The sequence below is a fragment of the Sprattus sprattus genome (assembly GCF_963457725.1).
Source record: "Sprattus sprattus genome assembly, chromosome: 20".
Lineage (NCBI taxonomy): Eukaryota > Metazoa > Chordata > Actinopteri > Clupeiformes > Clupeidae > Sprattus > Sprattus sprattus.
In genome coordinates this window covers 19,102,006-19,174,094 of record NC_137918.1, presented here as the reverse complement: position 1 = coordinate 19,174,094, position 72,089 = coordinate 19,102,006, and the positions used below count along the sequence as shown (strand labels likewise).

Genomic DNA, 72,089 nt, shown 5'->3' with positions numbered 1-72,089 from the left:
CAAGTGTCCGTGTATTGAATGGTAAGGAATACAAACGTTACTGACATTACTGTCTGCTTCATTATGAGTACCGAGCAAAGACAAATGGAAAGACATTTACCTCATGAATCCCTCAGATGAAATCATGTCATTTTGTAATGTGTTATTGTTGCTCCTAGCACAGGACGACTGACTAAGAATGTCCTCTTGCACCACCCTGATAGGCTGACAGTACATTTGAACTCCTCCTCCTGCTTTATATTATACCTGTAGAGCTAATATATCACCAACAGCTTTAACATATCTGGTGTTCTTAAGTCTATCGTTTGGAACACTGAGGAGAATCATGGGTCCCCCCCTTTTATGCATATTCTTCATTCTTATCACAGGTGAGATGGAATCTGACAAATGGAATGGAATCAGCACAAGAAGCTCTCCATGCGCATACACTTTAAGGAAAAACTGCTTTTGTTAGAGCCAGGTATTGAGTAAAGTGTGTGGTCAATATGTCAGTAGGGAGTCTATGCGACATAAGATGTGGAACTGCATGAGTTTAAGTTCAGTTGTGAAATTCATTTTTCATTGATTGTAAAAGAAATACAGATTAAAACATCTTTAAACTGAAACGTACAGGTATTTCTAAACACTGAAATATGTCTAAATGAAACTCTATGAGTTCTACCCATGTCTGTGCAGCTTTAAATATCTCAGGCAACAAACACTATAAGGCATTTATGCCCAAATGGACTTAACATTTATGTGAGAAAACTTTAAATCATTAAAAAAAGAATCTAATCTATTTTGCCTGCAGGGTATAAAAAAAAGTATACAATTGTTCTGATTTGAGAGGCCCAATACACAACAGAACCCTTTTAGTGGATCATGTTGGATGTTTTTGCGGGATGGCATATTACCTTTGCACCTGTCCTTACACAATTAAAGCTTTAATCACACAGGGCCTTGAGCCTCAGCATCCAAACCACTTCAGACCAGTGCCTGCTGGTGCCTACATGGTCACCTCATGTAGTTTAACTGAATACCAAAATGAGTTACAGGGATTTCAGCTCAACATAAATACACTTCTTATAACATACTGTGTCCATTCTCATGCTGGGATGATCCTGGCAGTATGAACTACTGTGAACATCCTAATAGAATATCAACAAGTGTCCGTGTATTGAATGGTAAGGAATACAGATATTACTGTCTGCTTCATAAAGAGTACAGAGCAAAGAAAAATGGAAAGACATTTACCTCATGAATCCCTCAGATGAATTCTTGTCATTTTGTAATGTATTATTGTTGCTCCTAGCACAGGACGACTGACTAAGAATGTCCTCTTGCACCACTCTGATAGGCTGACTGACAGTACATTTGAACTCCTCCTCCTGCTCTATATCATACATGTAGAGCTAATATATCACCAACGGCTTTAACATATCTGGTGTTCTTAAGTCTATGCATTTGGAACACTGAGGAGAATCATGGGTCCCCCCCTTTTATGCATATTCTTCATTCTTATCACAGGTGAGATGGAATCTGACAAATGGAATGTAATCTGTTGTTTGGAAGGTAGCTCTCCATGTGCATACACTTTTAGAAAAAACAGCTTATGTTAGAGCCAAGTATTGAGTGAATGTTTGGTCAATATGTCAGGATGGAGTCTATGAGACCTCAAATGTGGAACTGCAAGAGTTTAAGTTTAGTTGTGAAATTAATTTTTCATTGATTGCAAAATAAATACAGTTTAAAACATCTTTGAGTTGAAACGTACAGGCATTTTTAAACACTGACCTAACGACTTATTTATTTTCAGTGGCGGGGGCCGTGGAACTGGATCAGAGGATCAGTGTAACTGTAGGACTGGGGACACCGGCCTCATTTCACTGCACATATGGAGCAGGGTGTGATTACAACATCCACTGGTACCAGAAAAAGGAGGAAGAGAGCTTTAAAAGAATCCTGTACATAAAAATAAGTGATGGAGCCAAGACAAATGATCCTGATTATAAGGATTATAAGGATTTCGAAGCAGAAAAAAAAGGAAATGAATTTATTTTAAAAATCCCTCAGGTAAAGTCCTTCCATAGAGCAGAATACTACTGTGCCTGTTGGGATTCACACAGTAAGAATTAGTGTGAACCGCCTGCACAAAAACTACATCAGCAGGATGTGCTGATATAAAGCCACATTTCCACCAGGGGAAAACCAAAAGATTCACATATTGAAACCTGAAAAGAACAGAATATTGCCACGTTTTGTGTCCAGAATGGTGAGGAATATATTAATATCACCATCCACTTCAGTGACCCTAATGTTGAGAATCCATTACAGTATTCTGCATCATAGACAAATATGATTTACACTCTCTCTTCTCTCTGTGTATTCAGGAGCATCACAATACTTTCCACCAAAAAATTAGACTTGTTTGTTTTATGAATTGCGTCTAAATAAAATCAGATTTCTACCCATGTCAGTCCAGCTTTAAATATCTCAGGCAGCAAGCACCATAAAGCATTTATGCCAAAATGGCCTAAACATTTATATGAGAAAACTTTAAATCATCTAAAAAAAATAATTAAATCTAGTTTGCCTGCGTGGTATAAAACAGGATAAGATTGTTCTGATTTGAGAGGCAGAATACGCAACAGAACCCTTTTAGTGGATCATGTTGGATGTTTTTGCGGGATGGCATATTTTCTTTGCACCTGTCCTTACACCAGCAAAGCTTTAATCACACAGGGCCTTGTGGCTCAGCATCCAGCCCACTTCAGACCCCAGACCAGTGCCTGCTGGTGCCTACATGCTCACCTCATGTAGTTTAACTGAATACCAAAATGAGTTACAGGAATTTCAGCTCAATATTAATACAATTCTAATAACAAAGTGTGTCCATTCCCATGCTGGAATGATCCTGGCAGTATGAACTACTGTGAACATCCTAATAGAATATCAACAAGTGTCCGTGTATTGAACGGTAAGAAATACAGACATTACTGACATTACTGTCTGCTTCATTAAGAGAACTGAGCAAAGACAAATGGAAAGATATTTACCTCATGAATCCCTCAGATGAAATCTTGTCATTTCGTAATGTATTATTGTTGCTCCTAGCACAGGATGACTGACTAAGAATGTCCTCTTGCACCATCCTGATAGGCTGACAGCACATCTGAACTCCTCCTCCGGCTCTATATCATACCTGTAGAGCTAATATATCACCAACAGCTTTAACATATCTGGTGTTCTTAAGTCTATGCATTTGGAACACTGAGGAGAATCATGGGTCCCCCCCTTTTATGCATATTCTTCATTCTTATCACAGGTGAGATGGAATCTGACAAATGGAATATTATCTGTTGTTTGGAAAGTAGCTCTCCATGTGCATACACTTTTAAGAAATACAGCTTATGTTAGAGCCCAGTATTGAGTAAAGTGTGTGGTCAATATATCAGTATGGAGTCTATGTGACCTCAGATGTGGAACTGCTGGAGTTTTAGTTCAGTTGTGAAATTCATTTTTCATTGATTGTAAAAGAAATACAGTTTAAAACATCTTTAAATTGTAACGCACAGGTGTTTCTAAACACTGACCTTAGATTTCTTTCTTTTCAGTGGCGGGGGCCGTGGAACTGGATCAGAAGATCAGTGTAACTGTACCACTGGGGACACGGTCCTCAATTCACTGCACATATGGAACAGGGTGTGATTACAACATCCACTGGTACCAGAAAAAGGAGGAAGAGAGCTTCAAAAGAATCCTGTACATAAAAATAAGTGATGGAACCAAGACAAATGATCCTGATTATAAGGATTATAAGGATTTCGAAGCAGAAAAAAAAGGAAATTCATTTATTTTAAAAATCCCTCAGGTAAAGTCCTTCCATAGAGCAGTGTACTACTGTGCCTGTTGGGATTCACACAGTAAGAATTAGCGTGAACCGCCTGCACAAAAACTACAGCAGCAGGATGTGCTAATATAAAGCCACATTTCAACCAGGGGGGAAACTAAAATATTCACATATTATATGTAACCTGAAACGAACAGAATATTGCCACGATTTGTGTCCAGAATGGTGAGGAGTATATTTATATCACCCTCCACTTCAGTGACCCTGATGTTGAGAATCCATTACAGTATTCTGCACTATAGACAAACATGATCTACACTCTCTCTTCTCTCTGTGCATTCAGGATCATCACAATCTTTAAAAAAAATAGGGCTAAATACCAAAATGAGTAACAGGGATTTCAGCTCAACATTAATACACTTCTAATAGCATACTGTGTCCATTCTCATGCTGGGATGATCCTGGCAGTATGAACTACTGTGAACATCCTAATAGAATATCAACAAGTGTACGTGTATTGAATGGTAAGAAATACAGACATTACTGACATTACTGTCTGCTTCATTAATAGTACCGAGCAAAGGCAAATGGAAAAACATTTACCTCATGAATCCCTCAGATAAAATCGCTTCATTTTGTAATGTGTTATTGTTGCTCCTAGCACAGGACGACTGACTAAGAATGTCCTCTTGCACCATCCTGATAGGCTGACAGTACATTTGAACTCCTCCTCCTGCTCTATATCATACCTGTAGAGCTAATATATCACCAACAGCTTTAACATATCTGGTGTTCTTAAGTCTATGCATTTGGAACACTGAGGAGAATCATGGGTCCCCCCCTTTTATGCATATCCTTCATTCTTATCACAGGTGAGATGGAATCTGACAAATGGAATGTAATCAGCACTAGAAGCTCTCCATGCGCATACACTTTTAGGAAATACAGCTTTTGTTAGAGCCAGGTATTGAGTGTGTGGTCAATATGTCAGCATGGAGTCTATGTGATCTCAGATGTGGAACTGAAAGGAGTTTTAGTTCAGTTGTGAAATTAATTTTTCATTGATTGTAAAAGAAATACAGTTTAAAACATCTTTGAGTTGAAACGTACAGGTATTTCTAAACACTGACCTAAGATTTATTTATTTTCAGTGGCGGGGGCCGTGGAACTCGATCAGAAGATCAGTGTAACTGTACCACTGGGGACACAGGCCTCAATTCACTGCACATATGGAACAGGGTGCGGTTACAACTACATCCACTGTTACCAGAAAAAGGAGGAAGAGAGCTTCAAAAGAATCCTGTACATAGATATGGATAATGGAGCCGTCACAAATGATCCTGATTATAAGGATTATAAGGACTTCAAAGCAGAAAAAAAAGGAAATGAATTTATTTTAAAAATCCCTGAGGTAAAGTCCTTCCATAGAGCAGTGTACTACTGTGCCTGTTGGGATTCACACAGTGAGAATTAGTGTTAACCGTCTGCACAAAAACTACAGCAGCAGGATGTGCTGATATAAAGCCACATCTCCACCAGAGGGAAAACAAAAAGACTCACATATTATATGTAACCTGAAAAGAACAGAGTATTGCCACGTTTTGTGTCCAGAATGGTGAGGAATATATTTATGTACCATCCGCTTCAGTGACCCTGATGTTGAGAATCCATTACAGTATTCTGCATCATAGACAAACATGATCTACACTCTCTCTTCTCTCTGTGTATTCAGGAGCATCGCAATACTTTCCACAAAAAAAATAAGACTTGTTCATTTGTGAAATGTGTTTATATTAAATCTGATTTCACTCCATGTCAGTCCAGCTTTAGATATCTCAGGCAGCAAGCACTTTAAAACATTTATGCCCAAATGGACTAAACTTTTATATGAGAAAACTTGAAATCATCTAAAAAAAAAATTGCCTGCGTGGTATAAAACAGGATAAGATTGTTCTGATTTGAGAGGCCCAATACACAACAGAACCCTTTAGTGGATCATGTTGGATGGTTTTGCGGGATGGCATATTACCTTTGCACCTGTCCTTACACAATTAAAGCTTTAATCACACAGGGCCTTGAGCCTCAGCATCCAGCCCTCTTCAGACCCCAGACCAGTGCCTGCTGGTGCCTACATGCTCACCTCATGTAGTTTAACTGAATACCAAAATGAGTTACAGGAATTTCAGCTCAACATTAATACACTTCTAATAACATACTGTGTCCATTCTCATGCTGGGATGATCCTGGCAGTATGAACTACTGTAAACATCCTTATAGAATATTGACAAGTGTCCGTGTATTGAATGGTAAGAAATACAGACGTTACTTACAGTACTGTCTGCTTCATTAAGAGAACCGAGCAAAGACAAATGGAAAGACATTTACCTCATGAATCCCTCAGATGAAAGCTTGTCATTTTGTGATGTGTTATTGTTGCTCCTAGCACAGGAAGACTGACTAAGAATGTCCTCTTGCACCACCCTGATAGGCTGACAGCACATTTGAACTCCTCCTCCTGCTCTATATCATACCTGTAGAGCTAATATATCACCAACAGCTTTAACATATCTGGTGTTCTTAAGTCTATGCATTTGGAACACTGAGGAGAATCATGGATCCCCCCCCTTTTATGCATATTCTTCATTCTTATCACAGGTGAGATGGAATCTGACAAATTGAATGTAATCTGTTGTTTAGAAGGTATCTCTCCATGCGCATACACTTTTAGGGAATACAGCTAATGTTAGAGCCAAGCATTGAGTAAAGTGTGTGGTCAATATGTCAGTATGGAGTACATGCGAAATAAGATGTGGACCTGCGGGAGTTTTAGTTTAGTTATGAAATTCATTGATCACTGATTCTTAAAGCAATACAGATTAAAACATCTTTAAAGTGTAACGCACAGGTATTTCTAAACACTGACTTTAGATTTCTTTCTTTTCAGTGGCGGGGGCCGTGGAACTTGATCAGAAGATCAGTGTTACTGTACCACTGGGGACACCGGCCTCAATACACTGCACACATGGAACAGGGTGTGACAACGGGGGCGATATCCACTGGTACCAGAAAAAGGAGGGAGAGAGCTTCAAAAGAATCCTGTACATAGATATGGATAATGGAGCCAAGACAAATGATCCTGATTATAAGGATTATAAGGATTTTGAAGCAGAAAAAAACGGAAATAAATATGATTTAAAAATCCCTGAGGTAAAGTCCTTCCATAGAGCAGAGTACTTCTGCGCCTGTTGGGATTCACACAATAAGAATTAGTGTGAACCACCTGCACAAAAACTACAGCAGCAGGATGTGCTGATATAAAGCCACATCTCCACCTGAGGGAAAACAAAAAGATTCACATATTATATGTAACCTGAAAAGAACAGAATATTGCCACGTTTCGTGTCCAGAATGGTGAGGAATATATTTATGTACCATCCGCTTCAGTGACCCGATGTTGAGAATCCAATACAGTATTCTGCATCATAGACAAACATGATCTACACTCTCTATTCTCTCTGTGTATTCTGGAGCATCACAATCTTTAAAAAAAAAATATATATGACTAAATACCAAAATGAGTAACAGGGATTTCAGCTCAACATTAATACAATTTAAATAACATAATGTGTCCATTCTCATGCTGGGATGATCCTGGCAGTATGAACTACTGTGAACATCCTAATAAAATATCAACAAGTGTCTGTGTATTGAATGGTAAGGAATACAGACATTACTGACATTACTGTCTGCTTCGTTAAGAGAACCGAGCAAAGACAAATTGAAAGACATTTACCTTATGAATCCCTCAGGTGAAATCTTGTCATTTTGTAATGTGTTATTGCTGCTCCTAGCACAGGAAGACTGACTAAGAATGTCCTCTTGCACCACCCTGATAGGCTGACAGCACATTTGAACTCCTCCTCCTGCTCTATATCATACCTGTAGAGCTAATATATCACCAACAGCTTTAACATATCTGGTGTTCTTAAATCTATGCATTTGGAACACTGAGGAGAATCATGGGTCCCCCCCTTTTATGCATATTCTTCATTCTTATCACAGGTGAGATGGAATCTGACAAATGGAATGTAATCTGTTGTTTGGAAAGAAGCTCTCTATGTGCAAACACTTTACAGAAACACAGCTTATGTTAGATCCAAGTATTGAGTAAAGTGTGTGGTCAATATGTCAGTATGGAGTCTATGTGACCTCAGATGTGGAACTGCAGGAGTTTTAGTTTAGTTGTGTAACTCATTGTTCAGTGATTCTAAAAGCAATACAGATTTTAACATCTTTAAAGTGTAACGCACAGGTATTTCTAAACACTGACCTAAGATTTATTTATTTTCAGTGGAGGGGGCCGTGGAACTGGATCAGAAGATCAGTGTAACTGTAGGACTGGGGACACGGGCCTCAATACACTGCACATATGGAACATGGTGCTGGGGCAACTACGTCCACTGGTACCAGAAAAAGGAGGAAGAGAGCTTCAAAAGAATCCTGTACATAGATAATAATGGAGCCGTCACAAATGATCCTGATTATAAGGATTATAAGGATTTCGAAGCAGAAAATAAAGGAAATGTATGTATTTTAAAAATCCCTCAGGTAAAGTCCTTCCATAGCAGTGTACTACTGTGCCTGTTGGGATTCATCTTCACACAGTAAGAATTAGTGTGAACCGCCTGCACAAAAACTACAGCAGCAGGATGTGCTGATATAAAGCCACATCTCCACCAGAGGGAAAACAAAAAGATTCACATATTATATGAAACCTGAAAAAGAACAGAATATTGCCACGTTTTGTGTCCAGAATGGTGAGGAATTAAATACCATCCACTTCAGTGACCCTGAGATTAACAATCCATTACAGTATTCTGCATTATAGACAAACATGATCTACACTCTCTCTTCTCTCTGTGTATTCAGGAGCATCACAATCTTTAAAAAAAAAAAAAAAAATAAGACTAAATACCAAAATAAGTAACAGGGATTTCAGCTCAACATTAATACAATTTAAACAACATAATGTATCCATTCTCATGCTGGGATGATCCTGGCAGTATGAACTACTGTGAACATCCTAATAGAATATCAACAAGTGTCCGTGTAGTGAATGGTAAGGAATACAGACGTTACTGACATTACTGTCTGCTTCATTAAGAGAACCAAGCAAAGACAAATGGAAAGACATTTACCTCATGAATCCCTCAGATGAAATCTTGTCATTTCGTAATGTATTATTGTTGCTCCTAGCACAGGAAGACAGAATAAGAATGTCCTCTTGCACCACCCTGATAGGCTGACAGCACATTTGAACTCCTCCTCCTGCTCTATATCATACCTGTAGAGCTAATATATCACCAACAGCTTTAACATATCTGGTGTTCTTAAGTCTATGCATTTGGAACACTGAGGAGAATCATGGATCCCCCCCTTTTATGCATATTCTTCATTCTTATCACAGGTGAGATGGAATCTGACAAATGGAATATAATCTGTTGTTTGGAAAGTAGCTTTCCATGCGTATATGCTTTTACGAAATACAGCTTATGTTAGAGCCAAGTAATGAATAAAGTGTGTGGTCAATATGTTAGTATGGAGTCTATGTGACCTAAGATAAGAAACATTTTATTGTGAAATTCATTGTTGACTGATTCTAAAAGCAATACAGATTAAAACATATTTAAACTGAAATGCACAGGCATTCCTAAATACTAACCTTAGATTTCTTTCTTAACAGTGGCGGGGGCCGTGGAACTCGATCAGAAGATCAGTGTAACTGTAGGACTGGGGACAACGGCCTCAATACACTGCACATATGGAACAGGGTGTTACAACTACATCCACTGGTACCAGAAAAAGGAGGAAGAGAGATTCAAAAGAATCCTGTACATAAAAATAAGTGATGGAACCAAGACAAATGATCCTGATTATAAGGATTATAAGGATTTCGAAGCAGAAAAAAAAGGAAATGAATTTATTTTAAAAATCCCTCAGGTAAAGTCCTTCCATAGAGCAGTGTACTACTGTGCCTGTTGGGAGAGGTCCTCACACAGTAAGAATTAGTGTGAACCGCCAGCACAAAAACTACAGCAGCAGGATGTGCTGATATAAAGCCGATATAAAGCTGATATAAAGCCACATCTCCACCAGAGGGAAAACAAAAAGATTCACATATTATATGTAACCTGAAAAAGAACAGAATATTGCCACGTTTTGTGTCCAGAATGGTGAGGAATTAAATACCATCCACTTCAGTGACCCTGAGATTAACAATCCATTACAGTATTCTGCATTATAGACAAACATGATCTACACTCTCTCTTCTCTCTGTGTATTCAGGAGCATCACAATCTTTAAAAAAAAATAAGACTAAATACCAAAATAAGTAACAGGGATTTCAGCTCAACATTAATACAATTTAAACAACATAATGTATCCATTCTCATGCTGGGATGATCCTGGCAGTATGAACTACTGTGAACATCCTAATAGAATATCAACAAGTGTCCGTGTATTGAATGGTAAGGAATACAGACGTTACTGACATTACTGTGTGCTTCATTAAGAGTACCGAGCAAAGACAAATGGAAAGACATTTACCTCATGAATCCCTCAGATGAAATCTTGTCATTTTGTAATGTGTTATTGTTGCTCCTAGCACAGGACGACTGACTGAGAATGTCCTCTTGCACCACCCTGATAGGCTGACAGTACATTTGAACTCCTCCTCCTGCTCTATATCATACCTGTAGAGCTAATATATCACCAACAGCTTTAACATATCTGGTGTTCTTAAGTCTATGCATTTGGAACACTGAGGAGAATCATGGGTCCCCCCCTTTTATGCATATTCTTCATTCTTATCACAGGTGAGATGTAATCTGACAAATGGAATGGAATCTGTTGTTTGGAAAGTAGCTCTCCATGATCATACGCTTTTAAGAAATACAGCTTATGTTACAGCCAGGTATTGAGCTAAGTGTGTGGTCAATATGTCAGTATGGAGTCTATGCGAAATAAGATGTGGAACTGCAGGATTTTTAGTTTAGTTGTGAAATTCATTGATCACTGATTCTTAAAGCAATACAGATTAAAACATCTTTAAACTGAAACGCATAGGTATTTCTAAACACTGACCTTAGATTTCTTTCTTTTCAGTGGCGGGAGCCGTGGAACTTGATCAGAAGATCAGTGTAACTGTACCACTGGGGACACAGGCCTCAATTCACTGCACATATGGAGCAGGGTGCTATGGCAACTACATCCACTGTTACCAGAAAAAGGAGAAAGAGAGTTTCAAAAGAATCCTGTACATAGACATGAATGATGGAGCCGTCACAAATGATCCTGATTATAAGGATTATAAGGATTTCGAAGCAGAACAAAAAGGAAATGTATTTATTTTAAAAATCCCTCAGGTAAAGTCCTTCCATAGAGCAGAGTACTACTGTGCCTGTTGGGATTCACACAGTAAGAATTAGTGTGAACCGCCTGCACAAAAACTACAGCAGCAGGATGTGTTGATATAAAGCCACATTTCCACCAGGGGGAAAATCAAAAGATTCACATATTATATGAAACCTGAAAAGAACAGAACATTGCCACGTTTTGTGTCCAGAATGGTGAGGAATATATTTATATACCATCCTCTTCAGTGACCCCGATGTTGAGAATCCATTACAGTATTTGCATTATAGACAAACATGATCTACACTCTCTATTCTCTCTGTGTATTCTGGAGCATCACAATCTTTTTTAAAAAAATATATATGACTAAATACCAAAATGAGTAACAGGGATTTCAGCTCAACATTAATACAATTTAAATAACATAATGTGTCCATTCTCATGCTGGGATGATCCTGGCAGTATGAACTACTGTGAACATCCTAATAAAATATCAACAAGTGTCTGTGTATTGAATGGTGAGGAATACAGACATTACTGACATTACTGTCTGCTTCGTTAAGAGAACCGAGCAAAGACAAATGGAAAGACATTTACCTTATGAATCCCTCAGGTGAAATCTTGTCATTTCGGAATGTGTTATTGTTGTTCCTAGCACAGGACGACTGACTAAGAATGTCCTCTTGCACCACCCTGATAGGCTGACAGCACATTTGAACTCCTCCTCCTGCTCTATATCATACCTGTGGAGCTAATATATCACCAACAGCTTTAACATATCTGGTGTTCTTAAGTCTATGCATTTGGAACACTGAGGAGAATCATGGATCCCCCCCTTTTATGCATATCCTTCATTCTTATCACAGGTGAGATGGAATCTGACAAATGGAATATAATCTGTTGTTTGGAAAGTAGCTCTCCATGTGCATACACTTTTAAGAAATACAGCTTATGTTAGAGCCAAGTATTGAGTAAAGTGTGTGGTCAATATGTCAGTATGGAGTCTATGTGACCTCAGATGTGGAACTGCTGGAGTTTTAGTTCAGTTGTGAAATTAATTTTTCATTGATTGTAAAAGAAATACAGTTTAAAACATCTTTAAATTGTAACGCACAGGTGTTTCTAAACACTGACCTTAGATTTCTTTCTTTTCAGTGGCGGGGGCCGTGGAACTGGATCAGAAGATCAGTCTAACTGTAGGACTGGGGACACGGGCCTCAATTCACTGCACATATGGAACAGGGTGTGATTACAACATCCACTGGTACCAGAAAAAGGAGGAAGAGAGCTTCAAAAGAATCCTGTACATAAAAATAAGTGATGGAACCAAGACAAATGATCCTGATTATAAGGATTATAAGGATTTCGAAGCAGAAAAAAAAGGAAATGAATTTATTTTAGAAATCCCTCAGGTTAAGTCCTTCCATAGAGCAGAGTACTACTGTGCGTGCTGGGATTCAGCTTCACACAGTAAGAATTATTGTGAACCGCCTGCACAAAAACTACAGCAGCAGGATGTGCTGATATAAAGCCACATTTCCACCAGAGGGAAAATCAAAAGATTCACATATTATATGAAACCTGAAAAGAACAGAACATTGCCACGTTTTGTGTCCAGAATGGTGAGGAATATATTTATATACCATCCTCTTCAGTGACCCCGATGTTGAGAATCCATTACAGTATTTGCATTATAGACAAACATGATCTACACTCTCTATTCTCTCTGTGTACTCAGGAGCATCACAATCTTTAAAAAAATTAAAAATAAATAAGACTAAATACCAAAATGAGTAACAGGGATTTCAACTCAACATTAATACAATTTGAATAACATAATGTATTCATTCTCATGCTGGGTTGATCCTGGCAGTAGGAACTACTTTGAACATCCTAATAGAATATCAACAAGTGTCCGTGTATTCAATGGTAAGGATTACAGATATTACTGACATTACTGTCTGCTTCATTAAGAGAACCGAGCAAAGAAAAATGGAAGGACATTTACCTCGTGAATGCCTCAGAAGGAAATCTTGTCATTTTGTAATGTGTTATTGTTGCTCCTAGCACAGGACGACTGACTAAGAATGTCCTCTTGCACCACCCTGATAGGCTGACAGCACATTTTAACTCCTCCTCCTGCTCTATATCATACCTGTAGAGCTAATATATCACCAACAGCTTTAACATATCTGGTGTTCTTAAGTCTATGCATTTGGAACACTGAGGAGAATCATGGGTCCCCCCCTTTTATGCATATTCTTCATTCTTATCACAGGTGAGATGGAATCTGACAAATGGAATGTAATCTGTTGTTTGGAAAGAAGCTCTCCTTGCGCAAACGCTTTTAGGAAATACAGCTTTTGTTAGAGCAAGGTACTGAGTAAAGTGTGTGGTCAATATGTCAGGTTGGGGTATATGTGACCTAAGATGAGGAACTGCATGAGTTTAAGTTTAGTTGTGAAATTCATTTTTCAATGATTGTTAAAGAAATACAGTTTAAAACAACTTTGAGTTGAAACGTTCAAGTATTTCTAAACACTGACTGTAGATTTCTTTCTTTTCAGTGGCCGGGGCCGTGGAACTCGATCAGAAGATCAGTGTAACTGTAGGACTGGGGACACAGGCCTCAATTCACTGCACATATGGAACAGGGTGTTTGAGCGGGGGCGACATCCACTGGTACCAGAAAAAGGAGGAAGAGAGCTTCAAAAGAATCCTGTACATAGATATGGATAATGGAGCCAAGACAAATGATCCTGATTATAAGGATTATAAGGATTTCGAAGCAGAAAAAAAAGGAAATGAATTTATTTTAAAAATCCCTCAGGTAAAGTCCTTCCATAGAGCAGTGTACTACTGTGCCTGTTGGGATTCACACAGTACGAATTACTGTACACCCCCTGCACAAAAACTACAGCAGCAGGATGTGCTGATATAAAGCCACATTTCCACCTCAGAGAAAACAAAAAGATTCACATATTATATGTAACCTGAAAAGAACATAATATTGCCACGTTTAGTGTCCAGAATGGTGAGGAATATATTTATATACCATCCACTTCAGTGACCCTGATGCTGAGAATTCATTACAGTATTCTGCATCATAGACAAACATGATCCACTATCTCTCTTCTCTCTGTGCATTCAGGAGCATCACAATACTTTAATTAAAAAATAACACTTGTTTGTCTGTGAAATGTGTCTAAATGAAATCAGATTTCTACCCATGCCAGTCCAGCTTTAGATATCTCAGACAACAAACACCATGAAGCATTTATGCCCAATTGGACTTTACATTTAGTATATGAGGTACTTTAAATGTTCCATTAAAATGTCTAATTTAGTTTGCCTGCATGGTATAAAACAGGATAAGATTGGTCTGATTTGAGAGGCACAATACATAACAGAACCCTTTTAGTGGATCATGTTGGATGTTTTTGCAGGATGGCATATTACCTTTGCACCTGTCGTCCTTACACCAGCAAAGCTTTAATCACACAGGGCCTTGTGGCTCAGCATCCAGTCCACTTCAGACCCCAGACCAGTGCCTGCTGGTGCCTACATGGTCAACTCATGTAGTTTAACTAAATACCAAAATGAGATACAGGAATTTCAGCTCAACATTAATACTCTTCTAATAACATAATGTGTCCATTCCCATGCTGGGATGATCCTGGCAGTATGAACTACTGTGAACATCCTAATAGAATATTAACAAGTGTCCGTGTATTGAATGGTAAAGAATACAGACATTACTGACATTACTGTCTGCTTCATTAAGAGAACCAAGCAAAGACAAATGGAAAGACATTTACCTCATGAATCCCTCAGATGAAATCTTGTCATTTTGTAATGTGTTATTGTTGCTCCTTGCACAGGAAGACTGACTAAGAATGTCCTCTTGCACCACCCTGATAGGCTGACAGCACATTTGAACTCCTCCTCCTGCTCTATATCATACCTGTAGAGCTAATATATCACCAACAGCTTTAACATATCTGGTGTTCTTAAGTCTATGCATTTGGAACACTGAGGAGAATCATGGGTCCCCCCCTTTTATGCATATCCTTCATTCTTATCACAGGTGAGATGGAATCTGACAAATGGAATGGAATCTGTTGTTTGGAAAGTAGCTCTCCATGTGCATACACTTTTAGGAAAAACAGCTTATGTTAGAGCTAAGTATTGAGTGAATGTTTGGTCAATATGTCAGGATGGACTCTATGAGACCTCAGATGTGGAACTGCAAGAGTTTAAGTTTAGTTGTGAAATTCAATTTTCATTGATTGTAAAAGAAATACAGTTTAAAACATCTTTGAGTTGAAACGTACAGGTATTTCTAAACACTGACCTAAGATTTATTTATTTTCAGTGGCCGGGGCCGTGGAACTGGATCAGAAGATCAGTGTTGCTGTAGGACTGGGGACACAGGCCTCAATACACTGCACATATGGATATAGAACAGGGTGTGAATACTACATCCACTGGTACCAGAAAAAGAAGGAAGAGAGCTTCAAAAGAATCCTGTACATAGATATCGGTCATGGAGCCGTCACAAATGATCCTGATTATAAGGATTATAAGGATTTCCAAGCAGAAAAAAACGGAAATAAATATGATTTAAAAATCCCTGAGGTAAAGTCCTTCCATAGAGCAGTGTACTACTGTGCCTGTTGGTATTACAATTCAGCTTCACACAGTAAGAATTAGTGTGAACCGTCTGCACAAAAACTACAGCAGCAGGATGTGCTGATATAAAGCCACATTTCCACCAGAGGGAAAACAAAAAGATTCACATATTATATGTCACCTGAAAAGAACAGAATATTGCCATGTTTCGTGTCCAGAATGGTGAGGAATATATTTATATACCATCCGCTTCAGTGACCCCGATGTTGAGAATCCATTACAGTATTCTGCATCATAGACAAACATGATCCTCTCTTTCTCTCTGTGTATTCAGGAGCATCGCAATCTTAAAAAAAAAAAAAAAATTAGACTTGTTCATTTGTGAAATGTGTCTAAATGAAATCTGTGTTCTACCCATGTCAGTCCAGCTTTAAATATCTCAGGCAGCAAATACTTATATGAGAAAACTTGAAACGATCTAAAAAAAAAATCTAATCTAGTTTGCAAGGTATGAAAAAGGATAAGATTGTTCTGATTTGAGAGGCCCAAAACACAACAGAACACTTAAAGTGGATGTTTTTTGCGAGATGCAATATTACCTTTACACCTGTCCTTACACCAGAACAGCTTTAATCACACAGGGCCTTGAGCCTCAGCATCCAGCCCACTTCAGACCCCAGACCAGTGCCTGCTGGTGCCTACATGCTCACCTCATGTAGTTTAACTGAATACCAAAATGAGTCACAGGAATTTCAGCTCAATATTAATACACTTCTATAATAACATAATGTGTCCATTCAGATGCTGGGATGATCCTGGCAGTATGAACTACTGTGAACATCCTAATAGAATATCAACAAGTGTCCGTGTATTGAATGGTAAGGAATACAGACATTACTGACATTACTGTCTGCTTCATTAAGAGAACCGAGCAAAGACAAATGGAAAGACATTTACATCATGATTCCCTCAGATGAAATCTTGTCATTTTAAAATGTGTTATTGTTGCTCCTAGCACAGGAAGACTGACTAAGAATGTCCTCTTGCACCACCCTGATAGGCTGACAGCACATTTGAACTCCTCCTCCTGCTCTATATCATACCTGTAGAGCTAATATATCACCAACAGCTTTAACATATCTGGTGTTCTTAAGTCTATGCATTTGGAACACTGAGGAGAATCATGGGTCCGCCACTTTTATGCATATTCTTCATTCTTATCACAGGTGAGTAATCTGACAAATGAAATGTAATCTGTTGTTTAGAAAATATCTCCCAGTGCGCATAAGCTTTGAAGAAATACAGCTTATGTTAGAGCCCGGTATTGAGTAAAGTGTGTGGTCAATATGTCAGGATGGAGTCTATGAGACCTCAGATGTGGAACTGCAAGAGTTTAACTTTAGTTGTGAAATTCATTTGTCATTGATTGTAAAAGAAATACAGTTTAAAACATCTTTGAGTTGAAATGTACAGGTATTTCTAACCACTGACCTAGGATTTATTTATGTTCAGTGGCTGGGGCCGTGGAACTCAATCAGAAGATCAGTGTTACTGTAGGACTGGGGACACAGGCCTCAATACACTGCACATATGGAACAGGGTGCTGGAGCTACATCCACTGGTACCAGAAAAAGGAGGAAGAGAGCTTCAAAAGAATCCTGTACATACAAATAAGTGATGGTGCCAAGACAAATGATCCTGATTATAAGGATTATAAGGATTTCGAAGCAGAAAAAAAAGGAAATGAATTTATTTTAAAAATCCCTCAGGTAAAGTCCTTCCATAGAGCAGTGTACTACTGTGCCTGTTGGGAGAGGTCCTCACACAGTAAGAATTAGTGTGAACCCCCTGCACAAAAACTACAGCACAGGATGTGCTGATATAAAGCCACATCTCCACCAGGGGGAAAACAAAAAGATTCACATATTATATGTAACTTGAAAAGAACAGAATATTGCCACGTTTTGTGTCCAGAATGGTAAGGAATATATTTAAATACCATCCACTTCAGTGACCCTGATGTTGAGAATCCATTACAGTATCCTGCATCATAGACAAACACCATCTACATCTCTCTTCTCTCTGTGAATTCAGGAGCATCACAATCTTAAAAAAAAAAAAAAAAAAAAAAAAAAAATAAGACTAAATACCAAAATGAGTAACATGGATTTCAGCTCAACATTAATACAATTTAAATAACATAATGTATCCATTCTCATGCTGGGATGATCCTGGCAGTATGAACTACTGTGAACATCCTAAAAGAATATTGAATATAATATAGAATATTGACTACTCCTAAGTGTCTGTGTATGGAGGGTAAGGAATATAGACATTACTTACATTACTGTCTGCTTCATTAACAGTAGAGAGCAAAGACAAATGGAAAGATATTTACCTCATGAATCCCTCAGATGAAATCTTGTCATTTCGTAATGTATTATTGTTGCTCCTAGCACAGGATGACTGACTAAGAATGTCCTCTTGCACCACCCTGATAGGCTGACAGCACATTTGAACTCCTCCTCCTGCTCTATATCATACCTGTAGAGCTAATATATCACCAACAGCTTTAACATATCTGGTGTTCTTAAGTCTATGCATTTGGAACACTGAGGAGAATCATGGATCCCCCCCTTTTATGCATATCCTTCATTCTTATCACAGGTGAGATGGAATCTGACAAATGGAATGTAATCTGTTGTTTAGAAAATAGCTCTCCATGTGTATATGCTTTTAGGAAATACACCTTATGTTAGAGCCAAGTATTGAGTAAAGTGTTTGGTCAATATGTCAGTATGGAGTCTATGAGACCTCAGATGTGGAACTGCAAGAGTTTAACTTTAGTTGTGTAATTAATTGTTCATTGATTCTAAAAGCAATACAGATTAAAACATCTTTAACTTGAAACGTACAGGAATTTCTAAACACTGACCTTAGATTTATTTATTTTCAGTGGCGGGGGCCGTGGAACTGGATCAGGAGATCAGTCGAACTGTACCACTGGGGACACAGGCCTCAATACACTGCACATATGGAACAGGGTGTTACAGCCCCATCCACTGGTACCAGAAAAAGGAGGAAGAGAGCTTCAAAAGAATCCTGTACATACAAATAAGTGATGGAGCCAAGACAAATGATCCTGATTATAAGGATTATAAGGATTTCGAAGCAGAAAAAAAAGGAAATGAATTTATTTTAAAAATCCCTCAGGTAAAGTCCTTCCATAGAGCAGAATACTACTGTGCCTGTTGGGATTCAGCTTCACACAGTAAGAATTTGTGAGAACCGCCTGCACAAAAACTACAGCAGCAGGATGTGCTGATATGAAGCCACATTTCCACCAGGAGGAAAACAAAAAGATTCACATATTATATGAAACCTGAAAAGAACAGAATATTGCCACGTTTTGTGTCTAGAATGGTGAGGAATATATTTAAATTCCATCCACTTCAGTGACCCGATGTTGAGAATCCATTACAGTATTCTGCATTATAGACAAACATGATCTACGCTCTTCTCTCTTCTCTCGGTGTATTCAGGAGCATCACAATCTTTAAAAAAAAAAAAAAAAAAAATAAGATTAAGTACCAAAATGAGTAACAGGAATTTCAGCTCAACATTAATACACTTCTAATAACATAATGTGTCTATTCTCATGCTGGGATGATCCTGGCAGTATGAACTACTGTGAACATCCTTATAGAATATTAACAAGTGTCCGTGTATTGAATGATAAGGATTATAGACATTACTGACATTACTGTCTGCTTCATTAAGAGAACGGAGTAAAGACAAATGGAAAGACATTTACCTCATGAATTCCTCAGATGAAATCTTGTAATTTTGTAATGTATTATTGCTGCTCCTAGCACAGGAAGACTGACTTAGAATGTCCTCTTGCACCATCCTGATAGGCTGACAGCACATCTGAACTCCTCCTCCTGCTCTATATCATACCTGTAGCGCTAATATATCACCAACAGCTTTAACATATCTGGTGTTCTTAAGTCTATGCATTTGGAACCCTGAGGAGAATCATGGGTCCCCCCCTTTTATGCATATCCTTCTTTCTTATCACAGGTGAGATGGAATCTGACAAATGGAATGTAATCTGTTGTTTGGAAAATATCTCCCAGTGCGCATACGCTTTGAAGAAATAGAGTTAATATTAGAGCCAGGTGTGGTCAAAATGTCAGCATGGAGTCTATGCGACATAAGATGTGGAACTGCATGAGTTTTAGTTTAGTTGTGAATTTCATAGTTAACTGATTCTAAAAGCAATACAAATTTAAAAAAAATTAAACTGACATTTGATTTCTTTCTTTTCAGTGGTGGGAGCCGTGGAACTCGATCAGAAGATCAGTGTAACTGTAGGACTGGGGACACAGGCCTCAATTCACTGCACACATGGAACAGGGTGTTACAACTACATCCACTGGTACCAGAAGAAGGAGGAAGAGAGCTTCAAAAGAATCCTGTACATAGATATTGATAATGGAGCCAAGAAAAATGATCCTGATTATAAGGATTATAAGGATTTCGAAGCAGAAAAAAAAGGAAATGTATTTATTTTAAAAATCCCTCAGGTAAAGTCCTTCCATAGAGCAGTGTACTACTGTGCCTGTTGGGATTCACACAGTAAGAATTAGTGTAAACCGCCTGCACAAAAACTACAGCAGCAGGATGTGCTGATATAAAGCTACATTTCCACCTCAGAGAAAACAAAAAGATTCACATATTATATGTAACTTGAAAAGAACAGAATATTGCCACGTTTAGTGTCCAGAATGGTGAGGAATATATTTATCACCATCCGCTTCAGTGACCCCGATGTTGAGAATCCATTACAGTATTCTGCATCATAGACAAACATGATCTACTCTCTCTCTTCTCTCTGTGTATTCAGGAGCATCGCAATACTTTCCACCAAAAAATAAGACTTGTTCGTTTCCAAAATGTGTCTAAATGAAACTCAGTGTTCTACCCATGTCAGTCCAGATTTAAATATCTCAGGCAGCAAGCACCATAAAGCATTTATGCCCAAATGGACTAAACATTTATATGAGATAACTTAAAATCATTAAAAAAAAAATCTACTCTAGTTTGCCTGCGTGGAATAAAACAGGATAAGATTGTTCTGATTTGAGAGGCACAATACACAACAGAACCCTTTAGTGGATCATGTTGGATGTTTTGCGGTATGGCATATTACCTTTGCACCTGTCCTTACACAAGCAAAGCTTTAATCACACAGGGCCTTGTGCCTCAGCATCCAGCCCTCTTCAGACCCCAGACCAGTGCCTGCTGGTGCCTACATGGTCACCTCATGTAGTTTAACTGAATACCAAAATGAGTTACAGGAAATTCAGCTCAATATTAATACACTTTTAAAAAAACGTTATGTGTCCATTCTCATGCTGGGATGATCCTGGCAGTATGAACTACTGTGAACATCCTAATAGAATACAAACAAGTGTCTGTGTATTGAATGGTAAGGAATACTGACAATTACTGTCCGCTTCATAAAAAGAACGGAGCAAAGACAACTGGAAAGACATTTACCTCATGAATTCCTCAGATGAAATCTTGTCATTTTGCAATGTCTTATTGTTGCTCCTAGCACAGGATGACTGACTAAGAATGTCCTCTTGCACCACCCTGATAGGCTGACAGCACATTTGAACTCCTCCTCCTGCTCTATATCATACCTGTAGAGCTAATATATCACCAACAGCTTTAACATATCTGGTGTTCTTAAGTCTATGCATTTGGATCACTGAGGAGAATCATGGCTCCCCCCCTTTTATGCATATTCTTCATTCTTATCACAGGTGAGATGGAATCTGACAAATTAAATGGAATCTGTTTGTTTCGAAAATATCTCCCCATGCGCATACGCTTTTAAGAACTACAGCTTATGTTAGAGCCAAGTATTGAGTAAAGTGTGTGGTCAATATGTTAGTATGGAGTCTATGTGACCTAAGATGAGTAACTTAAGGAGGTTACATTTTGTTGTGAAAGTCATTGTTCACTGATTGTTAAAGAAATACAGTTTAAAACATCTTTGAGTTGAAACTTACAGGTATTTCTAAAAACTGACCTAAGATTGATTGATTTTCAGTGGCGGGGGCCGTGGAACTCGATCAGAAGATCAGTGTAACTGTACCACTGGGGACACAGGCCTCATTTCACTGCTCACATGGAAGAGGGTGTTACAGCCCAATCCACTGGTACCAGAAAAAGGAGGGAGAGAGCTTCAAAAGAATCCTGTACATAGATATGCATGATGGATCCAAGACAAATGATCCTGATTATAAGGATTATAAGGATTTCGAAGCAGAACAAAAAGGAAATGTATTTATTTTAAAAATCCCTCAGGTAAAGTCCTTCCATAGAGCAGAATACTACTGTGCCTGCTGGGGAGATTCACACAGTAAGAATTAGTGTGAACCGCCTGCACAAAAACTACAGCAGCAGGATGTGCTGATATAAAGCCACATTTCCACCAGGGGGAAAACCAAAAGATTCACATATTATATGTAACCTGAAAAGAACAGAATATTGCCACGTTTTTTGTCCAGAATGGTGAGGAATATATTAAAATACCATCCGCTTCAGTGACCCTGATGTTGAGAATCCATTACAGTATTCTGCATCATAGACAAACATGATCCACTCTCCCTCTTCTCTCTGTGCATTCAGGAGCATCATTATACTTTCCACAAAAATATAAGACTTGTTCATTTGTGAAATGTGTCTTAGTGAAATCTGTGTTCTACCCATGTCAGTCCAGCTTTAAATATCTCAGGCAGCAAACACTATAAAGCATTTATGCCCAAATGGACTAAACATTTCTATAAGAAAACTTTAAATAATAATAAAAAAAAAAAATCGAATCTACGTAGTTTGCCTGCATGGAATAGGATACGGTTTTTTAATTCTGACTTGAGAGGCACATTACACAACAGAACCCTTTAGTGGATCATGTTGGATGTTTTTGCGGGATGGCATATTACCTTTGCACCTGTCCTTACACAATTAAAGCTTTAATCACACAGGGCCTTGAGCCTCAGCATCCAGCCCACTTCAGACCCCAGACCAGTGCCTGCTGGTGCCTACATGCTCACCTCATGTAGTTTAACTGAATACCAAAATGAGTTACAGGAATTTCAGCTCAACATTAATACACTTCTAATAACATACTGTGTCCATTCTCATGCTGGGATGATCCTGGCAGTATGAACTACTGTAAACATCCTTATAGAATATTGACAAGTGTCCGTGTATTGAATGGTAAGAAATACAGACGTTACTTACAGTACTGTCTGCTTCATTAAGAGAACCAAGCAAAGACAAATGGAAAGACATTTACCTCATGAATCCCTCAGATGAAAGCTTGTCATTTTGTGATGTGTTATTGTTGCTCCTAGCACAGGAAGACTGACTAAGAATGTCCTCTTGCACCACCCTGATAGGCTGACAGCACATTTGAACTCCTCCTCCTGCTCTATATCATACCTGTAGAGCTAATATATCACCAACAGCTTTAACATATCTGGTGTTCTTAAGTCTATGCATTTGGAACACTGAGGAGAATCATGGGTCCCCCCCTTTTATGCATATTCTTCATTCTTATCACAGGTGAGATGGAATCTGACAAATGGAATGTAATCTGTTGTTTGGAAAGAAGCTAGCAAGTATTGAGTAAAGTGTGTGATCAATATGTCAGTATGGATTCTATGAGACCTCAGATGTGGAACTGCAAGGGTTTTAGTTTAGTTGTGAAATGCATTTTAGTTTAGTTGTGAAATGCATCACTGATTCTTAAAGCAATACAGATAGAAACATCTTTAAACTGAAACGCATAGGAATTTCTAAACACTGACCTTAGATTTCTTTCTTCTCAGTGGCGGGAGCCGTGGAACTCGATCAGAAGATCAGTGTTACTGTACCACTGGGGACACCAGCCTCAATTCACTGTACATATGGAACAGGATGTGGCAGCTACATCTACTGGTACCAGAAAAAGGAGGAAGAGAGCTTCAAAAGAATCCTGTACATAAAAATAAGTGATGGAGCCGTGACAAATGATCCTGATTATAAGGATTATAAGGACTTCAAAGCAGAAAAAAAAGGAAATGAATTTAATTTAAAACTCCCTGGGGTAAAGTCCTTCCATGCAGCAGTGTACTACTGTGCCTGCTGGTCCTCCCACAGTGAAAATAACGGTGAACATCCTGTGCAAAAACCCTGATAAGTTGACACGAAATTTCAATATTAAAACTGTAACTCCTCCTCCAAAAGAGTTACAGCTTCCACACATCTGAAAAGCTATAGTCTCTGGATGGGTCCTCTCCATGTGTCTGAAAGAGCTATAATCTGGATGATCTGGATGAGTATCTGGATGAGAGAAATAAAGACAAGAGTCTTTATTTAGTCCTATCTACAGAGGTGAGCTAGTATATTCCAAACTGCACAGTAGCCACAGGCTGCCTATTTGAATGCGCTATTGGAACCTTATTTCAGAGAATAACCGTGTTGAACCAGTATTTCTGTATGACACTCACGGAACAATGACAAACTAAATGAGTCAGTCTAGTTGCGTTTCACTGGTGGAAGGTTAAAGGCAAACACAGTGCAAAGTCTTTTCTGAAATGAAACCTGACCTTAAACTGTCCTTTGATAAGTTGACCTTGATTAGATTTCTGTCTTTTCAGTGGTGACTATAACATCCCCAACACTGAGGAATCTGGGCACACTGGGTTCAGTTAAGGAGTGGATTTCATTGTTGGAAAGATGTAAAAAAAAAAAAAAAAAAAAAAATAGAAAAATCCACACACCGACTTTAGATTTCTTTCTTTTCAGCGGTAGGGTCTGTGAAACATTAGTCTCACTGCATCACTGGTGCCACAGGTCACAGCAGACTACACATGTATACTACATTCACTGGTACCAGACTACACATGTGTACTACATTCACTGGTACCAGACTACATATGTATACTACATTCACTGGTACCACACAACACATGAATACTACATTCACTGGTATCAGACTACACATGAACTACATTCACTGGTACCAGACTACACATGAACTACATTCACTGGTACCAGACTACACATGTATACTACATTCACTGGTACCAGGCTACACATGTATACTACATTCACTGGTATCAGACTATGTATAGTACATTCACTGGTATCACAAAACACATTCACTGGTACAAGATAATATGAGGATATTAGGGAATGTTACATATTAGTATAAGGATGGAAACAATGATGAAATTAAAAAAAATGAAGGAGCTAAAATAATGGATGGAAATAACATGATGGAGCAAGAAATACTGAAAAAACTGTTTAAAAAAATAGGTCTAACCATCAAAATAAAGAAAAGTTAAAGAAGTTTTATGTTGCAAATGTTTTCTCAAGCACTTAAAATGTGATCAAATCCCCCACATCCATGAATAACTAGTAATAGTGTGTGCTATGTGTGCTGGTGAGGGAGAGAAGGACCTCCATTCCCATGGTAGGGATTGTACTACATCCATCCACTTAATATATAAAAATGAAGTGTCCTCTCATTCAGCACTACAACACTGTTCTTGCTGCAATAGACAGTATGACAGCAAGACGTACAGTTTACAAATCGTGCCAAAGCAGGTGGGCAGGATGTGTTAATATGAAACCATAACTCCTCCGCACAAATAAGGTGCCACATCTTTCTTCACTTTCATGTCTTCGTCTTTGTGTTCCAGACAAGGACATGAAAGCAAAGCCATGGGTCCACAACTTGCTTTTGTCAGTGTTGTCTTACACACAGGTATGAGAAATGATGCATTTTTCTGAACTGAAACAGATAGACATTTTTAACACACACATTCTTTTCTCTCTTTCGTTTAGTCCAAGGGATTGTGCTGCTCCATCCGATGATCTATGTGGTTGAATCTTTTGGGAAACAAGCTTCAATTGACTGCACGTACAAAACCGGGTGCTGGGGTTACATCCAATGGTACCAGAAAAGGGAGGGAGCTGGCATTAAGAGAATCTGGTACCGGAAAAAAGCAAATGATCCCGACCATGAGTTCCAGTCAGAGAAAAATGGAAACTCTTTCACTTTAAAAATCCCTCATATTTCATCCAATCATGCAGCGGTGTACTACTGTGCCTGCTGGACCTCCCACAGTCAGAGTTACAGGGAAGACATTGTGCAAAAACCCTGGTGTTTGGCGAGGGAAGTGTTTGAGAATGAGAACAGAGAAATGTCTCCTTTTGATTTCAAGCCCAATCCTGTAAATGAGGCCAGCAGAGTCTTTAAGTCTTTGGAAAATGCTAGACCATTAGCATTCAGCTGTTTAATGACACGCACATTTGAGTTCACTGGTACAAAAGCGAAACACAGTCAAATGAAAAGCGGAAATAATAGAGTTGGCTTTGTAAACGTTCCCTTGTCTTGATGTTTAGCTTCCATGTGGAAAGACATATTGAGGTACTTCAGTTTCCTAAGTTTTGCAAAGACGGAAGAAGTTATTTATTTTATTCTTGTCACATGCTAACAGAAAAGCTCAAAACCAGGTGCACATGTGCAGCTCTTGTTATCATACAGAGGGCGCCAGAGCTCAATGAGCGACAAGAAGACGCTTCAAGTTAGAACTTCGTTTTACTGCAGCTTCTTGATGATCGACTGCTTATTCAACCTGCAAAAAAAGAATGGCTTAATTCGGTATGAACCACAATTCAAGTTCAAGTTGAAGTTTATTTATATAGCACATTTCATATTTTATACATGTATATACATGAAATAAAATTAATAAAATAAAAATGAAAACATTAAAATTAAGTGTTAAAAAAGACCTATAGTCATGAATAGGCTAAAGAAAATAAAAAAGTTTTAATCCCCTTTTTAAAAGAGAGCATGACCTGAACTCCAGAGGTAGGCTTTTCCAGAGGGTTGGGTCACAGTAACTAAAGGCACCGTGTGCAGCATTGGTGTTTATTCTTGGGGTCGTGAGAAGACATTTATTGGAGGACCTTAGGCAACGCTGGATCATAAAAAGAAATCAAATCGGAAATATATGGTGGGGCAAGGCCGTTTAGTGATTTATAGACAAGAAGGAGTATTTTAAACTAAATTCTTTGTTGTACAGCGATTCAGTGAAGTGATTTTAAAAAACAGGGGTGATATGATTGAATTTTGAAGTTCTAGTGACTATTCTAGCAGCTGCATTTTGTATCATATTTCATCATAAGGATGCGGGCAACCACCTTGAAAAGAACTTGACAGCAACTTCAAGCAAGTCATTAGGATTCATTACATTTTTTAAACAGTTTTGAAAATTGGGCAATCAAAAGTGAGCACATTCCCAATGAGCTTTTCAGAGACTGGAGCCTGAATCCCAGGGACGTGCAGTGAGGTTCGGAGCTGGTGAGGCACGGAAACCGGAAGTGATTACGTCATTTTGAGCTCTAGTTTAAACTATATATATAATGTATATATACATGTATATGGTTTTAAAATTGTCATCTGATCAGAACTGAAAAAACGTTGTTTTATTGTCTAATACCATTATTTTCAAACGATTGTTTTTTTATTGTATTATGATGAGTTATTAATAAGATATTAATAGTTGCAAGCTAGTGTATGTAGCCCTCCCACCAATGATATGGCTCATTTCATTTTGTCTGGAGAAAATATAACTACGGTGGTGGGATGCTAATTTAAATGACCATTTAACCAACTCGGACAGCATCGAAAAAACAATTCCATATTTATTTACACAACATATTAACATGTAAACAGTTAAACACCGCATACATAGCACACAATACCAAAATGTTCTACTGGCCAGTATAATTTAAAGTTGGTGCACTTTCGTTGGAGCTCATAACCGTCAATTTGAGGTGAAACAAAATGAATCCACTCACGATTATCAGTATAGATCAGTGGAAATCCGTTGTCCTCTTCTTGAGTGAATGCAGTCAGTGGCTAGTTTAGCTCAGGATTAGCACCTACCTAGTCTGCTCACAACTTCAAGGCAACTTTCCTGCATCAACAGCCTTTAGCTTCTTTAGGTTCGTGTTGCGCATGAATATGTAGTCCCGTTGGGAAACGTGAAATACTCCAATGCAAATGTGTAATACTACTGTGTTAACTTAAAATACTTAAACGTTCTTAGTTAATTCAACATGCCTCAGGTTAGCAATGCAATCTTCCATTTTCGCTGTCAAACTCAAGTAGAGAAGTGAAGAAGAAAATCCAACGTCAGATTATATACCCAACAAGTGCCCTCTCGCTCGCCACCCTTCTTGAATCCGTGGTAGTGCGTGCCTCCCTTGCAATATTTTTCAATGCGTTTTCAGCTCAACTCAAAAGGTTCTACGCTTGCGCACGCATGCGTAACACCCAGTTTGGAGTGATTTCGCAATCCTAGGGGAGGCACTGCCTACCCTGCCCATAGACTGCAATGCATCTGCCTCCCTTGACCGCACGTCCAATGTTCATTGGCTGATCACTGGGAACCGGAAATGCTCAAATTCAGCGATTTTGATAATAAAAATGCTCGAAATGATCGGAATCATGCAGAAATGACACTCGTAACACAGATAACTAGAGAAATATGAGTATTTATAATACATAAATATATATGATTATTATACAAAAAAAAAATATTTTTTTTTAATATTTTTTTTTTTTACTTTTCAAAATGACAGGTGAGGCTCTGCCTCCCCTGCCTCCTATGACTGCACGTCCCTGCTGAATCCTGAAAAAGCATGTGTTGACAACAACAGTCTTTACATGGGGACACCTTGGGCAAAAGCTACCTCTAAAAGCAAGGCCCCCTCTGCATAATAATAATAATAATAATAATAATTCATTTTATTTTTAACGCACTTTTCATTCCAAGGAATCTCAGAGTGCCTACAGACAGTACAAGTAGAATGAAAGGAAAAGAAGAAATTCTCACACTGCCGGTTTACAATCAACACTATTTACCAGCACCTGCACAGAATGGCAAGGAATGCCATATGTTTCTAGTTATAGTTTACAGTTTAAGTATGTTACATTAGGTGAAGCAGCGTAGTATGACAATAGCAAGGAGTCAACAAGTGGCAAGTACAATAGTTTGAGTGCTTCAGATCAATTGCACAGACCTGTGGTTGTGAGAAGAGAGAACGTCAGCCTGTAATACGGGAGGACTACGGGAGGATCAGCCTGGGCCTGTAGCTGCATCATCGCAGAATGGTGTTTGTTGTCCAGCACATCATTACGAGAGCATGTCAGAACTGTGTCAATGGAATTACAACAGGCAAGCATCATAAAAAAGTAACAGTTAAACAGTCCACTAAAGTTTCCACTAAATAATATCCAGTGAATTCTACTCTCTTTTATTTAACGACAGGATTTGCCGAACAGGTCTAAGAAAAAACCTTCTCCAAAATGAATTTAGTTCCTCTCAATCTTTCTGACCATTGCATGATTCAGGCAGTGTTAGACACTCTCTTGTGATGGATACAGCTGGGGTGGGCGGAACAATCATACCTCCCCTCATTTTTGTGTTCAACAGAAGCACAGATCGTTTCCCCAACTACCACCACAACCAGCACACAGGAGAGTTCATTTGAAAAAGATGTCCGAGCTCTGGGTCATCTGGGTTCTGGTCTTTTTTGGTACCTTTTCACATCAAACATAACATTGTGCTCCTTGTCATTCCCGCATGTTCGTCTCAATAACAGTAGTCATTTTTGTGCTCCATTTTTATCAGGCTTCACATCAGGACAAGTGACGCATCCAAAGATCTGGACTTTGGCTAGAACTGGAAGAACTGCACGGATAGAGTGTGTGGTTGATGGTTCTGCCTCTCTAAGCTCTACTGCCTTGCACTGGTACAAATGGAAAGAAGGTGAAGCTCCCACACGACTCCTCCATTTCCCCGCTGGCACCAACAGTGCCCAGAAAGAGGAAGGCATGTCAGGCTCAAAAATCACCGCGGACAAAAATGGGCAAAGGTCAACTCTCACCATCTCCGCTTCAAACGCCGCTGACAGAGCCAACTACTGCTGTGCGGTGTGGAGTGTGGATGGCACAGTGCTGAGTTTCAAAGGAAGCTCAGACAAAATCTGCCACTGTAGCATAATGTGGTGACATTAGGTGCGCGCTGCACTGGGGGGGGGCTTAGAAAACCAACGATTTGTTTTACCTCAAAACACCTTAATTAAAGGCACAGTCCACGATGTTGTCTAAATTGATGAACTTGATGAGTTTAGCAGCCACCCCTCCTTTCCATTGTTATGTTGACTGACTGGAATATACAATGGCTGGGTTCAAACCACTTTGTTTGTTTCCCATTGACAGAGCCGGGGCTGTGCAGGAGCACCATTTCTTTTGAGTGTACAGAGAACGGAGAGTAAGAGGGCCATTAGGAGCCATTTGATGAATTTGCCAAAAAAGTCTCCTTTCCCTCTGAGGATTCCAAGGTTTACACTACTTGTATGGGCAACCTTGGAGGCAAAATGCAAAAGTCGCCAGATCTTTGAGAGAAAGTGAGAAAGTCTCTAAATTGGCAACAATCCTTCTTTGTGTTATGTCCTAGCCCTTCACTCTTGAGTTTGGGGGAAGGTCAATGTAAAATTCAATGTTGTGTAGAAAAGAAATATTTATTCAATAAACATATTTTGTTTAAGATCACCTCGTAAGAGGCCAACATAAATGTGGTAGGATGCATAGTATAGAGTCACATTAGACGATAAATGCATAAATTCATTATAGGTGCCACATGTATTGCTTTTGTTTTTTCTTCATATTTTTCTACATGGAATGCCTGTGGCGTTTTTCATTACATTTGATGGTGATGGTCAAAAACAACAACTAAATTCAAAATATTTTGAAATGTGGCATGGACAATATGGCCACTGTTGAGGGCATATGAATATGGGCCATATTTTCAACCATTCTGGCTGAAATTGCTTTCGATGCGGTGGCTTTGTGTCTGATGTTTTGCAAAGGGCACATTTATACAAAATCGGCAAACGTTGCGTGGTTTGAAAATATATTATTTTGTATATGGTTGAAAAGTTCTATGGCAGGTTGTAAGTGTCAGATGAATTATACCTTTTGAGCCTAGTTGTTGATGTTTTTTTTCAGTATTAAAATATACTGAGACAGAGTCAAAGTTGAAGTGTAGGGAACAGAGAATGAAACGCAGACGTTGCAAAACATGATTCAGTACCATGGACAGAGAACACAATGCAAAAAATAAATATTGTCGAGAAACAATGCCAGCCTAATTCTATAATGAGTTTAGGGGTTTTCTAAAATGTCACTGGACGTTTGCTTCACTAGTTTCATTAGAGGTAAGAACTAAATGACACGTGGAACGTCTTATTCTTTGGTATGTCTCAGTTGAGTTGTACATTTTAGTATACTCGGTTGACTGTGCATCCAAGAACGACGCTCACACAGTTTGCAGTCTTCTTGTTCGGTAAACATTATTCAGTATTTCACTCATTTCCCTAATCATGGTACTTCTTTTCCCTTTTTTAATCAGGATTCACATGCGAGCAAGTCATCAAGCAGGAAAAAAAAATCTGCAGATGCGATATAAGTGAAGGTTTGGAACGGAAACTGCTTTGCATTATGGCACTTCCCGGATGTTGTCTACAGTTTCACCCTCACAGTATGCTGAGGAACATGCCTCTTTGCAGCTGATGAACGCACTTCTGCCTTTACGTCGGACCCACAGTCTTGGTACATAGGCCTAGATCTCCCACAGCTACTGCTGTAATACACAGTAGAATCAATATGAATCGGGTTAATGAGCAATTCATATTCTCCAGTGCAGCAAAATTACTTACATAGAACCAGTTCAAGATCCTCTGGAGCTGGTTGTTCCACAATATATAGCGAAATCGCCAAGATTAATAATTATGAAAGACACTTCTTAACATACAACAAGAGAAGAATGATACATGCATCAAATGTTTTTCTCAGTGCATGATGCAAACAGCTCTCCAGTTATTGTGCTTAAGTGATTCAGTGTGGGAGTAACAAAAGTGTTTGGATCAGGCACCCGGCTCTATGTTACAGGTATGAAACATAAAAGTTGTGTTAATAGATAAAGTAGTCTGTACAACATTTAGTTAGGCATTGTTAAAATTGGCTGTGGCTATATGTTTTTAAAAGGGGGAATAATGATGGTAATAGCCAAAAGTGCACGTTACTAAGTATCACACAGATTGTTTGTCTTGAGTTTGTAGCAGCTAACCTATTTTTTTGTACCATATTAAAACACACTATTGGTTGAACAAATGCTGAATAGCCACAAAACAACATTTCAGGGTTTGGCGACAACAAAGGTATTTCATTTGGGAAAACAATCAAATGTTTAATTTGCTATAAAGATGATTGAGTTATTGTGGTTGAGTGCTTCACTGTGGGAGACCGAAAAGTCTTTGGATCAGGCACAAGACTTTATGTATCAGGTGAGAAACATATATAAATCACATTGACCATAGGATACTTTATGTGACAAGTTAGAAATATATAGAAATCACATTGACCATATAGGATACTTTATGTGACAGGTTAGAAATATATAGAAATCACATTGACCATAGGATACCTGACAAATGTGACAGGAGCTTTTTTATTTGTTATATTGGAAAATGTGATCATGGATAAATATTCAAGAGACACAAGATAGTTAACGCAGTGCACAGCGGTATTTGTATTTCATGTAATGACTGTGTGCTTCACGGGGGTATATTAAACGCTTTGGGCCAGGAACCAGACTGTTTGTCACTGGTAAGATCTTAAACATGTCATTTCAGTTATTTTAACAGTTACTCAGGTATAGTCTAAATGTGCAAATTGTTAGGAATTCTTTACATAATGTGAATCAGTTTTTTGATGAACAAAGTTTGAGGTAATGAAGGAAATATTAAATAAGAAATGTGTAAATGTTTTATATAAAAAAATGTATTATATAAACATGTACACTATACAGACAGATATACATATTCATGTGAGTTTGGTAGAAGGATACATGTTTTAATTTTTACTGTTTAGATTTTTTAGGTTATTTATGCTGTGTCATTGACTTAATTAATATAAGTGTGAAATTACTAAGTGACCATAAACGATTAAACCTATTACCATGTAGTACCCTGATATATGGTACCACAAATTAGATAAAATGCAAGAAATTGGAATATTTTCATGACTAGTAAGAAATGGACGATCAAAATAAGTAATATTTTAATGCAGAGCACTATTTGTCTTGGAGTCAATGACTGTGTGCATCTGTTTGGATTAAACGTTTTGGGAGAGGTACCAGATTATTTGTCACTGGTAAGAAGTCAGACCATTTTCTACTAAGTTTTAATATGGACCAATGCTGCCAGTTTGTTCAGTGTAACCAAATTCTTTCCATTACAAATTCTGGGACGACAGATGAGGAAACACTAGCGCTAAAATCTTTAAAGTGTAAAATGTTGATATGCCTGTGCTTGTATGTGTGTATTGTTATGTGTTCATAGTGCAGTTATCTTTACTGTCTGAACTTCAGGTACTGAAGAATACAACGAACCAACAATTCTGTCCCTGATGTTCTGTTTTCGTTTTACATCATTTATTTGGATGTGTACTGTACTTTGCTTCCCAAAAATGAGCTGCTGTTTGTCTTACATCCTCAGAGGAAGCTGTCCGTCAACCTACAGTGAGCGTCTACTCCAGCACCAAATCTCAGAAAGAGAACACCTTTCTGTGCCATGCCAGTAATATGTTCCCAGAACTGGTCAGATTCCACTGGAAAGTGCACAAAGCTGGAAAGTGGGAAAACGTGGCGAATAGCGACCGCGAGGTGCTGGAGACCAGCTTCTCAGACAAGACGAACACCAGCATCATGATTATTGACAAGCAGAAGGCCGGCGGCAACCGATACGCCTGCTCCTACACACACGAAGCCCTCAGGGAAGGAAAAGAGAGCCAGCCTCTGGAGATAGATGGAAAGAAAGGTACCACTCTTCTGTTCACTACTCTGGCCAGCGTAGGAATTAATGTTATAGTTCTGCTGTTTGAAGTCTTTATCAAACCTGCTGTTTCTAAATAGGATGAGTTCGAGAAAATGACGTAAAAACAAACCTGCTTTTCACCTGGCTTGTCTCTTTTTTTTATACAACATTTAACATTTAATTTTATACTATTTAACTATTAAATGATGTATTATATTTTAATTGTATATCATTCCTATTATTGGAATGTATGTTCAATTATTTTAATGTAAGTACATACTGTGAACTCAGGAGGACAAACTGAGCCGGTGAAACCTCCAGTGCCACAAGAAAAAACCTCCAATGCCACAGTCTGCCAAACACCCAACGACACAGCTCTCTCCACGCTACACCAACCAGATGGTAACTACTGGAAACTACTTTTCTAACTTTTATAACAATTCACAATTGGAGATATACTTTTATTAAATAAACATTCATAAAAATGTACTGCTATTAATATTCCCTTTTAGAAAATTAGAAAATAGAATGTGATCCTGTCATGATGTGTTTATTTAAGTGTTTGAAATGGCTATTTTTTTCTGCTCTGACAGAGTACTTTGGAGCTGCACGCAGTCTGTATCTGGCAACATGGGTGTACACCCTTATGATATTTAAAAGCACGGTGTACTTCTGCGCCATCTCCTACTTCATTTTCACAAAGAACATGAGAAGCAAGCGCTCCCTCAACCGTAGAGCTCCCTGATACAGCGTGCTGTGGGGCTGGGTGATGTGCTTATTCAACATGCCATTCTTTGTGACGCTTGTGCCAGGTCAAACTTGGGCGCCAATCTGATTCTCTCTTTTTAGCAAAAACTATTCTCAAAATGTCTCAATACATATCAGTATCTACAGTATGCACAATTTGTCCTCTTTAGTTTCCACCTATGTTGTTTTTTGTTTGTTTGTTGTGCTTGATTACTTTGTTATGTTTTGAGATGCATGACTTTTTTTTGTTGACCACTTTGTTCTTTCCCTTATACCCATTAAGGACTAAGTGGAGCTTGTATAATGGGATTTTATTTTATTTTATCTTATATTATTTTTGATATATTGTCAATGTTATGTTTGATATAGACGTTAATGCCTTTTTTCACTCTGGCAGGGGGATTGCCAATGGAAACTAACCTTTTGGCTATAATTGGTGCATTTACATTTTAATGTTCATGAATGTACACTGTCCCTCTTGATCAAATAAATACATTATTTGATTGATTGATTGACATAGCAACTTAACGCTGATTTTGTCCTGCTGTATTTTATTATTGTCTTATCTATAATTTAAGATATACTGTGAATTTTTTCTATGTCAACTTCTATTTTAATTTCCCAATCATAGTTTTTTTAGAAACAAATTATTCTTGAGCTATGTACTTTTATTACCATAGCAAAGCATAATGATTAGGCAATATAAGATTACATTAAACTGGTTTACAAATTGTACAAATGATTTAATCACCTGGGTATAACTAGTATGTAATTGTAATGTTAACTATAAAATGCTGAGTTATTCATTCAGATGATCAGAGGTATTGTGTTTCAATATCAGCACATTTTCAATACTCGACATTGCTAATTTCCTTTAATATAATTTTGAAACAAACACTGGTTATTAACAACCAGTTAAAAATACTGCAGGCATTAATGATAGAAAACAAATGTACAGTAGACTGCAGTATTACAACTTTGACTGTTCAAAATGGATTGTGGGTACTGTGTTTTTTAAATAAATAAATATTTGTATGCGCATTTCCAAATAAATAATTCTTTAAAGACCATTTCCTTCATTTTGTTGTATTGTATAAACACGAATTGGCTTTTTATATTTCTTGACCATGTATTTGGACTAGTCAAAAGCCATGGATAGCTTTTACCATACCCCCAAAAAAGAATATTACAATTCTAAAAATATTCAGATCAAATATTTCTGGACTAAAAGTGAGACACACACACATGATGTACATTAATATTATGTGAGTGAGAATCCATTAAAACTTAATAAATCATTAACTAAATTATTCTCCTTAATCCCCTTATCAAGCAGCCAATTCAGTGCATGCATCTGAATACAGTACGAAGCCATTTACACACAGCCACAGCCAGTATTTCAAGTATTCAGGAGAGTATTAATAGACTGGCACTAGATCAGACAGCTAATGTTTGCAAGATTTCATGATTATTCCCCCATATTCAGCCCTGGTATTAAAATAGGGGAGATCACTTGTTCTTGTTCTTTCTTCATATCAAAACACCTGAATGCCTGATTTGTCGTTAAGCATAGGAAAGTATTTTCAGTGACCTTACAGTAGCCATTTGTTTTACTTCATTATGATGTAATCCTAACTGAAAGAGCATTTACAAGTTCTCAACTTAATTCAATTTTTTGTATTAAAATTTATAATGCCTTGATTATAAAGTAATTTCCTAAAATTATAAATAATACATTCAAGATTCTGCTCAATTTCAGCACTGAATTAAACAAATTAAAATGTACGACTTGTAGGCACAAGGTTCAGAGACTGTTTTAGACTTATGCAATTGTACATAAATTGCACAGTGCATTTGTCTTATCAGATTAATTCATCTACATAAACTGTGGTACAACAAATGAACACAGAGCTTTTGAAAGTGCAGCAGCTCCACAGGCGCTGTGGTAGGAACATGCGGTTAATGTGTTTATAATGATGCTAAGCCAGCACTTACTGGAAAAAGTGCAGCAGTTTAACCACAGCGTGATGGCATTCATGCTTATGAGATGGTGGAGGTTGTTTTTGTTAGGCTGCCTTGCATCTGCACTGTTATTTGTGGGTAAGGTGGTCAACGCAAGAGTGCATCACCTACAAAAGCGAAACATAAATGCCTGATTTGACTTGATCTCAGCCCCTCACCCAAAACTGAATAACAGACAAAAAGCATACGTTGGAAAGAAATCTATCATTTTTTATATCAGTTCTTCCCCTCTCAGCCAACTACACAGCAAACACCTGTATTCCCGTGAGTGGGGAGCAGATTACAGAATTCTGTGGGTACGGAAATGTTTAAAGACTTCTGAACTGACGTATTAACTTCATTATTTGCTTTACCTGTTATATCTACCATACTTCTACCATAACTGAAGTATTATTCTATGATATGCACAGTTCCTTGCATGGTGCAATGGAGCAAAAACACAACCAATAACCACATTTTTGTTAAAATAATCAACAGTATATTTATTGTGGCAAATAAAAATGACGAAATATGTTTCATTTCGAAAGGTGGTAATGCGTCACAAGTGCTTGTTTTTCCTGCACACAGTGCATGAGCCCTCATTAGCAGCTGTGGCTACCGGGAGAGCAGCCGGTTCTGGGCCAGACGAGGACCGGATGCGGGCCCAGTGTGGCCCGGCACAGAATGGTGCCGGACGCCGTTCTTAAGCAAGCTCCTCTCTGCGTGGTGTCATCATCTCGGGCCAGAGCACAGAGCACACAATGTCCGCCCGCACATAAAAACAAACTAACTACAGATTACATGTTCATGCATAAAAATACATCACTTCATACGTTAAGAGCATATTGTTGGGTGTCCAGTCAGGTGAGCCCTTCATTGTGTACAGACCTCTGTGTGAGTACATGCGAGGTCCTTCACCAGGACTTGAACGCGTGCATAAAACACAGATGACACAAGAGCACCTTTTCTGGGCCTTGGCCTCATCTGCCGGCCATGCGATGATCAAACATTGGGATCACATGTTATTGGATGGATGCTGTACTGTACATTACTGTGAATATTGCACACTGTACTGTTCATTACTGTGAATATGACATACCTTCCTAAAGCCATCAAGATGCAAAGTTTCAGTCACATTTTGACACATACTCAGGGGAGTGCTGCAGGTCTTTTTTTCAGAGTCTTTCTGCAGTGAAGACATTGGGAGCTGTGACTATGTGTGGAGGGTACAGGGCAGAGCATAGCAGAGCATATCGTACAGGCACAGAGCGGACCCAGAATCCTTCATTCCCAAACCGTAAGGATCCTCAGCCTCCTCAACATCCAGGCTTTGTTCACGTGGGAGATGGCACAGACAAGAAAAAAAAAGTTTAAAAACGGTCTGACAAGCATTTCAGTTAAAATGTCTCTGGCAAAAGGCACTGCACTTCACCAGTCTGTTCTGTGAAATGAAATGAGTGGACCAGGGGTTGAAAAAGAAAATGGTGGCGGGCTCCCCTCCCATCCTCTGGCTCAGACAGGATTGGTGGGAAGAGTGGAAACCATGAGGGTTTGCTGAGCTTCGGTGATGGGGGTGGGGGGTTGTCAGACAACAGTATGGTGACCCCAGCATGTGTTTACGCCACATGGCTGTGAGAAGAGGGTTCCTGCAACAGCACAAAGAGCAGCGGTGAGAATGTGCTATGCTATGCTATGCTATGCTATGCTATGCTATGCTATGCTATGCTATGCTATGCTATGCTATGCTATGCTATGCTATGCTATGTGTCTGCACGCAGCTATGAGCTATGAGCTATGAGGCAGCACTACAGTAAAGACAAACTGGAACACATGTCCCCAGCAACAACACAATGCAAAAATATTAAGAATATTATGTCATTTTTAACTATTTACTATTGATTATTAATAACTATTAGGGGCGGTTTTTAAAATTAAACACATTAAAGACATACCCTGGATTATACAAGATTAGAATTAAAAAAAATTCAGGTTGCACACTTTTTTTAAATTAAACTGATTAAATGAGGGTAAATAAAAACTAGGGCAAATACAAGTTTAAACAGTTGATTCTTAGGCCCCCACTCTAGTCAGGGAAAGTAACAAGAATTCAGATTCAGTGTAGTTCTTTTTTTTAACTGGCTATGAATGACATAAAAATGTCTTATTTTATTTTTACATAACACATTAAGAATTAAGTCTTAATTCACAGGTGTAAACATGGTTTTTGCATTTTACATTTGGGGATATACAATACACGTCTACATCCTTCCTGGAAAGATCTGAAATATAATATTCAGTATGTCGAGTTTGCCTTAAGATAAGTTTGATTGTTTTAATAAGATTGACTCCATAGCTTTCACAAAGTATATTTAGAAAATACTTAATTTCTCCAAATTCAGACTCAAAACTAATATAATGCAATACTTTCAAACCAAATGTACATGAGGACACTGGTATTAAGTACATTACCTGTTAGATAATGGGCTTCTCAGGGTCATATTTATCCTCATCCAATAACTCCTCATCAGAATCTGAAAATAAATAAATACAAAAATATTGGTTGGAACTCAAATCCTCAACAGAGGGGCCATGTGTCACTATTGTATTAATAGAGTGAGATTACTGTCATATATTAATAGAGTGAGATTACTGTCATATATTAATAGAGTGAGATTAATGTCATATATTAATAGAGTGAGATTAATGTAATATATTAATAGAGTGAGATTACTGTCATATATTAATAGAGTGATATTAATGTAATATATTAATAGAGTGAGATTAATGGAATATATTAATAGAGTGAGATTAATGTAATATATTAATAGAGTGAGATTAATGTAATATATCAATCAGAGGCGGATCTTCCATTAGGCAAACCTAGGCAAGTGCCTAGGGCCCCAACCAAATCTGTCTTTATTAGGGGCCCCCAAATCTGACCCCCCCAGCCATTACTTATGTAAAGTAAAAAAAAAGAAACACATTTCTAGTAGAAAAAAATAACAAAAATTTCAACATAACGCCGAACTAATGCCTAAATAATAATTTTCCAGCACACATGCTCCCCTCCATTGTGCATTGGACTAGTCCAGAATATGATCACGTAGTAACGCACGCAGCGCGAAATAACGTTACTTCAAACCAAAGCAGAGGGATCCCTAGAAAGGTTGACCCTGTTGCAAAGCAATAAACCTCCAGAACAATAGGTAATTTGCTTGGCAGATAGAAAACAGTTTCCCTAACAGAAAGTCTGAAGCTTGAAGTTATTTTCAAACCTTTACTTGGGTAGCACTGTAAAACTGAGCAGACATGCAGAATACATTTTAGTAATCTCATCTCGTAACATTCGTTTCACATAGCATTGCGTGTTTAAACTGTGATAGAAAATACGTTAGCTTAATACTAACGTATAGGGGAAATTACAGAGACTGCGCTAGGTATTAGCATCAATTAATTCACGTTAATGTTTTTGTATATGAGCCTGACATTTGCTCGGCAGATAGATAACAGGTTCTGTAACAGATACACTGCCGAAATTGACGGCACGAACGACTGGAAAAATGTATCAGCCTTCCTAAAAGAACACGAGAAGTCTGCTGATCACCTCGCAAATATGGCTGTTTGGCGAACGCTTCAGCAACGGCTCCAAACAGGTAAAGTCATAGATCATGTAAATCAAGAGCTGTTTGTGAACGAAGTAAACAAATGGAGAGAGATCTTGAAAACGTCTGATCGCCATTATTATACACTTGGCCGAGCGCAACTTAGCTTGTCACTCACTCACTCACTCACTCACACTGAACCACTGCTTTGCCTGTCTCTCACTCACACACACAGCCACTGTTATTCCTGTCCACACACAAAATCTTTTCATTGGTCCTGTTTAAATGTAGATGGTGGTTTTCATAGACTCATATCCATTTTGTATTTTAGTTCTGTTAAGTGCAAGATCATTTTGTATCTCTGGCAGAGAATGGAAATTCTAATCTTTCTCTCTCTCTCTCTCTCGTTTGATCTGAGTAATAAACATGTAATTTTGGCAAAGGCTGGAGAAATCTGAAACTGATTTTACTGTGGAGAGTTGAGTGGCAGTGCACTATGGGTTTATTGCGATTCTAAGAGTATTGGGAAGGTTATTTGTTTTGTGTACGTGTTTCAAAAATGAGGGCCCCATGTCTATATTTTGCCTAGGGCCCCAAAATGGCTAGATCCGCCCCTGATATCAATAGAGTGAGATTAATGTAATATATTAATAGAGTGAGATTAATGTAATATATTAATAGAGTGCGATTAATGTAATATATTAATAGAGTGAGATTACTGTCATATATTAATAAAGTGAGATTACTGTCATATATTAATAGAGTGAGATTACTGTAATATATTAATAGAGTGAGATTACTGTAATATATTAATAGAGTGAGATTAATGTAATATATTAATAGAATGAGATTAATGTCATATATTAATAGAGTGAGATTAATGTCATATATTAATAGAGTGAGATTACTATCATATATTAATAGAGTGAGATTACTGTAATATATTAATAGAGTGAGATTAATGTAATATATTAATAGAGTGAGATTAATGTAATATATTTACAGAGACTCATTATGAATATATGCGCCTCAAGAATTAGAACATGAGAGGGGTTTTTCCAAGAAGCCGTGTGGGCTACAGGAAACCTTTATTTTCTCTGAACTGAGCAACAGATAGATAAATATCATGAGAGATGACTGCACCTGCACTCCACCTATAAAAGAAACCATATTAACTGTACCAGAGAATCTGGCAGCAAGTCAGGGAACTTGGCCAAAAGAACTAACGGTAAAGAATAAACAAGATACACTAATTAAAGTATCGAAAGAGAAGAGCCCTTCCAGGCTAATTATGGCAGCAAATGACTCAATGACAGAAGTAGTTGACGGAGTATAAGAAGAACATTGAAATGCAGCTGCAAATCAAAATGCAGTCTTCCACAACAATATCATCTCTCATTGAATATACACAACAAATTAATTTAAGACAAACCATACAACAAAATAACTTTAGTTTGTCTTGAACACTAAACAGGTGTAACCTGACATGGAAACTAAAGTGCTGAGATGAATTTGTTATAATTCAGAAATATTAGATGGTTAGTTTTTACTCTAACCTTTAAACTTGAACACGCATGTCCAATATCTGGACTGCCTGCTTGTAATATGAATAATAATTGTATAATAATAATATGTAAATATATAGATAAATATAAAACAAATATAAATAAAATTGAATTGAACTGGAATGTACTGCCAATTTGAAAGGGTACACGGGCTTAGTTAGGCTATAATGGCCAACTGCTGTTATGTTCATAGCTGAACGTGGGATTTTCACAGTATGGCTTTTGTAAAAACTACACCAGATTTTACGATAAATGCTGGGAATTTTCTAGAAGTCTGGTGTAGGTAGTTCAACTTCCAGAACATAAATACAATTAAAACACACTTAACACACTCTTTGAAATGGACAAGCTTATGCTTCAATCTGAAGGAAATAATAAGGGCCTATAATCTATTGTGTTCCTTCTCTGAAAAGTAATAATAGGTAAAAGTAATACTCTGAAAAGTAATAACAAGGGTTTAGGCTTTCCCAGTTTCCTAATTGAGCATCTTTCTCATCCGTGCCCAATGGAGCTCACCTGCCACAGACTCCGGAGGTGAGTAGAACTGGCCATCAGACATGGGGCCCATAGGGGGGCGCATGAGGGGGGCCCTCTCGGCAGCATCCAGCGCACACAGATACCCTGCAGGAGGGGGTCACCACAACATCAGAACACTTGCTACCGCCACATCTTTTCACTGTGTAAGTATTAAAGGTCATTCAGGGGAAAGACTGTTGGTATTTGTGCTCAACAGTCAATTAAATTAACACCCATGCCTTCAGTCCTCCTGAAGCAACACACTGATTTGATGGAACAGTGTATGGCTCGGTTCAAGTTGAATTTGACAGAAAGTGTATTGGATTCGAATCACAGACCTCACCTGGCATGGCCATTTTTATTAATAATTACTTAAATGAAATGAAATGAAATTGCTGAATGACAAAAATATGATGGTGATATTGGTTACTTTATTTAATGTGTTCACTATATAAATATGTTACTATGCAAATGTGTAAACCAACTGTTAAGTGATGGTCTGCTTTCTGATGGCATTATGGGCACACACTAAGGCTAGGTCTGTGTAGTGTGTTACTAGGCCCTTGTATGTCTGTGAATGTGTGGTTGGTTAGTGGGCCCTGGTAGGTCATTGAAAGTGTGGTGTGTTACTGGGCCCTGGTAGGTCATTAAAAGTGTGGTGTGTTACTGGGCCCTGGTATGTGTGTGAATTTGTGGTGGTTTGATGGGCCCTGATAGGTCTGTAAATGTGCCATATTGTTATTTAGGGAAGTCGGTCATATTTTGAGATTATAAAAAAGGTTTTGGTCACTTAGATTTCATGACAATCTAACATAATTTTTATTGAGATTGATATAGCCCAGCTCACGTCGATGTCTTAACATGCGTAACATATGATTTGGGAACATATTCAATTTAATAATCTAAATTGGGTGCAGAAGAGGTCAGATCTATCATGTATGGAAATAAAGGTTTTCGGATGGTAACACAGGCTACTTTCACTCCTCTTCCCAATAGCATAGGCGACCTACTGTGTGGTGATGTGAAATAATGATCTAAAGCTTCTAGGCTACTGCAACAGCAAGTTCATATCTGGTAACAATGGCATTCAACGTTAATTGACTGTTATCCTACATAGCTTTTTTATTTGCAACAGGTGAGTGAAAGCTTGCTTAACTGAGCGACTGGAGTGGACATAAGGTATTTGCGTAATACAAGGCTTCTGGTGACTGTATGTATAGATACTGACAATATGGGATATCCCACAGACAGGGGAAAACAAGAGCAGAAGTGACAAAAGTGTACATAGATAAGGAATGCATAATATATGGCAGGTTGTGACCTATATTTATGTTGCTGAATTTGAACAGATGGATGAGCCTGAATGCAATCTCTGTCTGCATTTCATAGTGGCCAATAAAAGAGATCATTTGTGGAACATGCACTTGGGCGCAGCACTTCTTCTGCCTAATTAGAATACAATATGGGAATAGAAATGACCAGATGCCAGACCAGATTATTGTGTATTTACGTCATAGAAGACATTCATTTACTGCTCACGGAGCATTTAATTCAAGTCGGAAAAATTAGACTACCTCTTCCCAGAAGCTTAAGTCTTTCAAGAAGTCTAACCTTTTAAAACAAACATTTTATTCTTTTTTTTAAAGCATGCCAGGATATATTTGAACCTTGAGAATATCCAAGATAGATCAACTGCATTAAAAAATAACACAGGTTTGCTCCTTCTTCCTTCCTACCACAGAAATACTTTGCTGGCATAATGAACCATCCATTCAATGAAGGGGACGGCATTGATATTTCTTGGCAGATAGATGAATCAGACTTGGTGATGGTTTGTTATAAGCACGTTGAAATGTTCTCTATCAAAGAAGTAAATGTCGCCACGCCTATATTCACATCCCAGTGGAAAGTATGATTTTTCATCTGGTGACAAATAACCGACCAGGGCAGTGTAAGCTGTTTCCACAAGCTGTTTTAGCTGCCTAACTACGGCCCTTTGTACGTACATGCATGTGAGTACAAGTGTGTGTGTGTGTGTGTGTGTGTGTGTGTACACATCAGTGTGTGTGTGTGTGTGTGTGCGTGTGGTTGTGTTGTCACTGAGGTTGTGAACTCACTATTCTCATCATCAGCCTCCTGTGGCAGCACCTTGAAGTCCAGCAGCCAGGTCTCTATCCAAGCCAGCACAAATGACACGATGGGCAGCAGGTACCCAAACGCACCCTGGGACAGGAGCTGCAGGTTGCCAGGGGAGATAGAAAGAAAGAAAAGGGAGGATGGGAGTGAGAGAGTGATAGAAAGAAAGAAAATGGAGGATGGGAGTGAGAGAGTGAGACAGTCAGATAGACAAGTCAAAGTGTTTATTGTTGAATGCACCAAATTGCTTCAGCACAGCAAAATTCTTAAGACTTGGCCAGCATCATCATCTGCGCAGTAGACGTCATACAGATAACAAGTAACATTTACCAAAAAATAGAGAGCATGACAGCTTCTGTTGTGCTACTGAATAGCATGACCTGGTCACAATGTCGAAGACACATAACAAAAGGACAGCAATGAAGTGACATAACTCATAAGAAGCCTGGTACCTTTGATAAAATGACTTTCGCAATCAGGAAAGCGGTGGTGACTGCCGTTACAATCTGTTAGGAAATGAACACTTCATGAGGGTTGCAATGAAATGACAATCTCTTCCATCAGTTGAAAATACGTAAACCAGCTTATTCCACTACATACATTTATTCCACTGAAGCCTGCGTGTTAGTGGATAAACAATCAATTAAATGGCTCCTCTAAACATGCAAAGATGGCATGCCTCTGCCTTAATTAAACTAGGGTTGAGAGCAAACTCAGTCACCACACATTTCCTTTCTGTGGGGTTTCATCTACAGAGGTCACACTGCCCTCTACCGTCATAGTGTACACATATTTTTGTACTTCTGGGAAATTGCTCTAATGCAAGAAAACTGGCCAACCTACCGCAATCGCCCACCAGTGGCGCAGCTTACACACGGCATATGCCATGATTAGGGATGCGAAGCGGAACACAGCTAACAGCTGACGGGACACCAAACACAAACACAAACACAACACAACAAGTCACAAGGAGATCAGAATGTTTTCACTGCTGGGATATACTCTAAAACAGAAGGAAAATGGTAAGGCTGGGCAAAGGTGTTAAGTTGTTAACACTCACAAATATGTCAAAAAAGGATGCATGGTAGTCGTAGTGCAACACTTCCTTATCCAGTTGGTTTTGAATACCCCCATTTACCTGGAACAGAGGGGGAAAGACAGGAGTATGTGAGGATGTCTTTATATGCTCAATTCATCTTCATCTGATTTTGATATTGGCATCTACTTCAGTGAGGTTCTCAAGAATATAAAAAAAATTCACTTTGTCATCAATCATTAAAACACACAATAGTTTATAAGGCCATATCATGGCTATAATAACCTATTTTAAGTCCAGTGACATGCAATTCTTCATCTGGACTTTGATCTGAAGTGGTAGCCAACCTATTTTTATTATAGCAACAGCAATGGGATTTTAGTTTTAGTAGTTGTAAAATCTTTAACACAAAATGGTCATTGTGTCTGGAGGTTTTTCTCTACTAGGCTGAGATGTCTGTGCTTCCCCTGAGCTGAAGCCATTGTGTAATGTGAATCTGGTGCTTACATTCAGCTCTATAATCCACAGTAGCGTGACAAAGAGCAGGTCAAAGGTCACGAAGAGGCAGAAGGTCCTCCTCACATCAGAGATACATTTCTTCTCCTTCAACTCGTAAGACTCCACATGGGCTGAGAGGGGGGTGGAGCTTGCGGAGCCCATGCCCCAGGGCGTGGCTCGAGAGTCCATACTGCCGCTGCACTGGCTGTCCATGATTGACCACACCCAATTCCACACCTAACCCCGCCCACTGCTCACGTTCAGTGTAAAAGATGCCCACACTGGAGTGACATAATTTGTCACAACTCTCCTGCAAAGATAGGAGGAAACAGCACATGCATTATTACACATACACAATCAACATGGGTGGTGAACACTGTCCTGTAGCCAACATGTGGATTAGTACAGGACAATTGGGTTTTTCTGTGGAAAATACACATGAAATTGCCATTGGTCCAGAGAGAATTAGGTCCCCCCTATACTTGCAAGAACATTTTGACATTGCTTAAATCTGAAATGATACTTTGAGCTCAATCATCATAAGGGGTGGGGTAGGATTAAGGCCAAAATATACTTCTACAACTATACTTCTAATATACGTCTACAACCTTACTCAGTGGTCACGCAATTGCCTCGACGGACTCGTTTTCATTAATGGTTCTCCGACGGTTGTGGGTGTTGCAAAGCAATAATAATAAAAAAAAGATGGCGGACCAAACTCAGTAGATGGTCGTAATAGCACATAAAAGTTGTTTGCTGACTTTCTTTTGCTAAGATTTTTTAAAGTTACGGAGAAGGACACTTTGCAATGTAAAAACCTCGTTATTGTAACTGAAAAATACATCTGAGAGGATTTGCGAGGTGTCTGAGCCAGCTATCTAATGTTAGCATACTACTACCCATAAGGTTAAAAGCAGTGGTGGTCCGTCAGGGCCTTCAAGGCCTTCTCTGCTGGCCTAAACATTATCAGAAAATAAATGTAATAAAATACATTTAATTTTAATATTTTCTTTTCATAAATATGTATTCAATTATTCCCCATAGTCCATTATCTTCATTTCATAGCTTCCAGCGTTGTTAATTTATATTAGAGCTTTCATCCAATCATATTTCAGCTATCATGTGTTGCCACGCTCCGAGAAACCTTCCCCAGAACAGAACAGAATTCTTCCCTGAGGCCTTCAGAATTCACATTGAAGGCCCGTGTACATCTGATTGGTTTTCACAACTGGCTGTTTCAGTTCATTTAAGTTGAATGAACTGAAACAGACAGTTGTGACAACCAATCAGATTTCGAGTTGGCGACACTGGGCCTTCTAGAAGGCCCGGAAGATTTCTTTCCTCGCGTTGAACGTGACACGTAAACGTCCTTTGATTGGATACTGTGGCAGACCGGTGCAGTGCTTCAGTGCTCAGTTTAGCTGGCTAATGCGAAAACGACCTACATCGGTTTCAGTGCTTATTATGCTAGTTGTTTCAATTGGTAAGACTAAATATAATTACATTAACCAACTCAAATAAACTAGTTTACACCAACTTGATAATTCCAGTTTTTGATACAATTACAACGCCATTTTCAAGACGGAACTTTCAAGAAAAACTGGATATCGTGAGGATGGGAAGTTTAATGAAACTGCTTTGCAGGTGGGACAATGCGATGTTTAGTGGACAAACTTGTTTAAGCTCACATAGGCTACTTTCGGTGGACTTAATAAAACTTTGTAGACTAATCGCTGAAAATTGCCTTTTATTTTTAAGTTGTGACAGTAATATCCAAGCGGTCATATAACTGAGAGTTTACTACTCTTAATGTATTGTTAATACGGGTGTATTGATTTTAAAAGCTCCGTAAATATTAATAAAGTCTGTTGTACTCGACTATGTTAAGGTGATGCAATGCTCACTTATACTGCCTTTCTGTATAAATATAATGGTTCGAGAGCCATGGCGTCATAATGATGGTATTAGGAGGTGGATTCACTCAGTTTAACATCGTGTAGGACATCGCTGAAGGCCCAGTCGTGAAATGCACGGACCGCCACTGGTTAAAAGCGATGTATTGCTTCATTGACGGAGACGGATAGTTACTAAATTTGGCAGGTGCACATCACCACGGCGGAGTGCTCGGAGAGGGTGTGCCACGACAGAGAGGGCTCTCCATGTCTCCAAGTCTCCGTAAACGGACAACCATAAATTGGGCTTTAGTCATTTCAGACCCCCTACATACTCACATTTCGAACAGACCATCCCATATTTGATCCCAGACAGATATTGTGGTTATCTGTCTGGCTCTGAGACTATATAAACCTGATGATAGTTAAACAAGAAGTATTTAATACAAAATAAATAGGCTTGTTCCTCTGCATGAGCACATATCCAGCAGTACTATACTTGGACAGATAGTGCTGAGCAACTGCAGCCATGTAGCCTAAGTATATTCACAGGGTAGGAAATATACACCATGTGGTTGTCAAGGTTTTGAGAATGTCAAGTCCTACATATGCATGTTTAAAATGGTGCATGTTAAGGGTTTGTGCGTAACACATATCAGTTCTTCTTTTGTCTTGAAATGTGGTCATTTCCCACTTGCCATTGTAAGGGTGAAAGGGAGCAAATCCCTTTTGACATGGCCAAGCAGGCCTTCTTCTACCAATACATGTTTTAAACTACAACCAAAACTCTATTACTTATAATGTATATATTGTATACTTATAAGTATAAAAATACATCACACCAGTGGTTTGAAATATAAATTATGGCGAAATAAAAATGACATGGGGTCAAAACACTTTTCGAAATAAACTTTTAACAACCCTTTTTGTAGACACAATTTGAGGAAGTGAACAGTAGGTGACCTAGGTCTTGTGACAATCTTAAGCCCCAGATAGTACTGGTACTACTGATTAAATCAGTAAAAGGGCGCACACGTTTGATAAGTCAATAGTGCATTCTACCTTAAGGTTCAAAACATCTTGTACTGTTCATCTCGCTTTGGATAGACCACTATACGTGAATATTGATAGAGTAGCTACAGAGAGTGTCTCAGGTTACAAATTCTGTTTACTGTTAGCGACCCGCTTAGAACCCAAATGTCCCATATGACAAGCCCGTGAGACGTGAATCGCGACCATAACAATATTAAAGCCATAGCTATGCATTTACACACAAGAAGCGCAGTGGCAGATACAATGCATAAATATATATATCACACAGTAGCCTTCTGACAGTTATCTCCCGTGGCGGAGATCAAATCAAGTTCAACAATGTCCCATATTAAAGACGAACAACACCGCACTACTGGTTGGGAAAACACGTCCAGCAAGCTAGCTGGCTGGCTAAATTATTTAGCTAGCCTTCCTTCCACTGCTAGTGCCGTGCTTTTTAGCGGAAACAATTTCGCCCAGAATCTAACTGCATTTGCAAAGGCTACCGATATATATTACCAGGTAATATTATGCATCTTAGGTCTCTTAAATAAACGTTGTCATCCTCAAACGGCAATAGAAAACCTGTTGTAGACCACAAACACACAAAATACATCTGGACATTGACATACTTGAGATACTCGAGATTATCAAGCACTTGTGACGATTAAAATACATATAGCAGACTTAAAAACTGACAGTGGTTAAGCTTACCTTTTCACATATAGCTACATTAGAAGAATGCGAATGCGTTGTTTTTGTCTGAACGGTCAGCTTCCTACACGAACTGTGAGAACTAGAAAGCGATGAGTCATTTGTTCCTGTCGGACAATAATGAAAGCACCCGTTCGTCAATGATCCATGGGATATGTAGTGACCTTATCCTGATCAAGTTTTATTATTCTCCGAACGTTTGCATCGAAATTACCTATTATCAAACAACTGTTATAACAAAAAATATTATTATTATTACTAGAAGTAGCAGTGGTAATAGTAGGACAGCATATTTTTCAAATAATTCAACATAGTCATGTAGGCCTGACGACATTGCAACATCAGCTCTAAACAGTGCGTTTCTAGAAATCACAAAAATTATACTGTATAATGAAGGACTCTTTTGAATTATTAAATAGTGTAACCTCATGTAGAATTGGAAATGAAAATGAAAGGTTAAGAGGCAATCAAATCTTCCTTTCAGATGGCAGCGGGACTGTGGTGAATGTGGCCTTTGGGTGGGCCTGTTTCACTGCAGAAAATTCAAGCCCTCTACGAACTTTCTCTCCTCACTTTGTGGGTCTGCTTCCAAGACACCCACATCCCAATTACCACCCTCTTTTCAATGCTGATACTAAAATGGAGAAAATGTTGTTTGTTTGTTTGTTTTGTTATGGCATACACGCTAAAAAATATTTTACATCATGATTGTGAATAATAATAAAAAACTTTTCAAAGTAAGAGAGTTAAACTGGCAACAGTAAACTGCTGTATGCCATGCTGTTTAGAATTTAACTGCATTAATGGTAGGCTTACATTCTGATCACTATCAATAAGACACATATGCACTGACAAAAAAAAGGCTAGCTCTGTGAGTCTCCTGTTACTCTCAGAGTTGAAACATTTTACTTAGTGTGAATAAATGTATTAACCAAAGAGGAACATTTACAACAGATTTATTTTGCATGTAAACAAACAGCACTGTTGATGGGAGAATCTGATCCTACAATTGCTGGACCGATGGAAGTTAGCAACGTCCACTTACATTCCTTACAGCAGATTTAAATAACAGTGAGGGGAAAAACAGAAAAAGTGCATATCAAAATAAATGCTTTGCACATCCTTTAGATTCCTGCAACTGTGACCACACCAACAAGCCCACAATGTATCGCATTTAGGTTAATTACTGATTTGAGCGAAATTCCATCAAAAGCTCATGGTTATAGTTCAGCACTCCAGGTCTCATACAAACATTACATTTCCAGTGTACTAGTATCATCTACAGACTATCTTCACCATAGTGTTAGAGAGCCAAGATGAAGGAATGGACTCAGCAGTCTGATGTCATCCTCTCTGGATGGGCTGATTGACAGGTGGGTGGGGGAATAAACACGCTGGGGTCGCCGATGCCCAGTTCCAGATCAAAGAATCGTGTGGAGGTAGTCACACTGCTGTTCCTTGTGTACGTCTCCTGTACAGGGTAGCAGTCTTTCACCGTGTACACGCCCAGCCAGGCTTCATCTGAGTGTGGGCAACAGAGACAGAAAAGCCAAATACAGCATATAAAGTAATATTAAGTACACTGAACTGAAAGGTTAGTGCTTGTCATCCTGTTGATAGTGATGATGGAATGCTGCCACTAACATGAGAGCACCTGTGATACTACATCAATCCTTACTTTGGCGAGCTGGCTTTCTGTCAGACCACTCTTGCACTTCAAGCATGTCTCCTGGGCCTCCAATGAAGTTCTGGTCCTCAAAGGTGGAGTTTGAGGGGATGTCAAAGGGGTCCCAAGCCTGTGTCAGAGCTAACTTTGAGCACTGTTTAGTGACTTGCTCAATCTGGAACATTACCCCACTCTGGAACAAGTAGATGTACTCAAAGTACCTGAGAAATAGTAATATGCAGTAATTAAATGGCAATAAACACTCGTAAACTGGTGAAAATAAGCAATACAGTGATCTTATTAGTGGAAGCTATTGTTGCTCAGAGCTTGAGGAAAATAGGGAGTCGTGTGACAAACAACGCCCATATTGAAGTTGTAAGCCTATTAAACACCAGATAGCTAGAGGTTATATTTATCATGGCTTCATGATGAAGTCTCCATTGCCAATGACTCCGCTACAATAAACTGGCGACAGGACTTAACAACATCTTAGCGCCATACAGCAGTAAACCGTGACGCTGTTTTATAGTAAACATTTACATACACACAGGTTATTGCATACTATACGGTTATTTCTCAAAGACTATGTCTTTACGCTGTAGCCTATGCATTACGGATGCTAAGAGAGACACAAACAATATAATTGGTGTAGGCCTACGTACTTTTTACACGGTACATGTCCTCTCTTCTGTTCGAGTACACGAATTTGCTGATTTTGTCCATCGTACGACATTGAAGCCCGTGTGTTGCGCCCTGTGCTGTGATCATACACAACAGTCCTTCCCTCCCATTGTACAGGGGCAAGGCAAGGTAAGGCCGGTGGTGCGATAGCTGGGTTTCCCAGTGTAGATATTACCAGCGACAAGCAAAGAGTTAGCCAAAGCACGTATGTCTTCATATTTTCCATTTTAATTATTTTCTCGTGGTACAATGAAGACAGTGTAGCGCCTACGTACTGTCCAACAACTGGAACAACGGATGTTTGTACCGTACCGTTATGATATGAGTGTTTAGACGCGGGGTTGTCACCGCTGCTGCATTAGCATACCCACACGTCCAGGGGGCAATGTTTCCCCCACAAACACTTGACAAGTGGAAAGGTTGTGCATTGATTGGTTGAACCAAAGTGACGAAACATTATTTTGATGCTGTAGCTTCCACCAACATGGCTGAAACCAGTGAAACGCAACGTGGGTCAGGTAACCCAAGTAGTGAAGTAATGATTGAGAACAATACTTTACGGTTTGATTCCAGCGATGACGAGGCTCCAGAAGAAGTGAATTTTGAGGATTCCAAAAGGTCTGCTTTGCAGAGCGTAAAAGACGCGTTGGAGGCTGGCAGAAGGTAGCTCACTTGGCTAACGTTAGCATTTTGCCACCCCAGTTAACGTGTCTAGTGTATAGGTAATCAGTCACTGCATTCTCTTTATTTACAGAGAGAAAAAGACATTGAAAGAAAAGCGAAGAAGGAAGCAAGAGTTCTTTTTGGAACAAAAGGTTAGCAGAAACGTCACGCTACGTTTTTCTTGACTACGTTCCATGTGAAACTGTTAACTCACTCGTAATTTTGTCAGCATCTAATCACTAATAATGCAAATACATCCCCATTATGGTCTACAGCTACGAGTTTCACACTGTCAGTCATTTACCTATTACCTATATGTCTTTAGAAACGAAGACTTCTTCCTGAAGACGTTTTGGAGGAAATTGATGCAACACCAATAAGGTAAAGTGACTTAATTAACATGACGTCTTTCGTTGCATTCTACTGAAGTTTTCCTGAGCTGTTATTACCCTCTTCTATCCTATTCTAGACATGATGCTATCCCATGCAGTGCAGAAAATGAGGGTATGTAGTTTTAAGTGAATAATTGACTTTCGCCTGCTTATTTGAGGTTTGCGAACGTATTGTTTGCGAATATGTATTGGTGTCACTTTAAATGTGTGCTTTTGGTGGGGCAACACTGCTAGCGTTTAAGAAATGTTTAATTGTTCTTGCCTTTAGTGGAGAAAGGAAAAGCAATGGATCTAAGTGATCTGAAACCGATCAAAGAACAAGCACGAAGGTAAAGTTCCAAGTATTGCCTTTTGCTCAATGTTCTGTCTTTCGAATATGTCCATTGAATATGGATTTTAATGACCTCAACCACTATGTAGTTTACAGGCAAATTGTAGTGTAACAACAGTGAAGCACCAGATTACAGCCAGTACACATCAGAAAGAGGCCATGGACTTTGTTCAGTCTCGATTCTATGGACAAGGGACTCGGCGGGCAACAAGTAAGAACATGTTTGACTTATTTTACTAGTGAGTTGATCTTATCCTCCATGTGGGGTAAATTCCCTATCTTATATTAGAATTTGCACAAATGGGCAGGGTCACTGCCTAATGAAGATTATTTTCTTAGTTTTCAAGTCAAAATCATAATGAATACCATACAGTATGTGTGATGATAAAACTAAATTTAAAAAGGAAAGTTTCAAGAGACAAACCTAGTCTCCATAGGTGCAAAAGTAATATGCAGTTTAAAGATACAAACATGTGTTCCCACTCTGAATGGGTTTTCTTTTTGTTTTCCTTTCAGACAACGAACTTCTTTCACTCAATAATAAGAAGGGGGTCAACAAAGGTGCTGCATTCCAGTTTGCTAATACAAAACTGAGTGAGTTCTATTTTTATTTTTTTTTAAACAATTCATTTTATTATTATTGACGAAATGCATTTTATGTCAGTATTTAACCCTGAAAATATGGTCCCTGCATCTAGTGTCATCTATGCCTATTTTGATGATGGAAATGTAGTATAAGCCAGGGTTTAAATCACTGTCCTTCCAGGTACTGTAGAGAGGGAAAAGGCTGAGAAGAGCAACAAGAGGTGGCTGCACAAGAAGAAGCTCATCAGCACATGAATATGACGGAGGACAAGACCATACCCAGAGGAGCAGGAAGAGCACCACTTTTGGGATTGGAGGTCTACTCGCAGACCTCTAGGGGATGACTCAGGCCAGACATATCTTGGCTGACTTTCCAGTTGCTGGATAGAATTTTCAGCTTTTCATCTGTGCAACAACTGTACATCTTTGTCTTCTTTAGGAGGACTTGGTTGTGTAATGTCTTTTTTTTTTACCCTCAAAATCCTTAATAGCCTTATAAATAATAGAGCTGGTTAAAGTGATTGAGTCGGTTGTTGACACTTAATTTCTGAAATCACGATGAAGGCAGATGCCTTTGATCAAGTCAATGACAACAGTTTCTTAAAATAAAAAACTTGACACATGAATTAATTTGATCTCAACAACATGAATGTGCCATTATCAGCTGTTCCCCTTAGATTCATGAGACTGCCATTTAATCGAGAACTGTAACCAATGGACTTCTCAGAAGCATCTACATGAGCAGAAAGACCTGAAGAACAGGAACCAGTCAGTCCCATTACATGTTCAACCTTAATGCTCAAGTATATATTAGTATTGTACTGTAATAGAATAGTATTGTCTCTGAAGGCATAACCCTACACTGCAGCATTGTCTTACGATCAAAATGTTTACTAAAGTACATTTACAAAAGTACATCTATCTGTTGGACCTGTACTTATGAATAGGTAAATGTGTTGGCAAAATATATTCCTTGACCCTTCCATTATGTGCCAAGGCAATAGGGGAAAAACTCTTCTAAATGTTAGCAGCCATGGAAACTAAATGCCTATATGAAGAAGAGCCTTACACAACTGAAGCACGGTCCTCCTGGGTGGGGTAATTTTATTGTAAATTTTAAGACAGTGCTGTTGACAATACTGAGCCAGTCTCCAAAGTCATTACTTTATAAAGCACAGCACTGAGAGGCATAGGGGTATGAGTAATAAATCAAAATGGCCGACAGGGTCTCTTTCAGACCGGACATGATGAACTTCTTGTCAGATATACAGCCATACTTCGCAGAAACAAAGCAATAGGTTATCTAAGAGACTGGCTTAAAGGAGAAAAACAAAGCGAGAAAACTGAAAAGAATGAGTGGGGGCAAACAGACAACACACAGTTTAAAAGAATCTGCGGCCCAAACATTGCATCAAAGCTGCTGAGCTGTTGGCAAAGGGAAGTGGAGGTTTACACACAGGAATGTCCTTACAAGAGGAGCTCCTACAATCTCATTATATACCTAATCCCGCAGTATTATACTTTATGGGTTGAAACTTTTTATTTTCTTTATGTAAATTGCTAAGTATTTCACACTTCTTATTAATGCAAGATCACTCGGGATTCACTCAGGACTCAGTGACATGTACACAGGCTGACACTTGTGAGTAGCGAGGGTTCACTGTGATGGGACCTTTATTAGTTGGTCGTGCTGATTCGGCCAGCCTTCAACCAAGAACAAATATATATTCATATGCAAGTTTAATAATAATAATAACATTAATTATAACCATAATTTGCATCATGCCTTGTAAACTAGGAAACAAACAATCAGAGCTTGCCTCCCCACCCCCAATCCATATTTTAACATATCCTCAACCCAAAAATTAAAAGGCTTTAAAATTTAAAAAAAAAGATAAGCCAAAGAGAGAAAAAAAAAAAAAAAGAACCATGTAATGATCTCTAGGGATTTTTTTTCTGGCTTAGGGATCTTCATCCTGATGTGCCATAAGTCTCACGTGGCTTAGGAAGAGCAGATCCAGTCTTCAGAGAGGGCCAGGGCCCTGGTGGGAGCGGGGGCTAAGAGAATGCACTGGGACCCTGCTCAGCACCCTGGCAGGCCCTGCTTGGGTCGTGTTGGTGGGTGGTGATAACGGGGAAGGGTCAGGGTCAGGGTCTCGCTGCATTACCGAGGGGAGGGGAGGGGCAGATGAGGGTGGGTTGTCTAGAGGTTAGTGCAGGTAGTTATCCACTGAAGCGAAGGCGCAAGAGCCGATGCCCGTGCGCGCCATGAGGGACAAACACTGCGCAGCCTGGCCCACCGCCTGTGCCAAGGGGGGCTGCTTGGGCAGGTTGTGAGTTTCTGTGAACAAACACACACACACACACACACACACATTAAGTGACAGATGATTTGACTATGTGTACACTCAAATTTAAAACACACACACAAACACATACAACTGTCATACATGACACAATCAAAGCACGATTTGGTATTTACGTCCATAAAAAAAAAGTGGTAAAACCTTCTAGACTCCAAACCAATGACAATTGGTCAGAGAACATATAGCTGGCTTACCTAATATTGCACTGTTGAGTGTGGAGCAGACGGGCTCCCTTTGGATTGAGTCCAGCTGATAGCCCACTGGACTGCTCCAGGGATCGGAGTATGCAAGCAGGCTAAAGGCATCCTACAGAGACAGACTCCAGTTAAAGGTCGTGAAGGAGTTCACATTACAGTTAAAAACGCAGAGGAATTAGCTGCAGAAAAGCTATCAGTTTTTTTTCTTATTTCTCTATGATTAGCTATTGGCATAGTCATAGGGAGCACAGTTCCTAGCATATAGCATCACTACAGAATATTTACAGAGTAAGTGGTTTCTATGTCTAGAATCCCCCCCCCACAAAAACAGCAGTTGTGAGAAAACTCTGGCATTATCAAGCAGCGAAAAACAAATCAACTAACAACTCTCGCCTTTCAGGTCTGTCTAGATGACAGACACTTAGGAACAGCTTAATCTCGCTCAGTCGGTTTTTCTCTGGAAGAGTTTGACCAGTTTCTTAAGACATCAAAAGAGCTCTGCAAAATATTCTCCCCAAATATCTAACCTTTTAAATATCACAGTTGTCAAGAGAGTTAAATGAACTTGACAGCTGTGCACTAGGCACTCTGAGATTCTTTTGAATGGAAAGTGCGTTAAAAATAAAATAATTATTATTATTATTATTAACTTCACTAATCATCATGGGCCACGCACCTTCAGCATCTTCTTGTTTGCGGCGTTCTTGCCGCGCTCCCGGCGGAGGTGCTCGCTCATGCTCTGCAGCTCCCGCCCAAAGTGGATCATCCTCTCGATGGCCGCCTGGCTGCCTCCGCAGAGCTGCCTCTTGAACTGAGCCAGCTCAACCTCTGTGCAGGCAGACAGAGAGATAAATAAACAAACAAACAAACAAACAAACAAACAAACAAGCAAACAAACAAAGCCCCCTGGCCAATTAGACATGGTTCTCTTGGCCAAGCGGCACAAGAATAGGTCACAATGTACATTTGAGGCCACTGAATAAAACTATGGCAGGAGCGGAGAGCAGGGTACGGTGGCCCATGTAGCAAACAGTGAGATAATAAGTCACAAATGAGAAAATGAACAATATGTTTTAAAAGGTTTTTTTTTTCAATTTGGGCTAAATGATCAATGACATTCCAATTGTCGACATAAAATAGTTTGAGAAGAGATTAGAGTATCTCAGCATTATCGAGCTACAAATCATAATTCTACAACAAACTTAAATGATATAGTTATAGATTAGATTATCGTTCAAAATGTCAGCCAAGATAAAACATGTGCTTGCCTCCAACGGCCTCAGGGAATGCTGAGAAACAAAAATATGCAGTCAGCAAATGGACCTAAATCCCTAAAACAATTAACTGGAATTCACATAATAGTAATAATAATAATAATAATAATAATAATAATAATAAAAACCTCTCTGAAGAGAAGCTGTGCCACCTCTGGACTTCTATTTAAGCAGTGATTCAAAAAATAACAGTACTGTTCCCTTTAAGAGGACCATAATAGGTTTATCTTAATTCTACAGCACTGTCACTAGCTGGCTTGACTATTGGCTACCATGTGTGCTCCTGTCTATCATGATTTCCTACTCAGTCTTCCAAGGGCAGTCAATCACAAGAATGGATCTATTAAATCTGTTCATGCCTTCACATTTTTCATTACATTTGAACTATTTCATATCCAAACAACCAATGGTGTTTCAGATATGTGATCTTTGTCATACGTGAGCTTGGAAGGAAGGCCTTAAGGGATATGCACATTGCTATATGGCTGCTCTCACCCATCTCGGCATCACAGTCCTCTGGTTCAACTGCATGTGTTGATCCATTGAGAAAGCCATTGGAGGACGATTCAGACACACCATTGGAGAAGTGATCCACCTCCATCTCCACTTCACTGCTGTAAATGAAATGGTTACCATTCACCTGAATTAAAATCTCATTTGTCCATCAACATGTGTTCTTCTGTTGGCAAGGCTAATAGCCAAGGGATGGTGGTCAAGAAGGAGTGCATTTCTAGGAGAACATTCCTACAACCACATTCAAAAACTCTAAGAACAGTGACATGCATGGCATTTGTGTACATCCTACCTCAATGTTATCCTAGCATTCCAAAAACATTCATGGAAAATGTGTACAATTCCAAAGCAGGATGTTGGAACCCATGTGAGCCATAACCACTAACAGCACAAAAACCTCAGAAGTCCCACTGAATAGTAACCTCTAAACCCAAGTATGAAATCCCATGGGTACAGAGTGACCCATACCCGACAACAGACTCCCGACTGAGGCGGCCTGCGTGAGCAGAATGCACACTACCTGGTACTGGGCTGCTGCGGCTGCGGCTGCGGTGGCTGCGGCTCCTGCGGCTGGCTGCATGTGCCATTCAAGCTGCTGAGGTCACCACCGGCCAGGGTGGAAGGGCAGGCCTTCATACAGTTGGCTGAAGAGGTGGCTTTACTGGACAACACACCATTACAGCAGTTACTGTCCAGCCCTAGGGAGAGAGGAACAAGGTCAGCGGGAAGGGTAGGGTCTTTGTGTTAGGTTCACTCAAGCAGTACTGACAGTACTCAAAGAAGAAAGCTATAATCAGCAAATGGATGCTAAAACTGCAACACAACAATGTTGCTACTATTAGAGGGTGACAGAATATACCATTTCAGCACTAAGACTGGTAACTACAATAGACCATTTAGCAATAGACCCCTTCAGAACTGTAAGACTGGTAACTAGAATAGACCATTTAGCAATAGACCCCTTCAGAACTGTAAGACTGGTAACTAGAATAGACCATTTAGCAATAGACCCCTTCAGAACTGTAAGACTGGTAACTAGAATAGACCATTTAGCAATAGACCCCTTCAGAACTGTAAGACTGGTAACTAGAATAGACCATTTAGCAATAGACCACTTCAGAACTGTAAGACTGGTAACTAGAATAGACCATTTAGCAATAGACCACTTCAGAACTGTAAGACTGGTAACTAGAATAGATCATTTAGCAATAGACCACTTCAGAACTGTAAGACTGGTAACTAGAATAGATCATTTAGCAATAGACCCCTTCAGAACTGTAAGACTGGTAATTCGAATAGATCATTTAGCAATAGTCCACTTCAGAACTGTAAGACTGTGCAGCTCATCTCTGTTACCCAGTGTATGTGTAACATATTCCTGTGTCCTCTGTGAGATTCCAGTTAGAGTACCTGTCAGGTAGGCTTGAGGGCCACTGGCTTTGTGAGTGGGGCTGCTGAAGGGGCGGGGCGAGCCAGGGTAGCTGTCCTGGGACTTGGGGCTCCGCCCTCCCAGGCACCGAACCTCACTGTCCGTGCCGTTCACCATCTCAATGAACTGCCTGACTCTGGAGGAGAAGAATGCCATTGGGATGAGTCATGCTGGCGCCTAGGTCTTGATTCAAGCAAAACATGCGTGGAAGGATGATTCACACAGATTGCATCCTTAAGTGTGAGCCAGGACTTACTTCAACATGAATAAGAGATCCGGGTTTCTCTCCAAGAGGCTGGGGTAAAGCTGCTGTGTGGTGTCTATAGCTTCTCCCATTCTTCCTGACAGGACCAACTTCTGGATTTCTGAAAGCATTGTTCCCATGCAAATCACTCAAATGTCTTCATCCCAACCAACTTCAAATCCCACAGTGCAGCTGTGCGTTATACACTACAACAAATATAGGCCTACACATTTCCTCCAAATATCACTTCCACCTGACCTTTTTTTAAACTTTGTTAGGGAACTACATTTTTAACATTGGCAAGAGCAAGAAAACAAACTCTTTTCCTTGTTTGGCTGCTAAGCAAACAAGGCCATAGGTCAGGTGACCAGTGGAGACTCACTCTGTCTGTTTTTGATGGAAGCCAGTTCCTCATGCACGGCCTGATCAGTGGATTTGGCAAAGGCCTCAGCAGTGGCGCAGTAGCTGTGGTGAACAAGGTAGGAGGCCACCATCCTGAGAGAGATGGGAAGGAGGGGGAGGTCAAACTCAAGAGCCAATGTGATCTCAATAGCATCAGCCCTTCAGAATGAGGGAATTTCACAACCAACAAACAAACAAGCAAAACATTCATATGATAGCAGCCCTTCTAAAACATGGCATTTTGTGTTCACTCTCCTAGGCAGGAGACTCACTTCTGGAGCATGGCTTGCCATTCTCCCTCTCGCTCCCCTATGGGGAAACGGTCGATCTGGGCTTGGATCTTTGTCCTCCATTCGCGCATGTAGTCCTCAATGTCAAAGACAAAGGGGTGCTGCCCAAAGTTAGCATCCACCACCTCCCCCGGGGTCTGGAGTCCGACTGTAGGGTACAGGTTGGGCTGTGCCGACAGAGAACGACATGCAGAGGAAGAGGTTAGTGTTCACATAGTTCCAATGCTGGTGATTTCTCTTACAATGATGAATGAAGTTATAAAAAACATACTGACAAAAGATTTGACTTCTGCTGAAGGTGATTTAACATACACTTTTCTGTGCTGACAGATATTCATGTTATGACAACATAACTTTTCTTTGTACTCTGAATAAAAAACATAAATGAAAACGAAAAACTGACATGCTGCCTTTTTTAGACTAAACTATTTTCCATTTGCTCATCAGACTGAGGTGACATTTTCAGTTTCTGTGTCACAAACCAGCTCCACGGCAGAGATTTCAAGGAAGGCATTTCATATTTGAGTGGAGGAAACGGTCAAGGCTGGTCAAGGCAACACATTTTATTCAAAACACCCACAGAATGTTGGCCTGCTGCCAATGATGTGTTCTGCTCAATGGATTATTGTTTTATCTCTAAACAAGCTGCCATTCAGCTACTGTCGGGGGGAAATGACACGGTGCTACGTCTTAGTGAAGTTAAAGGTAGAGTTATCCAGCCAACAGCACTGATACAGTAAAATACGTCACACCTCCTGTGAGGTGAAAAGTAAGAGGAAATCCTTGGTTGCTATACCTCTCATCTGCACGGTAACAACCTACATCTCCCATCACTAATTTAAGTGCAACCAAACTACTTCTTCTTCTTCTTCTACTACTACAACTACTTCTACAACTACTACTACTACATTAATGTTAGATCTTATCCATATAAGACACTTGATTGGCAAGCAAACCAATATGGGTTAGCTTTTTAGCAGGTCATCTTTGGTTTAGCTGCTGCTAAGATTAGTTATTCAATGGTTATAACATCCTTGGTATTAAATTAGCAGTGACAGTTGTATTTATTAAAAAATGAGAAAAGAAACCTCTAATATTGTAGCTATGTGGCCAATGCTTACAAAAGTATTTTGTGCAATTATTTCTCCACTTTCTCAGTGAAGTTAAAAATATAGATTTGATTCATTTATGCATAGAATCACCTCGCTGGTCATTTTTTTTTTGTTATGGAAAAATGATCAACACCTCTCCAAGGATACAACCTTGAAACTAGAGGATCAAACTCCCAAAACAATATGCCAATCCAGATTCTGGAACGGCAACAAATTGAAATTTCAGCAGCGTATCCACAGTACTGCTGCTCATAAAACCAATTCAGGGCTACATTATCACAGAAGCCAATCAAACAATCTTTCAAGCTCAGACAAATAGGCCTGGTCAGATAGCAACAGTACAGTACAACATCTGGTTCAACTTCAATAAACTGCAAATACTTTTGATACTCACCGGTAAATCTGTGAAAGCTATGCCTGTAGAAGGGGGGGGGGGGGAAAAGACAATTTTATCTGAACACTGTTTAACCAATTTCTCACAGATTACCTGTATACACAGTCTGTCAAATGTTTATGTATGAGCAAAATTGATTCATCAAACTTTTTGGCAAAGAGCAACTTGGAGTGGAGTTCTGTGTTTATTATGGAATGAATATTATGAATGGCAAACTTGTATACCTAGACTGTGACCATTCTTTGTGTAAAAGCAGGTGTTGTTGATGAGGTTGACACAGCAGCCAATCACATCCCCAGTGGTGAACGTCGGGCCATAGGGCTGCCCTGTACCCGATGAGCAAAAGGAGTGGCCATCATCTCCGTGGTAACCATATGAGTGTTTGTCCCAACCTGAACATAACAAAAAGAAATACATGTTTCTGCGTTCTTGAAAGATGAACTGCTGTGTGAAAAGCTAATGGATTCAGCTTGGGGGTTTATCTCTTCAGTACTCTGCAGCACTACTAAGGGCCCACCCATTGTCCTGTGACTTGTTAAAAATGGACTGGGTGTCACCCAGTTCTGCCAGATATCCCTCACTGGCTGCATGTGACCCCATCACTGCAGTGTCATCTAAGGCCAGAGTGTTCTAGTCTCTAAAGACACACCCCAAAGGAAACAACATAAAACAGGCCTACTTATAAGTGGTTTGTAGCTGTATCTCAGACCACACACACACACACACACACACACACACACACACACACATATGCACAAGCACAGCAAAAGAAAGTGCACCTACGGACTGTATGGAAACTTGCAGCATTGCTTTACCTGGAAGTCTGTTCATGTTGACCCCCTGTGCAGACAAGCCGATTCCCATGTAACTGAAAACCATAGAAAACCAAACTAAATGTTAATACTATTCCAATCTGACAGTGTGATATGTAATGTAATGTTATGTGAAAACCTAAACCTAAAATATTCTTCACACCATACAAACATAACAGGTTTGCTCCCTTACCCATCTCTCCCTTTACTGATGATTTTCACCTCAAAGTAGTAAACACCACATGCTGCTGGGATGGGGTGGGTTGCCCGTACAGAGGCAGCGTCTTTTGGGGTCTTTCCGTGTCCTTAGTGGTTGAGGGAGACACATACATTGTCCAGTAAGAACATAATGCAGGCAATTCAAATGAGAGGGTGCCAGTGTAACGTATAACAAATCTGACCTACCAAAAATTCCACCATCACTAGCGGCTAAACCTGAATTTCGTACATGTTCTTACCTTACTCAAAACATTAACCTGTGTAATTGCCCATTTTAAATACCATAGATTACGTAATAAAAAAAATACAATGTAAAAATGTCATGTAACAAAAGAGTCGGCCAGTAGCTACATATCAAACTAAAGCATCTCATCTGACACGCATACAAAAATAAGCGGACGTTTCAGTTCACTATCGACAAGGTGATAAATATACTGAAAGAAATGGCTAGTTGAGGCTTCTGAGTAGGAGATAGCTGAAGATGGAGGCTTGACGTCATAACTCGGGGAAAATGTTTAGCAAGCTAACGACAGCAAGCTGATTATAGTTAGCTTTAGAGCTTCAATATGGCGAGATTGCACCATGACTACTAACAGTTATGAGTGCATCCTGCGCAATCCACCTCGTATGCGTTTTCAAAGGTTTCAACAATACAGTCAGCTCTATTTCTGTCTGATTTAGTTAATCTTTAAGTTGACATCATGCTAGCTGTTATCTTGTTTACTCGTTAGCTCTGAACTGAACCGATCCTGTACCAAGTCAACATTTCCGGACCTGGCTGACCTGTTGGGTCTACTGAACTAAACGATAGCTTTACTCAACTGACATGTAAAGGACAGTGTCACTAGTCGAGTCCCAGATTGATACAAGACGATCTACAATATTGACTATGTAATCATACTGACAAACAGCGAAAATCCTACTGTATGAAATAGCTGGGAATAATACACTGGCCTCAAAACTCATAGCTAGCACATAAACAACTTGATGCGTACAGGGTAGCTGTCCTCCAAACTAGCTAGAGCAGGTATGTAGGTGACATTAGATTTCACAAGCTTAACCGAAATAAACTGTCGTTAAGTCAAATCGGTTAACTAACAATAAAGGCTCCACAGCTCCAAACATCTATATTTAGACTCAGTGAAATGATATCGCCTGTTAGTTAGCAAGTTGGCCTTTAAAGCTAAGGCATGCTAACATTTGCATTAAGCTAAATAGCCAGCGAGCTACAGTAACGTTAGCTTATGTTGATGTTACTTCATAAAGTAAGTTAGCGACCTAGCTTGACAGCTGTTACAGACTAGCTTGCTACATAGTTCAAGCAAATAGTGTCTGACATTACAACACACTAAATCGGTGGCTGGTTATTTTTAGCAAGGCAAACGTAGCATGTTAACCAGATTGGCTGTTGTGGATTCCCAAGAGAAAACAACAAACTAACCAAACTGTTAAACCTACCTATGCGATAAGTTAGCAAACTAACTAGCTAGCCACTGCAGCTAACACTGATTTGGTAATAATGTATATAGCAAATGTGACGCAAGCTAGCTACAAATAAAGTTAGCATCCGTCGTTTAAGGTAGCTAGCCTGTAAGAACGTTGGTTTATTTTCGTCGTACCTTTGTAATGTACTCGTAGATTGTTCTGTGAAAGACCAATGTAACTGAACTTGTCCTTGGGACTCCATGATCTAGGCAGTAGAGTCTCTTGTTCATTTACAGCTGGATATAGACTTCTAAGTCGCTGATTGAGCTCCTTTTCCTGCTCGTTAAGAGCAGAGTCCCCGTGAACAACAACCGACATCAGAAATCCACAGCCCGATGATGGTCCTGACATGACGATTAGTTCGGTTTCGGGTGTTTTAATAGCTAGCCAGCTTCTTTCAGCTGGGCTGCTATTCAAGAGTGACAATTTTTAGTCGTTTACTTGACCACAAATATCGTGGTCCTAGCCAGCTAGCTTCAATGCTAGCACCGAACAACTCGAGTTAGCTCCTCAGCTTGGTTGTCCAAGTAAGCAATCGTAACAGCTAGCTAACATTAGCTGACAAGCACAACGCAAATAAACTAAGGCTTTAACCAACATTTGCCATCTAGAAAATGTTAGAAAAGTTCGACGCTATGCGTTAACAAGATACACAATAACCCCTATATACTATATTGACACTGGACATCGACAGATAGCTCTGTAGGTAAACCCGATCTTTTGTTTGTTGTTAGTGAGGGATCCACAAATCTGATTGGCTGAGAGAAGGTCCAGTCACACTTCCTCGAGGACATCATACATGACCAGACATAACAACTTATTTTCCAATCAGGTAGCCTACTGTAACTTCAGGCTAAGTTGGCTATCCATAAATTGTCGGAATTGTCTGTCTGTATGTATGTATTTTTAGTAAAGGTATTTAATAGTCGCTTTTGTCTAAAGCCACTTACAACTTAGATTATATAATGCAAACGGGTTACATTACGTGAAATACACGGGGAAGAATGCAGCCTTTGTTATAGCAATTGATTTCCCCAATATTTGACACAAATTGAACATTAGCTGCATGTAGCCTACCTATGGATGGATATGGAAATACAAAATTGAACATTACATGTAGTCTACTTATGGATGGATATGGAAATACATTAGTTAAACATTGCATGTTGTCTAATTAGTGTCATTATGGATGGATATAGAAATTACAAATTATTGTCTAGTAAGGGTAATGCCATAATGCTTTCTTAATTAAGAATGATCAGTGATCAGTTAACTTATATGAAATGTTTTCTCATTGGTTCTCATAGTTTCAGAAAATGTTTATCCACATTCCTTCCTCATCCCAACTGTCAACAGGCTTGCATTTTCAATGTCACAGTCTACCAACATATTTTCTGTTGCGTTATTATGGTTGGATGTAGGGACATCCTGTATGGACATATACCGACTCCGTCATGTTGCAAAAGACTACAAAAGTCAAATCTTCCAAAAGTGTTTCATCATTTAATTTCTTGTCACAAAAATGATAGCTGACAAAATAACTGCTAAAGTCACAATGTATTGACACAACATGTTATATTCAAGACATTGATCTGTTTTTGCGAATTCCATAAATCACAGAGAAATCATATTTATGACATTTGATCATTAAGGGATAATCATAGATCAGGTCCTTTGCACAGGGGTGCATTTGGTGGCTCAGACTAACATTCCTCAACTTTTTGCATACAAACATTTGAACGTGTGAAAGACAGCTCTCAGTCATGTTACAGTTAGGCAAACATACAACCTCCATATTCAGTTGAGTGCTCTATAAATATGCAGATAATCCTTCATTTAAAGTATTTTTAAACGCTAATTAATTACATATTTAAAGTTCTTAACGCAGTTAACGAAGAAGAGTTGTTTCTTGTCAGTGTTTGGTGGACCTGTCCTTCAAAATGACAAACATTTCAAAGCAGCTGTTAGCAAAACAGAGAGCTATTGGTAATGCTACTTTTGCTAGCTGAAAACTACTTCTACTTATGTTCTGTTGTGTCCATTGCCCCATCATATATTATTTATTTTTGTTGGTTCCAAACTATCCAAAACTGTGGTGGCAAATAATGGATATAATATTGTATCCACATAAATGGTGTCCTCTAACCACGCTGGAGCAACACGTCACAGTAAAAGTCAGGCTGGTGATGTGGATGGTTGCCCTTTGGTTGTTAGGGTGGCACGCAGTCCCAGAATTCGTGGCAAAGGCACTGGCAGAGCCCATACGCCATGATCATGAGCAGGCTTGCGGGCACCAAGCTGACCAGCAGCACGCCCAAGGTGGTTTTCTGCATTATGAGCAAGTAGACGCCCAGAGGAAGAGAGCTGAAGTACAGCAGACCCAGGAGCCACACCAGGGCCCGGGCTGACGTCTGACACAGCAGCGCTGCACAATTCCACACTGTCCACCTCTGCGTGATAGAAGCCATGGAATCCGGGCTGGAGGAGCGGTAGTCCCGGCTACGGCCTGCCAAGGGCCCTGACTGACGGCCAGACTCCGGCGGAGGCTCCATGATGGTGATGACCACGTAGTTGGAGCTGTGCAAGGAAGAGGGAGAGGCTGTGGCAGACGGGCCCACCAGAGAGCTCAGGTTCCTCGGACTGAGGAGGATCTCTCCGGGGCACTCGTGAAGATTTCTGTGGTTGCGCACCTGAAGGGACAGCGCCGTCACCAGGTTACAGTCATCGGGGAGGCTGCCCACCGCTTCTCCAGGCAAACCGGTGATGTATCGACAGAACGGGCACACTATTGCATTTGGCGGTGACTCCCCCAAGTCCAGGATTTTGGCCAAGCACTTGGCACACAGCCGATGGCAACACTCGAGCACCTTGGGCCGGCGGTTGGAGAGGCTGTAGGGGCAGTAGCAGATCTTGCATTCTAGCTCCTCTGTGGCGACGCCGTCCTCCAGTGTCTGTCCCATCATCTCGTCCCCTCTTCTCAGCTCTGGCGGACTGGGCACTCAACGGGCAGGGCCTGGGAACATAGTCGCGAGGCAGCTGCAGCTACGCCACTTCTTGGGTCCGGAGGGTGTCCCATGCAGGCTGAGTGGAGCAGGGCAGGGTAGAGCGAGAGCGGAACATCCCCCTGTGCTGTGCCACACAGCTCTGGGCTGATTCGTGCAGAAGAGCCTTTCATGCACTGTGTGGAAGGGTGGGGAGAGGCCGCCACAGAAAAGATAACTGTTAACACAGCAATAGAGAACAAACACAACAGCAACAAAGCAGCCCCTGTAAAACCAGGGCTGGAATTTTCTAGCTGGGCCTTTTGTTGCCAGTGCAATTCAGTCCAATTAGTGGTGCAGCACGTCTTTCTGGTACACTGTTTATAATGACCGAGAGAGGGGTCATTCACTTGCAGAGGGGTAGGTTGTAATAAAGAATCTTCCACTGATTGTCAGTCAAAAGGAAAAGGAGTCCTCCAAAAGACACATGAAACTACATTTTCAGAATGATTTTAGTCATTAAAAAGTAGACACCACAGGATTGTTGTGATTGTAATTACTGTACGAGGTGTTACTGGGATTGTGATTTAGCTTTGGAAAAGTGCCCTTGTTTTTGAGCCAGTTCTGAAGAGTTGAGTCACTAAGAGGGCAAAATGGGTCAGGACTCTTAGCTTCATTCTTCTCTGACCCTGAGAGACAGACATTATTCAGAACCTTCCATGTGTGATGAATGTCAGGAGAGCGTGGAAACCTACTAAATCGTTTTTCATTTCAACTCCTGCTCAAGGAGTCTGAATCTTGACTCTTTAGCTGTTGGTCTTTGAATACTAAAATATGTTTGGATGTTACTTGGATCAGCTGTATGATGAAAATTAAAACAATATTGTTTTCCCGACTTGCCCATTAATGACACACTGAAAAATATGTTATAAACACACATGTTTTTTTTTTTTTTTACATGTCTTTTAAATATATTGTGTTGTTATATAATTGTGTTTAAGAAGTGAGGACAGTGTCCATCTGTTTTCTAATGCTTTGATACATTCTGTTTAAAAATTACGTAATAAATATGGCAGAAAAATATATGTTGTCTGGAATTAATTTTCCTTGTCATTTTTCTACCTCATTCATTTTTTAATCGGATAGGTAATCTATTGTAAGATATGACTAGTTGGCGCACCCCCCTCCCTCCCCTGACGAAGCAAAAACGATGACGTCAGATCTCCCAAAGCAACCCTAGCAGCCCCAGAAATTACGTCAACGACCGAACAACAACAAAATTACAGCAGTTGTGAGCGAGCCCTGACCGTGACTAGACGGTATTGTTTTTGTATGTCGTGTTAGGACAGAAACGACACTGTTGATACCAAAGAGGCGGGGCGCACGGGCACTGTCATAGGGAAGGGATTCTCTCTGGAGCTCAGGTGGGGCGATGGCGGAATCTAGGAAAGAGCTGTCAACCGGTTCCAGACATCCTTCAGTCGACTCGCCCTTATGTCGCATCTCCATCGTGATAAATTGGAAGAGACCGCTTTGGACCTCCTCAATCTTTGTTGTCACCAATTCAGTTTTCTGGTAAGAGATTCACGACGCAATGTACATTTAACAAATGTCAAGGTCTTGCAACATTGTCCTAGCTTTTTTATAAAGGGAGCCTTGGACACATTTTTGTAGAATATCATTTATATCACCCCTGAAAAGTCTAATTGACTTATGGCCTTACATGACTGAAGCTCAGCCTAAATAGTTAGTTCTGATATTTGGGAGAGATCATGATTTTAACTGTCAAATGCAGTGATCCTCATGTAAGCTGGGACTGCAGTTGCATTTAGAACTTTTAAACCTGGAACTTGGTACCTATCACCACATGTGGAATAATGGTAGCCTATGCTTTATCATCTGAATAGAAGATCAGCTGGCATCCACCTGCCAGTAACTGACCATTCTGCCATACACAGTAGGCCAAGACAGTACGATAACTGAGCTCATTAGAAAATGGTTTAGGTAAACCCCTGGTTTGTTTTCAAATCAGGCATTTTTTCCCCCCTGCTTTGCAAATGCTCAAGCCTTTTTTCCTTGTGAGATGTGGCCTCTCCTTGTACAGTAAAGATTGTTTTGTTAAACATGTTGTTATCTATATTAAACTGAAAAGAGGAAAAACACTTGCATGTGCACTTGTGCAGTGAAAACAGCATACGTGCATGCAGCTTCTATTATTATTATTATTAGTAGTAGTAGCCTTGATTACTTATCTAGGTGAAGTTGAACATAATTATGGTTCCAAGGCCTTGGTATGATGGACTGACCAGGTGCATGTCCATACAGTATAGTAAATATTGCTCTCCAATGTGGCTGAATCTCCTTCACTGTTGAGGCTTTTTGAGTAACCCCATTTGAAACCAATCATTTGATATGGATGACAAGACTTCTTTTTGGGGTTCTTGATTTTCCCCACAGGTTTGTGACCCTTAGTCCCTGCAGGGTGTTCAGCCTCACGTGCTTGAGCTTGGCTCTGATGGTTATCATACAGTTTGTGCGGGGTCTGTGCCTGACCAGATCCAAAGGTACAGTATGACCATAATGATTTTTACATGGATATTTTTTTTATATGTATGGCTTACACTGTGGTCATGTCCACAATATCAGGCCCATTGTTAACAAAATGATGGGGCAATAACCCTTCCTCTAGAAGACATTTCACCCAGGTAACCATCATACTTACTCTTTTGCTATACCCATGGCCAGTACCCTAATGCATGATGGTAATCATTTCAGACTGTTGATTTGTACCCATCTGGTACGTTAAATGTGGAGCACGTAGGGCTGCTGATAAATAATCACAAACTGTGGCTGCCACACCATGCCTCAGCTGGGGATTATCGTCTCCTAATGAGTCAGCTGTAAGCCTGGAGTAACAGCAGGACACAGGACTCTACTGCTGGGCTGAAGGCCCATCATGTTGTGGTTGGATATGCAGTGCTGAAATTATGGCTAGGGAAATGTAGCACAGTGTGCTCAAAGTGCTGTTAGGAACGCAACATTGCACAGCTTGCTTGCACTTATTACTTGACTAATAGAATTAGATGTAATCGATAAAGACAGCATTTACATTATTTAATTTTTGTCTTCCATAGGAACTCATTTATGGCACAGTATGACTGGAAGGTAAGTTTCTGGATGTTTAATGTTATTATAGCCTACAGCTCTCTAAGAAGACCCCATGGAACCACTGATTCAGGGAAACTGTAAACCTTTGCTGTAATAAAGTATTTGTAAGTAATATTTCACCATCAGTATAACTATATTCACTAATCAGGAAACGCCTATACCGTTCAGTGTGTATGCAGGGTACATTTAATTATTGCTGGTACACTTATACAATGGCTAGCACAATCCCTGCTATTAATGCTTTCATCAGGTTTAAGGCAAAGGTCACCACAAACCAGAAACAAAAGCCTATTTTCACAGGTAGAGAATAACATGAATGTTGGACACTTTAAGTTTTGTCCACTAGATGGTGCTAAATGTTTTTCTCCCTCATAAGGTCCAGGTACACTTCTACAGACTTGCGCATTAGTGTGTCCCAAGTGTACTTGTTTTTGTGCTGTTGTGAACAAACTGAGCGTGTGTGCACTTCAGCCTTATTTCGCACGTGCAGAGTCAAAACGGACATGTCAGTACAGACACAACAGTAGAGACAATCCGTGCGGAAGACAAAATGTGCGTCATCCACACTGTGCTGAGACCGTACGCAGACAATGTCCGCAGAAGTATACCAAATGCTTCAAAGAAGTACTTCAGACAGTCACAGTGTTTCACAACAGCTGACTGGTTTTGTGGCATCCAATGAGCTTTCCTAATTGTCAGATAGAAGCTGCTGTTGATGCAGCTGTTGAGTGTGGATAGATCTAATGCCACTTACCCTGAGGAAGGCATGCCAGTCCATGGCTGTGACCTGGGCAATGGAAAACTTTCACCGAAAAGAGCATGTTTACTTGCTTATACTACATGTTGAAGTTGTTGAAACATACACAAATGCCTTTCAATAACCACACATTCATGATGCATCTGTTAGATAGTCGTGTATTATAGCTGTTTTGAGCAGACCTAATGGCACCTCATTGTCACAGTGTCCATGGGCACACATATTTTTCAAATATCGAAAATGTTTTGCTACCCTGAAACAAGTCAGTGTGAGTCCTGCATTAGCAACCCAAAAGGTAGCCATACATAGGTAACCACACCAGGCAGGAGGAAAAGCAGGTCTTCAGTGACCGGGGAAAAAAAATCTGTTGTTGGTCTACAGCTGACATCAGAGGAAATGGACCAGTTGTACTGTTTTAGCCCCACTTAGATACCTGCAGAGCACATTATGGCAATGAGGAGGATGAAAGAAGGACTATCACAACATATCAGAGCATC

At 39.5% G+C, this 72,089-nt stretch overlaps 5 protein-coding genes across 6 annotated transcripts; 1 reads left to right on the top strand and 4 right to left on the bottom strand.

Annotated features, from left to right (window-relative positions):
* Positions 1–37,122: 37,122 nt before the first annotated feature.
* On the bottom strand, positions 37,123–49,770 carry stard3nl (STARD3 N-terminal like). Its single transcript, XM_080859673.1, has 9 exons — positions 49,632–49,770; positions 46,003–46,303; positions 45,520–45,597; positions 45,303–45,380; positions 44,912–44,965; positions 44,441–44,558; positions 42,324–42,428; positions 39,110–39,171; positions 37,123–38,286 (listed from the first exon to the last, which is right to left on the bottom strand). The coding sequence occupies exons 2-8, from the start codon at positions 46,204–46,206 to the stop codon at positions 39,113–39,115; spliced, it is 696 nt and encodes a 231-aa protein (XP_080715799.1). The 5' UTR covers positions 46,207–46,303; positions 49,632–49,770; the 3' UTR covers positions 37,123–38,286; positions 39,110–39,112.
* Positions 49,771–50,593: 823 nt separating this feature from the next.
* On the bottom strand, positions 50,594–52,335 carry epdr1 (ependymin related 1). Its single transcript, XM_080859764.1, has 3 exons — positions 51,960–52,335; positions 51,310–51,518; positions 50,594–51,152 (listed from the first exon to the last, which is right to left on the bottom strand). The coding sequence occupies exons 1-3, from the start codon at positions 52,202–52,204 to the stop codon at positions 50,962–50,964; spliced, it is 645 nt and encodes a 214-aa protein (XP_080715890.1). The 5' UTR covers positions 52,205–52,335; the 3' UTR covers positions 50,594–50,961.
* Positions 52,336–52,462: 127 nt separating this feature from the next.
* On the top strand, positions 52,463–54,803 carry nol7 (nucleolar protein 7; the record flags this gene model as incomplete). The annotated part of the gene is made up of 8 exons (XM_080859007.1): positions 52,463–52,641; positions 52,733–52,793; positions 52,967–53,022; positions 53,111–53,145; positions 53,302–53,362; positions 53,454–53,575; positions 53,881–53,958; positions 54,131–54,803. The coding sequence occupies 8 exons, from the start codon at positions 52,463–52,465 to the stop codon at positions 54,202–54,204; spliced, it is 666 nt and encodes a 221-aa protein (XP_080715133.1). The 3' UTR covers positions 54,205–54,803.
* A 225-nt stretch (positions 54,804–55,028) lies between these two features.
* Positions 55,029–65,402, bottom strand: ranbp9 (RAN binding protein 9). 2 transcript variants are annotated; one of them, XM_080859649.1, is made up of 14 exons: positions 64,821–65,402; positions 63,176–63,287; positions 62,986–63,038; positions 62,395–62,562; positions 62,171–62,193; positions 60,647–60,831; positions 60,355–60,467; positions 59,985–60,093; positions 59,710–59,864; positions 58,820–58,997; positions 58,282–58,400; positions 57,189–57,340; positions 56,510–56,621; positions 55,029–56,290 (listed from the first exon to the last, which is right to left on the bottom strand). In XM_080859649.1, exons 1-14 carry the CDS (start codon positions 65,035–65,037, stop codon positions 56,160–56,162), a joined length of 1,827 nt encoding a protein of 608 aa, XP_080715775.1. In that variant the 5' UTR covers positions 65,038–65,402; the 3' UTR covers positions 55,029–56,159. The 2 variants fall into 2 exon arrangements, with proteins under 2 accessions (XP_080715775.1, XP_080715774.1); XM_080859648.1 differs by having other exon boundaries at positions 60,647–60,841; positions 62,172–62,193.
* A 1,494-nt stretch (positions 65,403–66,896) lies between these two features.
* Positions 66,897–67,649, bottom strand: rnf182 (ring finger protein 182; the record flags this gene model as incomplete). The annotated part of the gene is made up of 1 exon (XM_080859741.1): positions 66,897–67,649. One exon carries the CDS (start codon positions 67,647–67,649, stop codon positions 66,897–66,899), a length of 753 nt encoding a protein of 250 aa, XP_080715867.1.
* Between the last annotated feature and the right edge of the window lie 4,440 nt (positions 67,650–72,089).

What these genes read in the sequence shown, in the direction of transcription:
- ranbp9 (XM_080859648.1), bottom strand. Translation starts at nt 65,037, where the DNA reads ATGTCAGGACCATCATCGGGCTGTGGATTTCTGATGTCGGTTGTTGTT. An exon ending in TGGCAAGCCATGCTCCAGAA is followed by an intron (nt 60,468 to 60,646) that starts GTGAGTCTCCTG and finishes CATCTCTCTCAG; the next exon opens with GATGGTGGCCTCCTACCTTG. An exon ending in CCCTCAAGCCTACCTGACAG is followed by an intron (nt 58,998 to 59,709) that starts GTACTCTAACTG and finishes CTCTCTCCCTAG; the next exon opens with GGCTGGACAGTAACTGCTGT.
- epdr1 (XM_080859764.1), bottom strand. Translation starts at nt 52,204, where the DNA reads ATGGAAAATATGAAGACATACGTGCTTTGGCTAACTCTTTGCTTGTCG. An exon ending in GGACATGTACCGTGTAAAAA is followed by an intron (nt 51,519 to 51,959) that starts GTACGTAGGCCT and finishes ACTATTTCTCAG; the next exon opens with GTACTTTGAGTACATCTACT. An exon ending in CAGAAAGCCAGCTCGCCAAA is followed by an intron (nt 51,153 to 51,309) that starts GTAAGGATTGAT and finishes GCCCACACTCAG; the next exon opens with ATGAAGCCTGGCTGGGCGTG.
- stard3nl (XM_080859673.1), bottom strand. Translation starts at nt 46,206, where the DNA reads ATGGACAGCCAGTGCAGCGGCAGTATGGACTCTCGAGCCACGCCCTGG. An exon ending in TGTGGATTATAGAGCTGAAT is followed by an intron (nt 45,598 to 46,002) that starts GTAAGCACCAGA and finishes CCTCTGTTCCAG; the next exon opens with GTAAATGGGGGTATTCAAAA. An exon ending in CATCCTTTTTTGACATATTT is followed by an intron (nt 45,381 to 45,519) that starts GTGAGTGTTAAC and finishes GTGTCCCGTCAG; the next exon opens with CTGTTAGCTGTGTTCCGCTT.